The sequence below is a fragment of the Euprymna scolopes genome, chromosome 1 (assembly GCF_053919585.1).
Source record: "Euprymna scolopes isolate OS-2025 chromosome 1, ASM5391958v1, whole genome shotgun sequence".
NCBI classification, from domain to species: domain Eukaryota; kingdom Metazoa; phylum Mollusca; class Cephalopoda; order Sepiida; family Sepiolidae; genus Euprymna; species Euprymna scolopes.
Window position 1 is genome coordinate 147,821,708 of NC_136482.1, and position 72,089 is coordinate 147,893,796.

Here is a 72,089-nt window from a genome sequence, read left to right on the forward strand (position 1 = left end):
AAAGTATCATTGTGTCCCGATTACTGTAAAAACACATATTAAATATGCATATATTTTCTCAAATGTAAAAAAAAAAAAACACTTCTGATGGGGTGATCTAGAGATTTTAGTCTTACTAGAAGTTTAAATCAATAAATATTTATTATTTTATCATTACTACAAGCAGTGAGAGATTTTTCTTAAACCAAAATCAAATAAAAAAGATAATTAAAGGAATCAGCTTTGGCATCGGAAAATAAGCTCAAATTTTTCTGATTCCGATACCCTAAAAAGCACCGATGTTTCCGATTCCTGATTCCGATTAATCGTCCCAACACTACTTGCAATGTTGTTATGAGATTTTTGTTCTAGGCAAGCTGACATGGACAAGAGATGCGACGAAAATATAAAAAGGTACCCTTCTGCTTTTATTTTATAAATCCACCAAAAAGGGCTAAGGTGCTTTAAATATGAACGTTGACTCCAAATAAGCAGACACCATCCTTCACCGCACCTTTCCTGCGAGAGACGTAACAGGTAGAGATTGTGTTGTAGTATTGATGGAGATGAAGAGACAAATGTGAAGAGAAAGAACATAAGAATGAAACCAGCTGAACTGAATAAATGCGGTATAGTTTTGAATAAATCCCTTACTGTGTAAAGAAGTTATCAAATACTCATCTATTTATCTATAAAAGTGAAAAGGTGTGTGTCTGTCTGTCTGTCTGTCTGTGTACATTTCTCTACCAAATAACTCTGTCGATTTTCGGTGTTCAGACCTAAAATTTTACATAAGGAGTATTGAGATTTGGGAAAATCTTTTCAATCGGATTTCGGTAAAAAATTTTGCTGTTAAGGGATCAAGCTTCAACGATTTGACCTTTGAAAACTACAAAACTCCTCCGCCAATTTTGGGTGTAAACACTTGAAATTTTAGATATAGATTACTTGGACATGGATCTAACTTTATAATTTGATTTGAGCCCACAACAATAAATGCTAACGTGTCATAATTGGGGTCAAAGTTAAAAAAAATTTGACCTCTGTAGTCTATACGAAATTACTCAGCCAATTTTTGGTCTAAACATTTGAAATTTTTCATAAAGTGTATTCAGACATAGGGCAAGCTTTTAATCAGTTTTTGGCCGAGAAGTTGGCTGCCAAGGGGTTAAAGTTTGAGATCTCTAGCAAACTCTTAAGTCAATTTTAGATCTAAACATTTGAAATTTTACATAAAGGGTATTCAGACATGCAGCAAGTTTTTTAATCAGTTTTTGGGCGAAAATTTCACTGCCAAGAGGTCAGAGTTGAAAGAGTTGACCTTTGCAGGCTCTACCAAATTCCTCCAGCAATTTTTGGTCTAAACACTTGAAATTTTAGATGTAGGTTATTTGGACATAGGTCAAACATTTTAATTTGATTTGAGTCCAAAACAATAAATGTTAAGGGGTCAAAATTAGGGTCAAAGTTTTAAAAAATTTGACGTTTGCTGTCTCTACCAACTTTTCTCTATGGTAGTTAAGGAAGCCTATTATATAGAAAGGCATTACGGTACATATGCACACTTTTTAATATATACATATGCACAAAAAGTTATGAACAGTACATAGGGCCTGAACAAAGCCAGGCAGAACTGCTAGTATTAAATAAAATCATTTTTAAAAAATGCCTCAACTGAATTCCTACGACAATAGATTTTTCTAATTAAGATAAATATTAAAGTTTTCATCATTTTAAATCACATACCATATTTCCACTTTTAAAAATATCAAACTCAATGGAATCTATTACAATTATTAATCTATTACTATTATCATTCAGTTTATTAGGTAGATTTATTTTTAGTCACCACTTATCAAGGCCTGGAGGCCACTCAAGAATAAGGATTAATGAATGTGGACAATATCATAGTTATCATTAGTATCGTAAATTTGATAAATTGGATTATTAAGGGAATGGCTCATCAAAAACTTGTTACTGTTGGACTTAAAAACGACCATATTGTGTATTTTTTTTTTTGTGTACTGTTATCCTCATCTTCACTGTTCTTGTTTCATAACGTTTCGGCAAACTATTCCTCAGGCCTTCATCAGGGGTTTACTGCGACAGGATAGGAATGCTGAGTCTCTTAACCATATCATTAGTAATTACTGCCTTCCATAGTTGTTGTCTTGCCATGTTTTGGCCAACTAATCCTCTGACCGACTTTGGGTAAGATTGAAACCGCTATCTTTAGATAACACTCACCTGGAACTGTAAGGATTCAACACCTCCATCCATTGTGCCATGGTCTCTGAAGGGAACGTAGTGAGGTGATAACAACTATGGAAGGCAGTAATTACTGAGGATACAGTTAAGAGACTCAGTATTTATATCTCGTTGCGGTTAACCACCTGACAAAGGCCTGAGGAATATTGGCTGAAACATTGTGAAACACCAAGGATGAGGATACAAGTCCGAAAATAAATAACTAAATATACAAATTACTCATCTCAAAGGATTCCAATAATAAAATAACAGACCATATTGTCGCCAGCTGAAAAGTAGGAAAACAAAAGAGAGTTTCATAGGCGTGCAGTTTTAAGAAAGCTTTGTTCATCGAATCTACGTTTAGCCACAGATAAAGAGTCAGGGAAATTATTGATAGTGGTTTAAACTAGACAAGTGTTTTTCGTGAAAGTTTAAATTGAATACTGCATTTCAATTATCATTAATTTGTAACGCTTTTTTTAATTTTTATACCTTTGCATTTTAGAATAAGTAACTAAGTAAACATGTCATATTGTAGGAAATAAATCCTACTCTCCAATGTGTAGGTGAATGCTAGTTAAATGACAATCTTTGCTGAAAAACAAGAAGGCATTTTCATCAGTGTTAATGTCCTGTTGACCTCAATTCAAACATTTAATAACATTCTTTCTCATATATTTGCATTCATAAATGTCTTTTGATGAAAACTAAGAAAATATCTACAGATTTTAAAATAAAATTCTTATGAGAAAGAGCCAGTCTTAACATTCCTCTTTGATAGTTTATAAATAAAATAAGATACAGTCGACTTCTACCAATAGCAGATGGAAGAGGTGCTCATTAAAGATTTACATTACCTTTGATATAGATGAATATTTCCCTGGTACACTCGCGTGCAACCATTGAAAAAAAACTATATCAATGACAGGCAAGTCCTGAAAAGAAAAATTTCTTTTTTCACAGGCAGGCAGGTTTCATGCGGATCCTAGAAAAAGTATAAACACTCACAGGCAGGCGAAATGCATATTAAAAACAAATGTGTATATATATGTTTTTATATATTTATTTACTATCTAATCCATTTGAAAGTAATATTATATATAGTATATAATATATATAAGAATAATAAGAAAGAAGAAAAAGAGAAGAGACTGGCCTTTGAAGAGCAAAAGTTTTTCACAGGCATTCTATTTTTACTTGTCGTGGTGTGTGGCAAACCTCTTAACCTAGTTTTTAGTAGCAGCTCCTCGCTTTCCTCAGAGCAATACAGTACATTTCATTCTGTGTTGTTTCCCATTACATCTCTATTTCTGATGGCGATGTGTTCATTTTGTAGGTGTGTGAAGCCGTGTCTCCATGCGAAGCTTCTGTGCAATACCGGTGATTCTAAGTTGTTTTTTTTTTCAGGTTCGTATGCATCTATGTCCTCGTCACTTTCGATAACGAAAGTGTCCGGTGTCTCTATGAAGTCTAAGTCTCTTGTCGTGGGCGAGTTTTGCGGTGTGTGTGTGCTTATCATGTACAGTGGTGTAGCTGTGTATTCCAGAGGCTGAATGATGTTACAGTCTGTCATAAACCAATTGTGCGTCACGTAGAACTGAGCGTCCTCGTTGGGGTCGTCCCGACAACAGGGCGACTTCGAACTTGTGATCATATCGCCAGCCATGAGGACCCTCTCCAAGTTTGGATGCACCTTTCAGTGTTTTCTCTTCTTCTCCAGGCTGTACAAGTGGGATGGTAGGAGCAGGTATTTGCTGCTCTGTTTTGTTACCTCAGTGAGTGTTGTACTCCTGCGTGTACGTGTTGTCGATGAACTTGTCGATGTACTTATTCCATATCGTCAGCCATATCAACAGGTTCAGTTCGATGGCAGCTCATTCCTTGAGTTTGGTCATGGAACGGCAGGTCTTGTACATGTACATGCAGTTGCGCAAGGTTTCCTTTTCTCTCAGTACATCTCACCATGGTTCCTCCTTGCTGGTGTTCAGGCTCGGGGTTCTTCTCAGCAGCCGCTCGTTCTGGTGCTTCACGCTAACGTATGTCTCCATGCCCTCCAGTATACACTTGGCCTCCTCCATGTATGAACCACAGCTCGTCCATATATATTAGAGTCTTGCCTATGCAGCTCTCAAATGTGAAGTTGTCCGTAGCCTAGAATTGCATTCTGCTGCAGTTCATGAGTTTGCTGTGTAAGGAGCGGTAGGATTTGCTGTTGTTGCTGACGCCCATTACGTGCACATGTTTTTTTTTTTTTGGCAAGATCTTGTGACAGATTTTGAACGTATGCCATCCGAACTCTTCCTCATCGATGTTGTGGTGAGCACATTATTCAGAGTAGATGTTGAAACTCTTCTGCATGTCCCAGAAATGGTTCCTGTCCATCTGGAAGAGCTCCTTCTTTTAGCATATCTTTTCTCAGATAGGCATCACCTTCGTCTTGACATGCAAGTCTGTCGCCGTCACTTGTATGATGTTCTGCAGGTTTGACGTGTTTCGGAATATGTTTTACCAAGTCTCTCTCGTCCTGTCATTTTTTGTCCTCTTGTAGTAGACCATGATGAAATGAGTTTGTCAAGACTGCATATCTGCTCACTGGATCCTGTGTCAGGTGCTTGTACTTGCCATAGGGGTTGTACACCTGGCAAAAGATGGCATACAGCTTATGTCCCTAGTGTGCATCAGTTTTTTAGCATGATGAAGTTATGGTCAGAAGTAGGGTGGCTGCTGTGCCACATGAAGATGTGGAAGTGGTCGATGTCCGACTGTACTGATACAGACAGGTTTCAACATAGAAAGCATTCCATACCCTAGCGCCTGTCACAGGGAGGAGATGCCTTTGATGAATATAATAATTTCACTGATGAACTACTTTTCTGACTGACTTACAATATTCCAGGCATCATGTGATACAACTTGTAAGCATCATGCCAACAATCGTCAAAACGTGCAGACATAAGTGAAAGGCTCTGACAGACAAGTGCGATGGGTGGGAATTTACAGTACCAGGTAGATAGTGTAATGGCCATCTGCCAATAAGGTTTGACATCCAGACATTAGATGGCTCAGGCTCTCAATTGCTGAGTGGCAGAATCTGCACGATATTTGTTTGTAGGCCAGCGATTTTTTGAATCCATTTGAAAGTAAGTCCTAGTCTTGACCAGCGACAATAAGTTTTTCCTCATCAAATGGTAATCTCCAACTCTTGAGCTATTAAAGTGAGGCATCCTTGTCTATATACTCCTGGTTCTCTAAAAACTTCCCTGCTCTCTTATGTTGGTTCCATTATGTGAGATTTTAGACTGGAATTTGTGAAAATTCTGAGCTGTCAAATTTTACAAGAATATGGTTTCTGACTTTTTTTTCATTTGACTGGTTTGTTTTAAGAAATTAATGGACCTCATCCTGGGGCTAACACTTGATTTCATAATGATTAGAATTTATATCTGAAGACTCTGTTAAGAATACGTTGTTCCTTTTATGGCTGGTATCTGTATTTTGTTGCAGCTCGATTTTCCAGGGATTATTTCGAAGTATTAGGTTGATGCAAAAATAATGTTTTTTGACATAAAAAACATTATTTTTGCACCAACCTAATATTTCTTAAGATTTTCTTTCATTAGGCCAGTTGCTCCTATCACAACCGGTAAAATGTGTATTTATTTCAGAGACCATGTCGTTTTTAAATCCTTTTTAGGTCCTGGTATTTTGTTTTTCTGTGCGCATTCGCATATGAAATTGTAGACTGGAATTCTGCAAGAATTCCAGTCAAAAAAAGTAATCTGAATTCCAGTCTGAAATATGAATTCCAGTCTGAAATATGAATCTATTTCAAAGACCAACTAAGAGAACTCTTTAGGATTCTAACTGTCCTTTTAAGTCCAATTGTTTTGATCTCTCTTGCTCTTGGTCCACTGAGTTTTTGTGTGTATGCATATGCATATTAAGATTGCCCTTAAGGGAAAAGGCGTTTCCACAGATTTTACAAGCATATGGTTTCTCACCTGTGTGTGTTCGTAGGTGAGATTTTAGACTGGAATTCTGTGAGAATTTGGAATTGCAAATTGTACAAGAATATGGTTTCTCACCTGTGTGTATCCTCATGTGTTGTTTGAGACAAGAATTATATGAGAATGAAGATCCACATATTTGACAAGAATATGGCTTTTCGCCTGTGTGTCTTCTCATGTGTGCGCGAAGATTGGATTTCTGCGAGAATTTGGAATCACAGACTTTACAAGAAAAAGGTTTCAATCCGGTGTGTATTTGAATGTGTTGTTTGAGATTTGAGTCTTGTGCGAAAGCCGATCCACAGATTTTACAAGAATATGGTTTCTCTCCAGTGTGCGTTCTGAGGTGGGCATTAAGGTGAGCTTTGACAGTGAACGCAGATGCACAAAATTTACACGGATATGGTTTTTCTCCAGTATGTGTTCGCATGTGCAGTTTGAGTTCATAGTTTTCAGAGAATGCAAAACCGCAAACCTCACAGGAGTACGGTTTATCCCCCAAGTGTCGCCGGACATGGGTCTTCAGGTGAGAATTATCAGGAAATCTAAATCCACAAATCATGCAAGCAAACGGCTTTTCCTTTGTATGGGTTCGCATGTGGCTTTTCAGGCATGCAATATTCGTGAACGATGACTCGCAGACGTTGCAAGAATATGGTCTCACGCCTGCGTGTTTTCGCAGGTGGCTTTTCAGAATTGAAGAATGTGTGAACGCGGTTCCACATAGTTTGCAAGAATATGGCTTCTCGCCTGTGTGTGTTCGAATATGGCTTTTCAGGCTTGAATTCTGCGTGAATGCCGTTCCACAAATTTTGCAAGAAAATGGTTTTTCTCCACTGTGTATACGCATGTGGCATTTCAGGTTGCAATTCACGGTGAACGATATCCCACAGATTTTACAAGAATACGGTTTTTCTCTACTGTGCGTTTTCATATGAGTTCTGAGGCTCGAAGTCAGCGCAAATTCTGATCCACAAATTTTGCAAGAATTCCGTCTCTCTCTCATATGTGTCCTCCTGTGTGATCTCAGACTCGTGTCCAGCCGAAATGCTGAACCGCAAATCTTACAAGAATATAGTTTCTCTTTTCTGTGCAGATTTGTCGGGGAGGATTCGTAAGAAAATGAAGATTTACTTTCCATTACATGAAAATTGTGCATTCCCAGCAGACATTTGCATTTCTTCAAAACTTTGTTGAATGTATGCGATCAATGTCCTTCTTTACAACGATCGTCTAAAAACACATCTTCAACACGTTTGCTCAATCTTTATTGAATTTTAAAATCATCCTTTTGTATAATCGTTTGGATCTGTAAATAAAGAATAAATATTAATATAAATAAAAAGGTTTCATAGTTAATCCTCAGCTGCATTTCGATAAACTAAAACACATGCAGTTATTCGTGTACACCAAAATTAATGTAACACTAAGAAGTCATCAATCTTATCACTTAATTTTGACAAAGAAAATATTTTAAATCTTAGATTTTAATGCTTTCAAGTAAATTCATATACATACTCTTTAACATCTATAATATAAATCTCATCTGTTTAAATGTATGTATGTATGTTTGTATGTCTGCCTAAAACTTTCGAAGCTCAACCCTTCATACTCTCTAACATCTATATCAGGGGTTCTCAGGCTTGCTTGACCCATGCACCCCTTTTACCATTTGTCAAAGGTTCATTCACCCCCTCATTTCCAAAAAATGTTTTTCATAAATGCATTCTAAATAATATGCAAATATTACAAAAAAAAAACTTATATTTTTCCTAATTTGTATATATATACATTCACAACATTATACATGGCTTATGTTTATAATTGAGTTTTATAAATTAAATGCAAATTGAAAATATTGATGGATATACAAAATAGAAATAAAAGCAGAATTTATTTTTTATTCATAATGAATTACTTAAAAAACAAAAACGAAACTAATGCAATTTAAAAAGATAAGTAAAATAACAAGAAATTAAAATCTGCAATCAATTTAATTCAGAAGATTACGATTCATCAAATGACAAAAACTGCGATTGTTTTGCTTTCGCCAATTCTGAAATATTCGAAGGAGTGCTTTACAGGGCACAACGCAGGTCGTTTTCTACCCCTAATCTACTGTGTTGCTTTGTTTTAATTTGCAACAAAGTTGAAAAGCCAGACTCACAAAGATATGTCGATACACATGGAAGCAATGCACAGATAGCTATTTCCGACACTTTGGAGTAGGATTCACACATCAGGGGCCAAAATTCTATTATTGATTTTTCATCAAACATATCTCTTGCTTCCTAATCAGTTTTTAGTTTAGTGTTATAATCAGGATTCGGTTCTGGGGTTTGGGAAGGAGTGAGTCACTCTCTTGACAACAGCACGTTTCTGCCCTCTTCTTTTCCAATCGACCACACCTGGCCTCTCGCCACCAATGTCACACTGCACAATCTGAACGTCAGCAATATGAAATTCTTTTCAAGAGATGTTCACGACTCTTTTCTCTCTGCACCCCCAGGGAATTTTTCCCTGCTTTTATATCCTCCTATCTAGAAAAAAAAAAAGGAAGAGACAGGAAAAAAAAAAATAGCTTCTCCCATCATGCTCTGCCTTCCCAAGATGCCCTTTACGTATACAAATGCGCTGGCCATCCTTTCCTTCTTCTTTCCCAAAGAGCGATGCAGATAGGCCCGGTATGTTTCTTTTTTTTTCTTCTTCTTTTCTAACCATATACCCCACATCAAGGAATTCATCTTGGTAATCATCTGGAACTCTTTCAATTGGCAATCGAACTAAATCGAACTCATCATCACCAAGTTCAGGAAAGTATCTGTTGAATTCATTTTTCAGTACTGTCAAATGCTGCAAAATTTCATTTTTTGCAAATTGTGGAAGCATCTTATCTTCATCACAAATATCAAGAATGGATGTCAGTTTCTCAAACATAGTTACATTTTTTGCATTGACTTTTCTCTTCCAATTTTCAAGCTTGCTCATAAAAGCTCTAAAGGCATCTACGAATTTTATAATATTTGTATTCCTTCCTTGCATCCGAAGATTCAGTTTATCCAGCTGCTCGAATATATCAACCAAATAAGTAAGACGCATGATCCATTCTTCATTGTTTAGCCAAGCAAGAAATTCAGTCTTACCTTGAACCTCGAAAAACAATTTGAGCTCGTCCCTAAGCTGAAATATTTGCTCAGTTACATTTCCTGTTGATAGCCAACGGACGTTTGTGTGAAAAAGAAGTGAATGATGAGTAGCATCCATATCATAACATAACTGCTGGAAAAGTCGGGAGTTTAGAGCTCCTCCTTTGACAAAATTCACAATTTGAATTATTTGATCCAAAACCTTCTCAAACGGAACTGGAAGTGTTTTTGAGGCTTTGAGTGCCTGACGATGGATCACACAATGAATGCCTTTCACTTTTGGAGCTCGCCTTTTCACACATACTTGGAATCCTGATTTTGTCTCTAACATAGCTGGTGCTCCATCTGTACAGCACCCACACATATTATCCCACAAAAGATTCTCTGAGTCGAAAAAAGTGAAACCTTTTCTAAAATATCTGAGGCCTTGGTCATTAGTTCAAGAGGAGAACAAAAAAGAAACTCCTCTTTAAATAAACCTACATGAACATACCTTGCAAACACCATCAACTGAGAACATGATGCCACATCGGTTGATTCATCAAGTTGAATTGAAAATAATCCAAATGCTGAAGATTTGATCTCTTGCACAACTTGATCCTTGATGTCAGTGGCCATATCGCTTATCCTCCTTTGAACAGTACTGCTTGAGAGTGGAACCACTGCAATTTTTTTCTTCATTTCATCTCCCAACACAATTTCCACCATTTTGAGAGAGCAAGGCTTAATCAAATTTTCCCCAATTGCATGTGTTTTTTTTTTCTGCTTTGCTATTTCAAGAGCTGCAAAATAAGAAGCTTCAGTAACTTTCTGTTTATTTTCTTTCAAATCTGTTGATACCAGCCTCATTTTTTGACAGCATTCCCATGACGTTCAAAAAAGATTTTGTTCTCGTCTTTATGTTGAGGAGGAACATTTTGTAAATGTTACCTCATCTTTGTTGGTTTCATAGAATCGTTTGTCAAAGCTTTATTACAAATAACACATTGAGGCCGTTCCTCTCCATTGATGACGATAGATGTGAATCCATACTTAATATATGAATGATCATACTTTCTTTTTTGATACTCATGATGGGCTCCAAATTCTGTAATTCGAAATTATAAAATATAAAATTTATAAATGGAACTTTTTACAGACAATTTTATAGATTTAATTTTTCTATAATCAGCATCATGGCTGACATGAAGAAGTATAGAATGACAATGATGCATAAACAAGAATGTGTAATATACTTAATTACAGGAGAATATTCTCCATTTTAGTACATAAAAACTAGACTAGCTAGCGAAGCACAGTCACAAAAACTGGCATAATCAGAATAGCTAACAAAGAGAAAACAACTGGAATTATAATGGGAATAAAAGCAGATAACAGAGACACATGCAGACAGTAGAAGAAACAAAATTATTGTAGGGTACCTACATACTTCGAGATAAAATTCAGCAAAAGATAAGAGGTTAATGTAGTTTGCTTGAAGCATTGTTTAGTATGTACATAAATGTGATTCATAGAAGGCAATACAATGCAGTAGTAAAACTGAGGGACATTAACTGAAGCAAATGAAGAAAAGATTTAATACAATCTGAATACAGTATATACATATATTTCAATATTTCATACATCCATTATATTCAAGGTTGTATTGAGATTATTTGCATCAGACGGTCTATTGGAAAATCTGTGAATTTATAATATTTCGAGAATAGGTATCTCTTCGTCAGATATGTGTTCGACTTCATTCAAACGTGAATAGTAAACAGGCCATCTATACCGCAGAAATGGCGACTTTAAATATATTATTTAGTATTTGCTATTATTATTATAATAATATTTTAATTAATTTTGTGGGACTATCAAAATCCAGCATTATTTAATTTAATTACTTCCTCTAATATTTGTATAATTATGATTAAAATAGTTTATTATTTTATATTTATTTAATTTTTTTTTCTGCGTTCTCATTAGGCCGACGGTTGAAATTTGAATTTCTGTTAAATTAAGATTTTACTATCAAGGGGATAACTTGTTGACCTAGCAAAGGGAGATTATCGTATTGGTTGAATATTTTTTTTCTTTCTTTTTTTTTGTAGTTTAAATTTAAAGATTCTCAGTTCCTTATTTTATTTATTATTTCTGATATTTTGATATTACCTTAATTAGTATGATCTAACTTGTTAGTAATAATTATTATTTAGTGCATACTGAGAATGGTTGAAATAATTTGATCTTTAAACTTAGTATAATCTTATTTGTAGTGATAATTATTAATTAATTTCTATTGGAGTTGGTTGAAACCATTAATCATTATTTATTAAATATATGTTTATGATAGTCTGTTTTGAATTATTATTATTATTATTATTTCAGTGTGGCGGTGGCTACTATGGATTTACAATATTCGGCCTAGAGCAGTAGATCTTTTCTCCAAAGTCATAATTTACCCCCTTAAATCCCAAAATTCACCCCTGTGGGTGAATTTCTACCCTAATGAGAACCCCTGATTTATATATATAAAAGGCAAAAACGGTGTCCGCATTTTTGTATGTCCTGTAAAGGCTTTTTTCACAGGAAGTCTCGGTGGGAGGAGGGGGGGTAATATATTTTAGAACTTTTTATATATTTCCTAGATTGCAATATCTTTTATTTGAGTGACTTTTACAAAATTCACGCTATTTTGTTCTGTTGTGTGTTTGTTTGGCTTTTTATATAAATAAAGCGAAAATCAAAGATGCAAAGGCGTCAGCGGCCTTTCGTAGCGAGATGTCCTGAAAGCAATTAGCTTTGATCAATGTGGGGAAAACCCTTCATATCAGACAATTGCTACTCATTTGAGAGTTCTCCTTTTTCGGCGAAAAGCTGGCTTTCAGCCAATGTTCATTCCTGCACCTGTGTGAACTCATTCACTAGCAAGTCAACTTTTGATTAACATCACTTAATTTGAACGCTGTTCACTTCCTATGTCTTCTTAGTGTAGCGGTAAGATGTCACATTTTCTGTCACTTTCTTTTCCGTCTTCATGTCACATGTTCGTCATGGGTTCGAGCCTGTCTGCCTACCTGCCTACTAACACTTTTTTTTTCTCAACACACCTCCAAACACTTGGGTATCCCCGCTAGTCTATAATATAAGTCTCATTTGTCTGTTAAAATGTATGTATGTATGTATTTATGTCCGCCTAAAACTTTCGACAGAGGCGACAGATTTTCACGAGATCTGTATCATGTTGAAGCTCGACCCTTCGGATACCAAATATCGAAAAATTGAACAAAAACATAAATTACTTCACCTTCAACTAGGTGCTTTTCTACATAATTCTAAATAATGGGAGTAACTGCTGTAACAGAATGCAGGCATGTAAGGAAAAAGACTATAAAAAAGAAGATATATACATTATAGAGGACGATCACGTTAGAGACATGGGTGATGTCACAGCTGTAACAAGAACTCACACATGGCAGGAGAATGAGGAAATAAATGTTGTTGTTACAAAAAAAAAGGTATCAAGTTATCGTCTTATGTTCCTTGCGACATACTCTGCTACAACGTGTTGGGTCTACGTGTAGAAATGTGGGTAACGTTACACTACATTTTATATTTATTTTGCTTTTGTTTCAGGCTTAAAATACATAACTCTATTTTTTTTTAAATTCGATCAAATTGAACAATTACTTTTGAAGAAGACCATGTAATACTTCAAAACGTTAAAGTAATTTTTATCTTGCCACAGATAAAAGGTAATATTCTAAGTATTTCTATAGTGAGCAAATGGGTGGAGTTTTATTGTGGAAAATTGGAACATTCTTCAAAATCAAACCTTAACTAAATGCAAAAACCTTAAGCTGCTCCTAACCATAGACTTCAGATATAAAATATCTATTTATATAATATAAAATAGATTTTGTAGCATCAATTGAAATGAATGGCTCTTATCTTGGACAGGCTCCATGTTTTGACAAGCTTCTGGGCTTAACCTTTATTCCTGATCTAAAATGAAATACCTACATCAAATCCGTTGCCAAGGCTGCTGGAAAAATGGTAGGATCCTTCTACCGCTCTAGTAGATATCTCATTCCTAATGCAATTCTCTACCTATATAAAAGCCAGGTATGGCCAATGATGGAGTACAGTTGCAACATATGTGCAGGAGCTACTAGAAGCAGCTTATCCTGCCTTGACAGAGTTCAAGATAGACTTTGTATCTTAGTGGGGGATGGCCTTTTCTCTTTCCTGAAACGTCTTTCCCACAGAAGAGATGTTGCGAGCCTGTCTCTGCTTTATCATTATTTTCATGGCAAGTGTTCATCTTAGCTTCAATCTATGGTCCGCCTCACCAAACTTTCACGAAAAACATTCACCTAGCCAAAACCGCTATCAATAATTTCCCACACTCTTTATCTGTGCCTAAACCTAGATGTAGATTCCATGAACAAAGCTTCTTTCTTAAAACTGCACGCCTGGGGAACTCTCTTCCAATTGCCTATTTTCCAGCTGACTACAATCTAATTGTCTTCAAGTCCAATGTAAACAAGTTCTTCATGAACCGCCCCCCCCCAAGTAATCCAATTTACAAAATTGCCACTACTTATGTTTGCTACGCTATAATCATATTGACTAATGTATACCCATTCCCATTAACCCTTATCCTCAAGTGGCCTCTGGGCCTTGATAAGTGGTGACTCCTTTGTAAAAAAAACAAAAAAAAAAACAGCATCTATTAAAAGTATAAAAAAAAAGGCACTGGTTAGTCAGAAATCAATAAGTTTACTGCTTGCATAATAATAAGAAGAAAATAACAAAATTGGGCTTGAAAAGGTTGCAGATGTTTGGGACATTAATTAATTGCTCCCAAGTATTAGGTTTGTACAAAAGATTTAGTTGATTAAAAATTCCATTTTGAAAATGGAAAAACTATGTTTTTGAAAATTTTTATTCATAATAATAATGATCTTTGCTCTCTATTAACTTGTCAATGAGCCTGTAAATGCCTTACTTGTAAAATTCCTCAGGTTTTGCCGTGAAATATAAATTTAACTCATCTTCAATCTCCTCTCATGATGTTAACCTAAGCCCATCTAAGCGGTTTTGTAATCCTTGAAATAAGTAATAATCTTAGGGAACTAGGTTAGGAGAATATGCAGGATAGGGCAAGATTTCCCAAGCAAATTCTCCTAGACCTTTGCTTACTAGTGTGATATGGGGATGAGCATTATCATATTGACTAAAGAAGGTTGCTTTGGGGTCAACGTAAGTGAGAAAATTGCAGAAAAATCTATCAATATAAAAGCGAAAATGTATGTACGTATGTTTGTTCGCTTTTTCTGTGTGTCTACAAAAGGCTCTTTTCAGAGAAGCGGTCGCTCGCTTCACAACTTTTTAAAACTTTTTGTATCACATATAAATCGTAATATCTCACAGTTAACAACGAAGCTCACCTGTCTATTTAATTTGCTTGATTTCGGGAAGATAAATATTCAAAATTTGTCGCTCACCGCATGTGGGTGGCATCTTGGGGTGAAAAAAAAAGCGTTCAGCAGTAAATGAAATCCTGCAGTCAAACTTGACCTCATTAACTCATTAAAACGGGCACTTGCTAAATCCAAGTAATTAAATAAATTCGAACAAGTTTCTGTTAGCATGTCGTGGTGGGGCAATAGTTAACGTCACATGTTTTTTTTTTTTTCACACTTTAATTTACAACTTTGCCTCAACGGTTCAGGTTCGATCCTCATACTTACTTTTCTTTTTTAACCCCCCACCCCCGGAGTTTCCACACACACCTCCAAAAACCCGGGCAACGCCGGGTACCCCTCCCTAGTATTAATGAAAAGAAAAAATATATATTTTCCCGTCCCAAAGTCAAATTTTATTTGATTTTTGATTTTTCTAAAATAACTTATTTTACACTTCCAACCCGGCAACATAGTTAAAATGACGACATGGCCATTATTTCGGTCTTAATGTTAGCAATTAATTTTGCTTATCACCTACTGTCTTTCCAAAAGGTTAAAATAAAAAGCAAAAACATTTATTATATCCCCCCCCCAAGAAAAAACAGCTATTTTATTTTGCCTCCAAAACCAAAAATATTTTATTATATTTGAAAAAAAAAAAAAAAAAATCTAATCACGTATTTAAAGACTTAATTTTGTAAACGAACTTATTTAAAACTAACCAGGATACCCGGCATTGCCTGGGTGTTTGGAGGTGTGTATTGAGCAAAAAAAAAAAAGTGGTAGTAGACAGGCAGGCTCGAATTCATACTGCGAAAGAGGAAAAGAACATGAAAAAAAAAAAATGTTACATCTTTCCCGTTGCGTCCATTGCCAAACCGAAAGTGGCAAAGTTTTAAGTTAAGGCTAGTCAATCGAAAAGAAGGGATGACTTTCGAAAATATTGGCAAAAAAAGCGATCCCTCCTTGTAGAAAAGTGCCAAGTTGAGGGCACAGGAATTAATGCTTTTGGCCAACTTTTCGATAAATTATACTGATCTCGTGAAAATCCGTCACCTCTGTGGAAAGCTTTTGTGAGACATACAAACATACATAGATTTAAACAGAAAGGTGAGATTTATATTATAGACTAGCAAAAAAAGCAATCCCCCTCTGTAGAAAAGTGTCCAGTTGAGGGTGAAGGAATTAATGTTTCTAGCCAATTTTTATATATGTCATCCGAAGGGTTGTGCAGTCACTCACACACACACACAGCCACACACTCATGCGCAAATAAACAAACTTTTATTCATTTCAATTTCCCTGTGCATTTTGCACAAAAATAAGCTCTTCCAGCAACGACAATTTCATATGCCCACACACCTTTCTCAAAACAACAAAAGTAAAATGAACATATTTCTGGCGGACGTAGTTGGCGACAGTATCACTTGACAAAAGCGACCAATGAGAAAATTCAGAAGATTGTCTTTTTAACGCTTTTCCAAAAACAAAAACATCAGCAGTAGCAATCTTGTTTTTGGAGCACAAAATGTATAAAAACGCATCAAACAGTCTTCTAGAATTAATTCAATTAATTCATTTCGTTCATTCAGTCACTTCAGTCTTCTTCCTTTCTTCTCGCTTCGACGACACATGAGAACATGCTTCTTGTCTTCACAACATCGTCGCTGCCAAAGCCGTCAAAACCATGATTACACACGCGACACGGACACTCAAAAATCACTTATGCACACACGCATCTATTCCGCACATTTTCTAATTAATAACAACGAATTACTTTCCTCATGGGACTTTACCAAATAAAACACAAACTTTAAAATAATCTCCTTATTTTCACACAGGACTTTAACCTTCTAAACTCCTTGATTCCACGAAAGACTTTCATCTAACATTTTAATCATAATGACTTCGGAAGAACTTTCACCGATCGCACCTTTGTTCATTCACCTTTTTGTTTTTGTTAAAAAATAAATGTGGTGCATTTTAAATCAGAATGAGGTGTTTCATTCTTTTTTTATTATTATTTTGTTTGGGGGAAAGAGATTTAATTTTACTTAAACTTTTGCACCCTACAGGGTAAAGCTTCAAAACGATACTAATCTCATGAAGATCCGTCGCCTCTGTCAAAAGTTTTAGGCATACATACATTTAAACGGACAGGTGAGATTTATATAATAGACTAGCGAGGGGTACCCGACGTTGCCCGGGTGTGTGGGGAGGTTAAAAAAAAAAAGTAAGTATAAGGATCGAACTCGAACCGTTGAGGCAAAGTTGTAAATTAAAGTGTGAAAAAAAAAAAAAAAAAAGTGTGACGTTAACGATTGCCCCACCGCGAGATGCTAATGGAAACACGTTTGAATTTATTTAATTACTTGGATTTAGCAGGTGCCCGTTTTAATGAGTTAATGAGGTCAAGTTTGACTGCGGGATAGTATTCATTTACTGCTGAACGCTCCCCCCCCCCCAAGATGTTATAGGAAAAAGACTAACCCACATGTGGCGAACGACACAAATATTGAATATTTATCTTCCCGAAATCGAGCAAATTAAATAGACAGGTGAGCTTCGTTGTTAACTGTGAGATATTACGATTTATATGCGATATAAAAAGTTTTAAAAAGTTGTGAAGTGAGCGACAAAAAGTCTTTTGTTGACATACAGAAAAAGCGAACACACACACATACATTTTCGCTTTTATATATATATATAGATGACATGACTCCATTTCCATTTAATGCAAATCATTTTTTTTTTTTTGTTTTGCAGACGATCTACTAGGGTGGAACACCTAAAAAAATCCCCTCAGATATTTAACGAAAACTGCTTTTAAAATATAAATTACTTTAAAAATGAGTATCGAAAATTTCATGAAAATCTGACCATTAGTTGATTTTTGCTAGATTTTTTAAACACGTGTATTTTAACACGATGTGCATACATCGATTTACATGGTAATGATATAAATAAAGTTCGTTTCATTTTGTTTTCGAGTTTCCGATTCGAGTTTTAAGCTTTAACGGTGATTTGGCCAGGGTATTCCAATATTCACGTATGCCAAAAAAAAAAACCTTATCCTCGAGTGCGTTTTGTCCTTGATAAGTTGCGACCTAAGAAAAAAAAACTTATCACGTTTTTAATTTTATGAGTGAACAAAGATAAGTTTTTTTTATTTTTTTCCTTTTTCAAAAAAAAACAAAAAAAAAAACGAAGTGATTTTCAACTTTTCAAAAAATGTGAATAAAAACTTGTATAACTTATAAAAGTACTTATTTAGTTTTTAAGTATAATTCAACACGAACACAAATTTGTCGGTCCATAAAAGGGGATTATTTTTGTACGACACCGGTCGCTAGTTTCTAACTGAGTTAGTCTTTCATGATGCGAAAATGCGGCTAAAATCTGAACACCCTCATGAGACAAGCATGTTTTGGTTTTCAAATATTGTTTGTTATTTATTTGACCAAGAAGAAATTGGAGTTATTGCCCCCTAACAATGGCGCCGTCCGTGTAATGCAGAAGTGTCAAAAACATCATTAGTTTAATTGAAACTTCTTTTAAATGGGACAAAAGTTATGATGATAAATTAGATGGGGGGGGGGGAGGTTCCCAACAATGACGCGTGCATATTTCGCTTTCTAGAACGACAAATTTAATTAATGACACAAACAATACTAAATGGTTTAAGTTTACCTTTTAACTGCGTAATATTTTGCTTTTTATTGAAGTTTACGAAGATTCGTGACCACTTAAGGAACATGATGTACTCACTCCGGTGATTCAAACATTTTTATTTCTGGAAGTAATATGGCAGCTTACCATCTCTCATATTCCTCAATTCTCCTCAACTATTCTAAAATCTCCTTGAAAACAAAACTTAAACAAGTAGAATATTTCCAGGGCAATGACTGTGACTGACACATATTCATTCATTCGAGTCATTAGCGTATAGAAAGTAGACGGTGACAGTCGATTTCGTATTCCTGCTGAAAAAATGTCCACTAGTTTTTGTTGGTTGATATTTAGTTCTCTCCCACCGCAAAAACTTAGACACCTGGATCGAAAGTAGGATTGAGAAGCCAGCACCCCAGAGAAGGGGCATTCTGACCTGAAAAAAGCGCCTGGGCAGCCCCCCTCGGCATTTCTCGGTAAGGGCGTCTCAGGTGATCAGTAATAAATTAACACTTTCTCAGTTCCTAGGACCGCACAGAACTTTACTCTCACCGCAAAATTAACACGGACTGCCAGTGGATCATTACAGGAATGGTCTAATCTCTGTGGATTTTAGGGGCCCAGGATAAAATTCATAATAAATAAAAATATTCGTAAACTGATTTCTTTATTTTTTATATATATATATATAACACGGAAATTACATAATTGTCGATGCAATAATTTATTTCAACCTTATGGTATTTTCAAGCATCTAAACTAGACAATTACATTTTTGATACATTTTCAAGCATCTAAACTAGACAATTACATTTTTGATACTCAGTATCAAAAATGTAATTGCCTAGTTTAGATGCTTGAAAATACCATAAGGTTGAAATAAATTATTGCATCGACAATTATGTAATTTCCGTGTTATATTTTTATGTTATTGCTCTGTTTACCACATTGAGCTCTCATACCCGGATTTCCTCCTGGAATTATTCCATTATAACACATACATATATATATATATATATATATATATATATATATATATATATATATATATATATATGTGTATGCGTGTGTGTGTGTGTATGTGTGTTTATTTACTTTAATTAATGTATTACATGTAACCTTTTTTGCATATATATATATATATATATATATATATACTTAGATATTTTTTCAAATATGTTTATCTACAGACACATTTTCATAGAAATCAATGAATGGAGAATCCGTAAACTGTAATTTTATAAATATGTTCCACAGACCTGAAGAATCTTGTCCTCTTCTCTATCTTTTTTTTTTTTTTTAATTTTCGTCTTTTTTTTTTTCCCCCCAATTTTTTCAGCAGATTATAATCGAATGGACACTAGTCTATGAGATTATCAAATAAAATGAAAAAAAAAAAAAATCAATATTTAAATATTTGTTAGGGGTTCTCAATTTCTAATGCAACTTTAGTGATACGCCAGAGACATTAAAATGGATTGATAAGGAACATTTCAGTTCAAATTCTGTACGAGTAAAAAGTAAAACTGTCTCCTCGTGCGGACGTTGGACAAAGCAATACCACATGACAGGGTGTCCATTTTCTTTCCAATCAACACTAAAAAAAAAAACACTTTCTAAAATCTTTTTCTAACAGTCTTCGCTGGAAGCCACCCAGAAGCGTATAAAAGGAACTGAGTGCGAAATCCAAATCAGTTGAGTCAGATTTCTGTTCAGTTCAGTTCAGTTCAGTTCAGTACGCAGTACCACAAATGAACAACACGCTGTTTCGTCTCCTTGATATAAAATCACTAACATTGAACATTGACACCATATGCCATGCACCTAAAGCCTCAACCTCACTGGATTAATTCTCCAAAAAATAACCTTTTGTCACATCAGACACATTTATGGAGTAAAATTATCACATTACTGGAACTAATTAATATAACAAATTTTATTTCCTTTTATTAAATAAAGAAGAAACATTTTTCTCTAAAGAAAACATGATTGCCTCAGTCGGAGGAGTTTCTCTTTTCCTCGTTTTGGTACAGTTCTTTTACTTAAGTCCGATCAGAAAAGAAAACCAGCGAACAGGATGAATGTCTCACATAAGTATTGAAAGCAAAGTGAGTCAAATATACAAAATATTAAATACGAAAGAACTCGAACAAACAACACCTGAAATTCAATAACAACAAAAAATATCCTTATTATCTTTATCTATCTATATATATATAAGCGAAAATGTATGTATGTATGTATGTATGTATGTATGTATGTATGTGTGTCTGCTAAAAACTTTTGACCAACGGAACAAAAATTCACAAACTTGGTATCATATTAAAGCCCCACCCTCCGGACGACAAATATCGAAAAATTAGCCCAAAAGGACAATCAGAAGTGCGTCAACTGATCGATTTTCTGCAGGGGGGGGGCCCAAAAAAGTGACATTTTAATGTTAAACATTACATATTTTTAAATCGATTTATAACTGCCCCAAAAAATACGGGCGCCAACTATTCTACATAAAGTATACACAGGGCCGTTTATTTTGGGTCAACTTGTATTTAAAACCTGCTGAGTCATGTCACGTGATCTTGACGTCAGCAAGCTCTAATGGCAGTCTGAATTTAAAAAACATGTTGTATCGGTAAAAAAAAAATTAACCCTCACACAAGCTAAACTATGAACTTCTACGCTATGACAACGTTACCAAAGTTATTAGCACATTAAAAATAGTTAGATACGATAGTTAAACGAAAAATAACAAGCCAAAAATGTGAAGTAAAAAAAAAAATATGCTTACAAAAAATATTAACGATCGAAGTTTTTACAAAAAAAAAACAGCCAGACGCCATTTTCTTTTTTAGTAACAGTCTTTAGAGTAAGGAAGACGAAGTGAGAGAGAGAGAGAGAGAGAGAGAGAGAGAGATGTCTAGACAGGAAACGAAATATGTAATTTAATAAACGCTAATGTGAAGTAAAACAAAAAATAAAATACTGCTATGTCATCTTGTAACGCTCCCGCGATGACCTCATTTAGTGGCTATCTGTCAATCAAACCTCTTTCACTCCCTTTATAAGCCTTATTTTAACACTATAATCAATTCCTCTTACTCTTGGCCTAGACGGTTAATTGGTTGGAGTTTGTTTTACCTCCGTGTCAAGGCTCCCGGGTTCAATCCAGCCTCACGACCAAAACTATTTTTTTTTCTTTTACATCTTTAGACACGCGGGTAACATTTCTTTATTTTTTTTACTTCGCTTATTCTTTAGTTTACTTCCCCCCTCCCCTATACACACAGCGGTTTTTTATTTCGCTGTTTTTTTTTTTTTTTGGTTTTTCCGATTTTTTTAACATCGTTTCAGGGTTATTACTTATCCCCCCCCATACACACACCTACAAACACCCGGGCAACACCGGGTACCCGCCCCCCACCAGTCTATATATATAAAAGCGAAAATTTATGTATGTATGTATGTATGTATGTATGTGTGTATGTTTGTGTGTCTGCCTAAACTTTCAACAGACACGACGAAAATTCACAAACTCGGTATCATCCTTCACTCGAAAAATATCGAAAAATTGGCCAAAAACGTGCATTTTTTCACCCCGAAATCGACAATTTTCGACAGGAGGGGGTCAACAAAAATGGTCTTCTCGTGACGACGAGCGGTTTTACGCATGCGCCAGATGACGTCATGACCTGATTTTCTTTAAATAGTTGAAAAACTGAACAACTTTCATGTACGTCGCGTTAGGTCAGTCGATTAGCGTGTTGGTTCATTATCTAAACGTTTTGGGTTTGAATCGTGGTGTGAGATGTCTTTTTTTTCCCCGATTTTTTAAATTTAAATATTGAACTAGTGTTATTTCAGCCTTTTTTCACGTAACGTTCGTTTTTTTTTTCGCTTATCCACCCCCGACCACACACCCAAAAACACCCGGGTACCCACCGATTTTTTAAATTTTAATATCGAAACAGGCCATCTTTCACGTTTTCGTTTATCTGTTTTCATTGTTCGTTTGCCTTACGTTAGTTTTTTTTTTCCCCACTTAAGTGTTAACGTTGTTTTCTTTTTTTACTTCGCTTATAACAAACAAACCTACGTCGTCGTCATCGTAACGCTCGACGATTTCCAGGCGCGCACCCGTCAATTTGGTTCTTACTAAAATAAATTCAAACATCTTTCACTAACTCATTCTGGCTGGCTGATTTTATTTTAAAACTTCGCCTCTGGGCTTCGGGTTGGATCCTACCCCCCCCCCCAGTTTCTTTTTTATTTAACACAACACACCTCCAAACACCCCCGCTAGTCTATATATATAAAAGCGAAAATGTATGTATGTATGCATGTGTGTATGTTTGTGTGTCTGCTAAAAACTTTCGACAGACACAACATAAATTCACAAACTCAGTATCATATTGAAGCCCCATCCTTCATCAAAAAATATTGAAAAATTGGCCAAAAACGTTCATTTTTTCACCCCGAATTCGACAGGGGGGGGGTGTCAACAAAAACGGTCCTCTCAACCAGTTCTACACATGCGTCAGATGACGTCATGACCTGATTTACTTTAAATAGTTGAAAAACTGACTAAATTTCATGTACGTAGCGTTAGGTCAGTCGATTAGTGCGTTGGTTCCTTATCTAAACGTTTTGGGTTCGAATCGTGGTGTGAGATGTCTTTTTTTGTTTTCAATTTTTTAAATTTAAATATTGAACCAGTGTTATTTAAGCCATTTTTCGCATAACGTTCATTTTTCTGTTTTTTTTTTTACTTCGCTTATCCACCCCCAACCACACACCCAAAAACACCCGGGTACCCACCGATTTTTAAAATTTTAATATCGAAACAGGCTTATTTCCTGTTCGTTTTTCTGTTTTCATCGTTCGTTTGCCTTATGTTAGTTTTTTTTGTGTTTTTTTTCGATGTTTTGATTACCTCCACCCCACTTAAGTTTTAACGTTTTCTTTTTTTACTTTGCTTATAACAAACAAACAAACCTGGTCATTGACGTTGTCGTCGTTGTAACGCACGACGACTTCCGGTCATGCACCTGTCAATTTGGTTCTTACTTAAATAAATTCAAACATCTTTCACTAACTCATTCTGGTTGGCTGATTTTATTTTCAAACTTCGCCTCAGGGCTTCGGGTTCTATTTCCCCCCCCCCCTCCCCGGTGTTCTTTTTTATTTAACACCACCCACACCTACAAACACCCGGGCAATGCCGGGTACCCCCGCTAGTCGAAAATAAAATGTTTTGCGTACAAAAGAAAACATTTGAAATTCGGCAAGACTGTAGTTTAAGTGGAAAAATAATCTCGAACACTTTATCACATAAAAGGAACTAATTTCCTTAATCACCGGTACGTTACTATGCCAATAATATATAAACAATAATATAGGTATTTCAGAAGTTGTTTTTGAAAACAACTTAAAAAAAAAAGAAAAGAAAAAACTTCTATTTATATTGCTTTTAATTAAAATAAAGGTTCTGGTAGGTTACAATTATGAAATTTTGGCCAAGATCAAAGTGTAGTATCTGCCCTTCAGATGCTGCACTTCCATTTCTTGTTCTCTTTCAGTTGAGGAACAGTCCTTCACGACTGAAACAATTTTTTTTATTTTTGTACCTTTTCTCCACGTTAACAAACGACCCTGGTGTCTAACTCTGTCCCGCGGGGAGGCATTGTAAATAGGTACAATTATGAAATGCACGTAATCTCTTGCAATTTATTATTTCTCTATTTCAAAGTTAAATTTATTAATTATAAAACGTTCGGTACTTATGTATTTTTAATTTCCCTATCACCGGTACGTTACTATGCCAATAATATATAATAGGGATTTCAGAAGTTGTTTTTGAAAATAACTTAAAAAGAAAGAAAAAATCTTTTTATTTATTTATTTTAAAACGTTTCATGATCTTTTTTTCACAATATCTTTTTTAAACAGAACGTTTCACGATAAGCACCTTTTTTAAATTAAATTATTAGATGGAAGCACATAATTGTTACAAATGCCAATAATATATAAACAATAATATAGGTATTTCAGAAGTTGTTTTTGAAAACCACTTAAAACAAACAAACAAACTTTTTACTTATTTATTTTAAAATGTTTCACGATCTTATTTTTTATATCTTTTTTCTCTCATTTTTTACTTATTTATTTTAAACAACATTTTGTAATGTTAAACTATTTAATCTTAAACAGATGTTGGAATTTTTTTGTACCAATAATGGTGCATCCCCCCCCTCCCGTTTACATTTATTATTTTTTATCTGGTTCTTATATATGATTTTCTGTATTTCGTATCCTTTATGACTTTTTAGTTTCGTATATTTTGGGTTTGTACGAAACTCCCTTTAATATGGAGAAAAGGGAAATGCTAGCTCCGTGATGACGTCACAAGCTCAGCGCGGATTTTGGTCTCTTTTGAAATTCCGCCGACATGGAGATTGGACATTTGTTTCATTGCCCGGTGCTGAAAATGGAATTTTGACGAGCCTCCTTCAAAGAAGAACACCCCGGGTATGCGACGAGGCATACTTCTGAAAACTATCTATGTGACTACGGTTTTGCACGTATTTTAGAAGGAGTGAAGTTATTTTTAAAAAAGACCTTATTTTACATTACAAGGAACTTTGGAACCTCCTACAAAGAAGAAAACCTGACAAGAATACCCGGATATGCGACGTGGCCATACTTCTGAAATCCATCTGCGTGTCTACTGTTTGCATGCAAATAAAAGAGAGAAAATTCTAAAAGGACTTTAAACGAGAAAAAAAAATAAGAAAAAGGTATGTGCCTGACTGGCTTTCAATTTGTGAGTACGCTCCTAAAATTTATTTCATATGCGAGTGTGATTAGGAGATACTATTTTGCATCATATTATTGTATTTGTTCATGGATACAACATCTTCATTATAAGAACCAGTGTTATTTTTTTCCTTATATGTTACTTTGGCGTTTTTTGAATTTAATGCCTGCAAAGGGAAAAATTTGCAACTAATTTTATTGTGAATAAAATCTCTTCTTCGTTTCAAAGCAAGACCTTTATATTTTATTCTTCACCCCCTCCCCTCTTTTGTATCATGCTGTCATTTTTTTTTCAGGTTAGTTACTTTAGCGTCGAATTTATCTGGAAGCAAGATAAAATTCTGACAGAACTTTTCACGATATCTTAAGCACCTTTTTTTAGCACGGTAACAAAAATACATAAGTACCGGATGTTGGTTGAATAAGGATTCGTCTATTTCTACAGTGTGTCCTGGGCCTCCTATCTGCCGGGGATTCCTCAGGAAACACTCCTGACAAATTTCCCTCAGAAAGTTCTTCCAATCCGTGTACGTGTGTTCGGATATAACACTGAATTCTCTCTTAATATTTTTTAGTGTCGCCATTTTGAAGGCCCATAACTAGATTATTTTCACTATAGTTGCAATACCCAAATTGGAACGTGCAAAAAACGATCCTGCGTGCAATGACACCCACTGTCTACACTGACCACTGGTACACCGCCAGGAGAAGCCATCCTTTACACAATTTCTTTCTTTTTAGTAAACATTTATGATTACATTTGTTTCATCTCATTCTTTGGGAAAGCAATTTCTTTTCCTGACAAAAGGAAATTGTCTGCATCGGCGTTTCGATTTGTTTTCCAATCAGATTTTTAAATCAGATTTATTTCCATGACTGTCATTTTTTTCAATAGTTACTTTCTTCCAATTCGATTGTCGTCTGTTGTGGACTTGTGGCATAGGAGACAATGCTTGTTCGTCTCGCGTTCGGCTGTCACCATTTTGTGGTGGTGGTGCAAAATAGGGAAAATGAATTGTCTCGAGGAAGAAACGAACGACGTGTTAAATTGAATTAAACGAACAGGAATTTGTTTCGTGAAAGAAACAAATGAAAGAAAAGGGTACCATACTTGTTTAGTTTGGCGTGCGTCTCTCGTTGTTTACTGGTGAGAAGAATGAATGTTTTAGATATAACATGTGTTCATGTCCGCGCGGCTGTAACCATCGTTTGTTGTGGGATTGGTATTATAGAAGGAAAAAGGAAATGTGTTTTCATCTCACGTTCGGGTCACTATCGTTTGTTCGCGCTTAGAAAAAGAAGTGAGTAATGTCGTAGAAATGAGAATGATAGTCCAGCGTGTAGACAAAGACAAAGATAGTGGTTTAAGCTGTACGCCATATTAGCAGTCAGCTACGCGAAGGTATTCTCAGGGACAAGTTGTATATGTAGAGAGAGAAAGAGTGTAAAGGTGTATATACAGTCTGTTAGCTTCTTGTCCCACATAGTAGCAAGTGGTATGAGGTATGCGTGTGCGCGCATGCCGAAACGGTGGCGGCTAGTACGCCGACCACTCACCTCGGGAGTCTAGTCTGAAAAAGGATTGGAAACAGCTTGTCTCTTCCTTTTATAGGTGTTTCCGGTGTGTTTTTTGCGCATGTGTGTATTTCCTTTGAAAGGGGAAGTGATGTTGTCCTTGTGTGCGTACGTGTGCGCGTGTGTGAGTACATGTGTGTACGTTAGCGTGTGTGAGTACATGTGTGTATGTTAGCGTGTGTGTGTATATACACATGAATGTGAGTGTATGTACGCGAACATGAATATATGTACGTGTGTGGACGTGGGCGTGTATGTATGCGACAGGTAATATAGCTTGAAATGTGAACGTGTTTTTGTGTGAGACTAGGAAAGGCTCGCGCACGTCTGCTTACAGTTACAAATTAAAGTCGGATTAGCGTTTCAACTGTTAGAAATTTCAGAATGCAAGGGCGATAACCGCGTGATTTGCAATCACGCGATTAATTCGACCAATGGTATTGCGTTGATTGAGTTGCTGCGGAGGATGCAGAAGTGGCGGGAATTTTGTGTTTCAAAAAAACAGATTTCAATATGATGCCGAGCAAAGCCGACACGCGAAATCTCGCTCCAGGCCTAATGAACTAAGGCAGGGTTCTACCCCATTTATTTCTCCGCTCATTTAAATGCGGATACTAGCCAGAGGCTAAAATGTTCTACGGAATAATTACTTCATTATCATTGCCCGCAAAGGGGCAAATTATTTTATGAACAGTGCGTTGTTTGTATCAACAGTCTGGAAAGATTTCGAGAACCCTCAACCAATTCAACGAGCGGCCGAGTCTACCAGCATCTTCAACAAGAAGAAAACTACCTTCGCCTTTCTAGGCAAAAACTACCCGCCATTTGGCAGAAGCTAAAGAGGGAACTCTTTTGCAATATGGACTCCTTTTTACCCTTTTGTAATTAAATTTATTCTTGGATTTAAGGTGAGCCTTTGTTGCTTTTCTGTGTCTCTTTCATTCTGCCATAGGCAAAAACGAGTAAGAGAATTTCTTACACAACATTTGAATAACGCTCGGCGGACGCCGAGTGTTGCCGGTCTCGCCCGATCCGGGCTTGACGGGAAATCACAAGGATCCGGGTCAAATTATGCAAGAGTACCCAAGATTCCTAAGGAAATATCCTCCTCTCCAGAAAGTTCTTCCGCCAGCAAATAACAACCGTTAAAAAAAAAAAAAAAAATTTAATTTTTTTTTTAAATCAATATTTTTGATTAAAAAAAAAATACTAATAATTAAACAAAAAATAATACTTACACCTAACAATTATATGGGTAAACAACCTTTTTTTTTTTGCAGATAAATTTAAAAAAACAAAACAAATTTGCTGCTGATAAATATTATTAAAAAAATAAATAACTAAAATGAAACAAAAAATTGTACTTACACCTAACAATTATACCGGTAATCAACCTTTTTTTTTTTTTACAGGTAAATTAAAAAAAAACAAAAAACTTCTTGTTGATAATTATAAAAAATATACTACAATAAATTAAATAAACATATTTGTTTTTTTAAAGGTAGCCTTCTTGTTATTATTTGAAAATTTTCGGTTGTTTTTCTTTTTTTTTTCTTTTTGTTTTGCCTTTTTTCCTTAGCCTGCGTCTGTTACGCCGCTCTCGGCTGTCACCGATGATTGCCGGTCTCGCCCGATCCGGGCTTGACGGGAAATCACGAGGATCCGGGTCAAATTATGCAAGAGTACCCGAATGTTTTATAATTAATAAATTTAAATTTGAAATAGAGAAATAATAAATTGCAAGAGATTTCGCGCGTTTAATATTAGTTTGTATCGTTTATAACTACTCACGTGATTTAATAATAATCACGTGATTCAATTTTGAATTAAAAAAAATATTGTTTAAACTTTAACTTTAAAAAGTGTAAAATTTATTATTTCTATTTATGTCTTGTTTATCATTAAAAAAAAAAAGTTATTCATTGTATACAATTAAAAAAAAAACCAATAACACGGAACATATAAAATATTTAAATATGAATAGAACGTTTCATAATTGTAACCTACGTGAACCTTTTTTTTATTTTAATTAAAAGCAATATAAATAGAAGTTTTTTCTTTTTTTTTAAGTTGTTTTCAAAGACAACTTCTGAAATACCTATATTATTGTTTATATATTATTGGCATAGTAACGTACACCGGTGATTAAGGAGATTAGTTCCTTTTATGTGATAAAGTGTTCGAGATTATTTTTCCACCTAAACTACAATCTTGCCTGAAATTCAAATAAAAAAGAAAAAACAATCCTCATTAAAAAATGTTTTTGCTTACAAAAAAATAAACAAAACAAAACACTTCATTTTTCAAGAACCAAAACAAAGAAAATAATTCTTAAAAACAAATAGTAATCCTTTCAAACACAACAAAAATAGCGTTTCACGAAACAAAAATATAATTTAAAAAAATCCTTTTACACAGTACACACAGCCAAACCATTCTTTGCATTTTAATTGTCCAATGAATTTCAACAAAGACTTGGTATTTTTTTTTTTACGACCCAATTCAGTGTAGTTTTACCTCCTAAAAAGAAACCAAAATCTATTTTTTTTTTTTTCAGAAAATACGTTTCAACGGCCTTTAAAGATATTATGAAAGAAGGAATTTAAATAAAAATAATAAAAATTGAATATTTAAAGTGAGAGATAACTTTCTTTTATAAATTTAATGCAAAATGAGCACCCACTTCTTGACCATATTGTGGTCAACGAGACGAATTTAGGAAAACTCGTCCCGGGAAAACTCGTCTCGGGAAAACTCGTCTCGGGAAAACTCGTCTCCGGAAAACTCGTCTCGGGAAAACTCGTCCCCTTTCGCTAGGTAGGAAAACTGGTCCCTTATTGAATAAATATCGATTGAAAACACATTTTATGATCGTTCTTGAAGGAGATATTGCTTTTTAAAATAGACTATAGCCCTCCCCCCATAATATTTTTAAAAAAATATTTTTATTTGTTTAATGTTTTTTTTTTTTTTTAAATAAAATCGATTGTCCGTTTTCTACCTAACTGGCTAAGTTCTTAGTGGTTTCACTTATTTTAAAGCGTTTATTATGTTAATACAAAGTTAATTACAATTTTTTTGGTTCTTATTTTAACGATGTTTTTTGGAGTCATAAAAACAATAATAAAAAAAACAAAACAAAAAAATTAAAAACTGGGAGCGTTACTTTTTTGTTTTGGTTTTTTAATTATGATAGTTTTTTGTTGTTATGTTTTCGTTTTCTCTCATACCAAATGCAATGCACTCATGCGTTATTTAAAATTATAATTCTATCAATTATCAACATTTATTGTCGTCCTGTCAAATTTTGCAAAAATTAACTAATAAATCAAAAACGAAATATTTTTTGGCGCGAGAGATGCCATGTGCTAACAATCTCTCGTTAACTAATTTTAAATTTTTTAATTTTTACTTCAAAATTCTAAAATCAATCATTCAGAGAAAAAGTAATCACTAAATAAATTTATTAATCAATTTTATTGAAAACTCCGCTATCGTTTATCACGAATCTTTTTAATTTCATTTTTTGTTGGCTGTTTTTCGTAGGGAGATATAGTTTTAACCACCCTCTCTAAATTATATTTTTAAAAATATTAAAATTTGGGTTTGTATTACTGTACACATAGATTCGAAAAAGTAGTTAAATAAACAAATATATAACAAATAAATGTTATCAAAGGCAAGATAGGTTGGGTTACCCGATAAGTTACTTTTCTACCAAACTGGATATAATTCTCGTGTTTTTATTCAATTTAACATGTTTATTGAGCTCGAAAAGCATACAGTGTTTACCGATGTATTGGAAAATTTAAAATGGCGGCCGACTCTCTCTTTAACACGGTAAGTTCGGAAAAAGGTGTAATAAATCATAAACTAGACAAAATACTGTTAGAAATTCGCTCAATATATGTTACCGTGACATAACTTGATATATATTCGGTGTGTTTTTTAATAGTATTTTGTCTAGTTTATTATTTATAACACCTTTTCCCGAACTTATCGTGTTAAAGAGAGAGTCGGCCGCCATTTTGAATTTTCCAATACATCGGTAAACACTGTATGCTTTTTGAGCTGAATAAACATGTTAAATTGAATGAAAACACGAAAATTATATCCAGTTTGGTAGAAAAGTAATTTATCTTGCCTTTGATAACATTTATTTGTTATATATTTGTTTTTTGACAACTTTTTCGAATCTATGTGTACAGTAATACAAACCCGAAAATTGATTAATAAATTTATTTAGTGATTACTTTTTCTCTTAATGATTGATTTTAGAATTTTGAAGTAAAAATTTAAAAATTAATTAACGAGAGATTGTTAGCACATGGCATCCCTGGTGCCCGGAAAACTCGTCCCGGGAAAACTCGTCTCGGGAAAACTCGTCTCCGGAAAACTCGTCTCCGGAAAACTCGTCTCGGGAAAACTCGTCCCCTTTCGCTAGGTAGGAAAACTGGTCCCTTATTGAATAAATATCGATTGAAAACACATTTTCTGATCGTTCTTGAAGGAGATATTGTTTTTTAAAATAAACTATAGCCCCCCCCCATAATATTTTTTTAAAAATATTTTTACTTGTTTAATGTTTTTTTTTTTGTGTTTTTAATAAAAGCGTTTATTATGTTCATAAACGAGACCGCATATTTTTTTTTATATTAATATAAAAAGAATTTACTTATATACTGTTGTTTATAAAGGGTAAAATCGATTTTTCTACCTCGCCGACTATGTTGTTTATTTATTTGGAATCGTTTATTTGGTAAAGAAAAAAAAACAGAAAACAAACAAAAAACATGTCGGTCGAGTGTTACGGGAGAACGAGAAATAATGCTTAGGGGGTCTTGATAATCGCTAAAAAATAGAAAATTAAAGAAATTACTGAGGGAGATTTGGTTTTAAAAAGAAAATAATAAATTTTAATATTTTTTAAAATATAATTTAGAGAGAGAGAGGGGGGGATAAAACCTATATCTCCCTTCGAAAAGCAACCAACAAAAAATGAAATTAAAAAGATTCTTGATAAACGATAGCGGAGTTTTCAATAAAATTGATTAATAAATTTATTTAGTGATTACTTTCTCTCTTAATGATTGATTTTAGAATTTTGAAGTAAAAATTTAAAAAATTAAAAATGAGTTAACGAGAGATTGTTAGCACATGGCATCTCTCGCGTCAAAAAATATTTCGCTTTTAATTTATTAGTTAATTTTTGCAAAATTTGACAGGACGAAAATAAATGTTGATAATTGATAAAATCATAATTTTAAATAACGCATGAGTGCATTTGGTATGACAGAAAACAAAAACATAACAACAAAAAACTATCTAAATTAAAAAACAAAACCAAAAGCGTAACGAAGAATCGAATCGCTCCCTGTTTTTTAATTTTTGGGTTTTGTTTTTTTTATTGTTTTTATGACTCCAAAAAACATCGTTAAAATAAGAACAAAAAAAAATGGTAAATTTATACAAATACCGTGACAGCGAATTAGTAGAAAAAAATGTACCCTAACCCTAACCCTAACCCTAACCCAGTTTTCAGATTCGTGTTCAGCACACCGAAACGTAACAGAATACTACGTAAAAGATTTTACTAATTCGCTGTCACGGTGTTTGTATAATAATACCAAAATAATTTGTAATTAACTTTGTATGAACATAATAAACGCTTTAAAATAAGTTAAACCACTAAGAACTTAGCCAGTTAGGTAGAAAACGGACACTTAGAAAATCGATTTTATTTACAAAAAAAAAAAAAAAAACATAAACAAGTAAAAAATATTTTTAAAAAAATATTATGGGGGGGGGCTATAGTTTATTTTAAAAAACAATATCTCCTTCAAGAACGATCATAAAATGTGTTTTCAATCGATATTTATTCAATTAGGGACCAGTTTTCCTACCTAGCGAAAGGGGACGAGTTTTCCCGAGACGAGTTTTCCGGAGACGAGTTTTCCGGAGACGAGTATTCCCGAGACGAGTTTTCCCGGGACGAGTTTTCCTAAATTCGGCATCCCTCGCGCCAGAAAAATATTTCGTTTTTAATTTATTAGTTAATTTTTGCAAAATTTGACAGGACGACAATAAATGTTGATAATTGATAAAATTATAATTTTAAATAACGCATGAGTGCATTTGGTATGAGAGAAAACAAAAACATAACAACAAAAAAACTATCATAATTAAAAAACCAAAACAAAAAGCAACGAAAAATCGAATCGCTGCCTATTTTTAAATTTTTTGGTTTTGTTTTTAATTATTGTTTTTATGACTCCAAAAAACATCGTTAAAATAAGAACAAAAAAATTTGTAATTAACTTTGTATGAACATAAACGCTTTAATATAAGTGAAACCACTAAGAACTTAGCCAGTTAGGTAGAAAACGGACACTTAGAAAATCGATTTTATTAAAAAAAAAAAAAAAAGAAAACATTAAACAAGTAAAAGTATTTTTTTTAAATATTAGGGGGGGGGGGCTATAATCTATTTTAAAAATTAATATCTCCTTCAAGAATGATCATAAAATGTGTTTTCAATCGATATTTATTCAATAAGGGACCAGTTTTCCTATCTAGCGAAAGGGGACCAGTTTTCCGGAGACGAGTTTTCCGGAGACGAGTTTTCCCGAGACGAGTTTTCCCGAGACGAGTTTTCCCGGAACGAGTTTTCCGGGCACCCAACGAGACATGTAATCATGAGCATTTTATCAAGTTTGGGAGCAAGGGGGGGGGCGTAGTAGGTATATCAGAATTTTTGGGTTTGTATTACTATACACATAGATTCGAAAAAGTTGTCAAAAAACAAATATATAACAAATAAATGTTATCAAAGGCAACATAAGTTACTTTTCTACCAAACTGGATATATTTTTCGTGTTTTTATTCAAGGTAACATGTTTATTCAGTTCGAAAACCATACAGTGTTTACTGATGTATTGGAACATTCAAGATGGAGTCTGATTCTCTCTTTAACACGGTAGGTTTGGGAAAAGATGTTATAAATAAAAAAACGGATAAAATACTGTTAAAAACTCGCTCAATATATGTTACCGTGACATAGGTTGACATATATTCGGCGGGTTTTTAATAGTATTTTGTATAGTTTTTTATTTATAACACCTTTTTCCAAACTTACGGTGTTAAAGAGGGTGTGAGACGCCATCTTGAATTTTCGAATACATCGGTAAACACTGTATGTTTTTCGAGCTGAATAAATATGTTACATTGAATAAAAACACAAAAAATATATCCATTTTGGTAGAAAAGTAACTTATGTTGCCTTTGATAACATTTATTTGTTATATATTTGTTTTTTGACAACTTTTTCGAATCTATGTGTACAGTAATACAAACCCGAATTTTTGACGCCCCTAACACGAAACTGCAAATAAAATATAAAAAAAACTCGTAGTTTCTATTTTAAAGGTGGGTTGTTTATTTTCTTTATGGATTATACTTCCAAAATAAACTATTAAAGTTGTATAAAAAGTAATAGAAATATTTTTGAAAAAATAGTAATGAAATTAATTGAATGTTACGAGTTCACTGTAGGTGTATCAGAATTTTTGTAGGAATTTTTGACACCCCTAACACGAAACTGCGAATAAAATATAAAAATCTCGTAATTTCTCTGTTAAAAATGGGTTGTTTATTTTCTTTATGGATTATACTTCCAAAATAAACTATTAAAGTTGTTTTAAAAGTAATAGAAATATATATTTAAAAAAAAAACAAAAAAAAAAACAGTAATGAATTTTCCGAACTCAATATTTTTCAATTTTTAAACTTTAAAAATCTATCAAAATTTTTCTATTGATTCTATTTTTACGATATTTTCAGGGTCAATGTGAAATTTTATGTTCTTTCCAATAAACCGAATATAATATTTTAGACAAACGTTTTTTTTTAATTCACGCCCCCCCCATTTTCAAGTGTCTATTAAAAAGTAAATAATTAATTTACTCACCGAAAAGTAAATAATTAATTTACTCACAAATTGAAGAGAAAAGGTCAATAAATAATATATTCAAATTTAAAAAAAAAAAAAAAACGTAGTGTTTTTTAGAATTTTACCTGTAAAGTTTGAAGTTTAAAACCTTTTTTTTAAAACCACGTTATTTGTTTTTTCCTTTTTTTTTTTTTAATGGAACCTTGGTCCTTGCTCCTTTAATTGAAAAAAAAATAGGGCTTGAATTACATTTTTCGAGGAGTTATAAGCTTGGAAAGACAAGGGGTCGAATAATTCACGCCTCCCATTTTGAAATGTCTATTAAAAAGTAAATAATTAATTTATGTACCAAAGTCTTATATATCACAAATTGAAGAGAAAAGGTCAATAAATAATATATTCAAATTTAAACAAAAAAAAAAGTACTGTTTTTTAGAAATTTACCTGTAAAGTCCGAAGTTTAAAACCTTTTTTTTTTAAAAAAAAACACGTTGTTTTTTTTTTTGTGTTTTTTTTTTGATGAAACCTTGGTTCTTGCTCCTTTAATTGAAAAAAAAAATTAGGGCTTGAATTACATTTTTCGAGGAGTTATAAGCTTCGAAAGATGGGGTGGAATTATTCAATAGTTTTCACGAAATTTCTGACACACCTACGAGTTCAGTATTTTTAAATTTTTAAACTTTAAAAATCTATCAAACTTCTTCTATTTATTCTATTTTTACGATATTTTCAGGGTCAATGTGAAATTTTAATGCTCTTTCCAATAAATCGAATATAATATTTTAGACAAACGTTTTTTTTAATTCACGACCCCCCCATTTTCAAATGTCTATTAAAAAGTAAATAATTAATTTATGTACCAAAGTTTTATATATCACACATTGAAGATAAAAGATCAATAAATAATATATTCAAATTTAAAACAAAAAAAGTAGTGTTTTTTAGAAATTTACCCGTAAAGTCCGAAGCTTAAAACCTTTAACAAAAAAAAAAACCACGTTTTTTTTTTTGTTTTTTTTTTAATGAAACCTTGGTCCTTGCTCCTTTAATTGAAAAAAAAAATTAGAGCTTGAATTACATTTTTCGAGGAGTTATAAGCTTCGAAAGATAGCGGGTGGAATTATTCAATAGTTTTCACAAAATTTCTGACACTGCTAGGGGGGTAGTGCCATAAGTTTCAAACATTTTACAAACATGTAGAAACACTTCAAACATTTGAGGGAGGCTTAAAATTTATAACTTCACAATTTCCACTATTTTTCATGAGATTTGCCAAAGCTTGGCAGAAGGTCTCACCGTTAAATATTATTATTTCCTGATATTTTTAAGGCTGTTAATACACACAAAAAAACTACGGTGAGCCTATATAATGCACCCCCACACACACATTTTTTTTTGTTTTACTATTTTTTCAACATATTATCGATTGTATACTAATCTACCATATTATAAAAAAAAAAAAAAAATCAATATTTGTAAGGGGTGCTCAGAACAACATGCACACCCTTCTTATATAGAGAAATTTTCATTTATTAATATAAGAGCAATGATAATGTTCAATATATTCTGTATTGCCTTCACTGGTCGCTATGTTTGTTTTCGTGTGCATGCATTAAATTTTTGCGTGCACGCAATAACAAACATGGCGACCAGTGAAACCAATATGGAATACATTGAACAATATCATTGGTCTTATATTAATAAGCAACCCTCCTTCATTTTCCATTATCAGTTCAAAAATACCAAATAGCCAAAGAAAAATTTAAGAAACTCCAGGAAGCTGGGAGATATCCCTCTAAATCAGAATGGAACTCAGTTTTACACATTACAGAGCTGTGGGGAATGACAGATTGTTTAATACCATAACTGCAGTTAAATGGGCTGGTATTTTGGGAGAAAAAAAAAGAAAAAAAAGCACAAAAATTCACGGATAGAATTTGTCATTGTATTTCCTTCTCACAACTTTCCCTCTCAACTTCCAGCACACGTCTGTCTTCCTCACCTCTGCCAATTTCCTGAAGTTCCTGAAGTGCCTGATGTCTTCATGAGGCGAGCTGTATTTTCCCTGTGTGGAAAACGTGTGGGGCACCTACCAGTGTGTAGATGGACTCGTGCAGAAATGGGCACCATAAAGAGGAGGGCAAGTGCAGTCACTAAAGGTTGGGATGAAGAAACCGTAGACGATCTGTTGGTTCGCATGGTGAAGAAGACCATCACAAGGGTAAAGCAGGATGTCCCCAGCACAAAAGATACTAGTGCGTGCAGGGAGATGATCTGAACGTATGGGTGAATGTGAGCTCTCTGGTAATGCTGTTGGAGAAGAATGGGGCTGCGATCGAAGATGTCTGCTGGTTGTGAATGGCAAATGATGCTGCTCATATCAACTTGGCAGAGCTTGATGCAGTGATAAAAGGCATCAACCTGTCAGTCCAGTGGAAAGTCAGGATATCATGTATACATACTGATTCGCTATGTGTACCACTGGATATTGGACACACTGACAGGTAAGACCAGAGTGCACACCAAGGTAGCCACCGAGATACTGATCAGTCGGCGATTGGAGACCATAAGAAAGCTGGTAACAGAGTACAACCTGTCTGTGGATGCGGTACTGGTCCCTTCAAATTGCAACCTTGCTGATAGGCTCACTCGTGAGCCACAGAGATGGTATGACACCCTGAAGAAGGAAGCTGAGCTAGTACCATTACTATGTGCTGCCTCTATTGAGGCCGCAGACAAAATCAGGGAGATAAACCACAGCAGTGGGCACCCTGGAGTGGGATGGGCATGTTATTTTGTGCAGTTGACCAATCTGCCGGTGTCCAAAAGTGCAGTGAAAGTGGTGGTCAAAGAATGTCAAACATGCCAGTCAATCGAACCCACCCCAGCTAGATGGTGGAAAAGTCGACTGGAAGTAGACTTGACTTGGAGCTGCCTAGATATGGACATAACCCATTATGGCAGCCAGCACTTCCTCACTCTGATTGATTGTAGACCAATGAGCTTTGCAATCTGGTGCCCGTTAATAAGGCAGGACTCTTCCAGTGTCATCCATGAATTTGAGTCCATATTTTACGAAAGGGGCCGCCTGAAAAGATTCTCATGAACAACGACACAGACTTCTGCAGTGGGGAGTTCAGGTGTTTCATAGATGAGTAGGGAATCAGACACTGATGCGCGTATGTGCCGAGTGGTAATGGCATAGCAGAGCAGTGCCACCGAAGTGTGAAGAGGATCACCGCAAGAAAACAATGCACGATTGCAGAGGTGGTCTATAGATTAAATGTAACACTAAACGATGCCGTGACTGCTGCAAGTGCACCCGTGAATGCGATCCATTGCTACTGAGTGTGCATCAAGGACATTGATGAGGGCCGTATAAGTTAGGGAACACCGTCTGGATGAAGCCTCCCAATAGCCGATACACCACCAGCTTTCAAAGAGGACAAAGCACTGCCATCATCAGTGAGCAGACTGTGCTAGTCGATGGTACCCCACACCATGTGAAGGATGTCCGACTTGCCCTAAATATGAACCAGTTGGCGAGGAGTGGTATGGTGAATCATCCAACAATGACCTGTGGATCCAATCTGTTCTCAGCGGCTGTGATGGTATGACTGCAAACCCCAATGCTTATGCTGATAGTTCCAGCACCACTTGTGAAAGCTCCGATGAAGATGAAAAAGTCCAGCATGATGGTATGACTGCAAACCCTAACACTGATGCCGATAGTTCCGATGCCTCTTCTGAGAGCTCCAATGAAGATGAAGAAGTCCAGCCAATCCCCCTTTGTAGGAATGCCCACATCAAATGACCATGTCCAGAATACCACATATGTGATTTTGAGACCAGGGGGAGTGTGGAATTGAATGTAATAGTCAAAGAAGTAAGCGCTTACATGTGTGTTCCTTGTGTGACTGTACGATTTACCTTTAGGTGGGATCTGAGAGAGAGAGAGAGACAGAGTAAAGATGGTGTGTGGTCTTGTGGAATCACACAAGATCACACTGCCCACCACGCACATAAAGAAATGAAATGCAGTCAGTTTTTTTTTTTTAATAAAAAGCCTGTTGGCAGAGGGGGAAGGGAGAGACGTGTGCTGGAAGTTGAGAGAGAAAATTGTGAGGAGGAGGAAATACAGTGACGAATTCTATCTGTGAACTTTTTTTTAAAACAACGTGATTGTAAATTTATAATATTTTAAAATAATTTTGGGTTTGTATTACTGTACACATAGATTCGAAAAAGTTGTCAGAAAACAAATATATAACAAATAAATGTTATCAAAGGCAAGATAATCTACTTTTCTACTTAACTGGATAATTTTCTAGTGTTTTTATTTAATGTAACATGTTTATTCAGCTCGAAAAACATACAGTGTTTACCGATGTATTAGAAAATTAAAAATGGCGCCTGACTCTCTCTTTGACATGGTAAGTTTGTGAAAAGGAGTTAAAAATAAAAAACTTTTAGAAGAGGTAATTGTTTTACCTTCCTAATAAATTATAGCACAGAACAAGGCACAAAAGAAACACAAACTTCCTTTTAAACAATAAAAACAAAGAGTATTTTATTTGTAGCAGGAACTGGCAGATCAGGCTGCTAAAAGGGAAGAATAAAAAGAAAGTTCTTTTAAGGTCGGTCAGTACCGTGTTGTCCCCAGCTGGATAGCAGTTGTCTCAAATCGAGACTGTCAATGCTATAGCGAAATCTCCGGTGGACAGGGGACGAAAAAGGATAGATGTTGCTAGACTGGCGGTTCAGATCTGATTACTGACGTTCCCTTTTAGGGAGCAGATGAATCAATGCACCCTGTTAGCTGATTGGTTAGCCTGTGGCTGGAGAACTCAGAGGGGGGCATTGATTCACAAGAGAAAATAGTTCTCTGTAAGTGCTACAAACTAGAAAAATACTGTTGAAAACTCACCGAATATATGTCAACCTATGTCACGGTAACATATATTGAGCGAGTTTCTAACAGTATTTTGTCTAGTTTTCCTATTCCCAAACTTACGGTGTCAAAGAGAGAGTCAGGCGCCATTTTTAATTTTCTAATACATCGGTAAATACTATATGTTTTTCGAGCTGAATAAACATGTTACATTAAATGAAAACACTAGAAAATTATCCAGTTAGGTAGAAAAGTAACTTATCTTGCCTTCGATAACATTTATTTGTTATATATTTGTTTTTTGACAACTTTTTCGAATCTATGTGTACAATAATACAAACCCATAATTTTTGTGAGTTACACAAGTATACGAACAAATTAATTTAAGATATAACGTTAGAATATAACGTTAGTCTAGAGCTGGTAAGTGAAACTAGAAAAGATAATATTCAAGGGAGGTAATTAATAAACTTTGAAGATTTATCTCCCGCTAGGTCGTTATTTAAAGAATTCTAAGAGTTCTTTAAATGACGAAAATTTAACAATTTAGTACAAGCGTGTCCTTCATTTTTAAATAAAGTAATTAAAATATTAAAATGAATAAAATAGTGATCAATTCATCTCTAATCATCAAAGAAATCGGTAATTAATTTTCTGCGAACCTGCTTTCCGGTCACCATCTTGGATTTTTTTGGACGCAAATTTCTTCACGGAACAATAACAAAGGTTTTATATTCGTTTCTTTATTGAAATCAAATTGAAGAATGTGAGTATTATTTGGAAGAAAAAAAAATGCCAGCTTAATAAAACGTTTACTGTAAATTTTCCCAAAATATTACCTATTTTCATATTAACGAAAGACGTATTTTTCTATCCAACAAAGTCAGTTCAATGAAAAAAAAAAAAAAACAAACAAAGAAAACAGAACAAAAAAAAAACAAAACATAATTTATTTGGAATTTTTACAATTACTCATATTTATTTTTTTTCAAGAAAAACACATGACAAAGCGTAACATCCGTTCTGTTCTCGGTCGAGGGAAGAGAAATCGTTTTAAATTGATATTTTTATTTTTTTCTATCAATTCAAAGTGCCCCCATTTTGGGTTTGTATTACTGTACACATAGATTCGAAAGAGTTGCCAAAAAACAAATATATAACAAATAAATGTTATCAAAGGCAAGATAAGTTACTTTTCTACCTAACTAGATATAATTTTCGTGTTTTTATTCAATGTAACATGTTTATTCAGCTCGAAAAGCATACAGTGTTTACCGATGTATGGGAAAATTCAAGATGGCGCCCGACTCTCTCTTTAACACGGTAAGTTCAGGAAAAGATGTTATAAATAATAAACTAGACAAAATACTGTTAGAAATTCGCTCAATATATGTTACCGTGACATAAGTTGACATATATTCGGTGTTTTTTAAATAGTATTTTGTCTAGTTTATTATTTATAACACCGTTTCCCAAACTTACATTGTTAAAGAGTGTCGGGCGCCATTTTGAATTTTCCAATACATCGGTAAACACTGCATGTTTATTGAGCTGAATAAACATGTTACATTGAATAAAAACACAAAAAATGTATCCTGTTTGGTAGAAAAGTAACTTGTCTTGCCTTTGATAATATTTATTTGTTATATATTTGTTTTTTGACAACTTTTTCGAATCTGTGTACAGTAATACAAACCCCTTTAGTTGATACTCTAGGCATATTCGGCCCTGTTTTGAAGGTGTATTACATTTAAAATTGTCGCCGGCAAATAGTTTTCATGAGAATAAGACTTTTAGGCGCTTCTACACTATTAGGACGAAATTCCGGAAATCGTAATACAGAAATTAACCCGAAAACAATATTATCTACGTATTCCTCGTGTTTTTAAGATGATTGTATCAAGAAATTACGAAAATCGATATTTTTTTAGTTTACCGACCCCTCAGCATTTACCTTAATTTGTCGACTTAACCAGGTTTTCGGGTACGCTGAGAACGAATATAGCATTTATTTTTGGTATTATTATACAAACACCGTGACAGCGTTAGGGTTAGGGTTAGGGTTTAGGGTTAGGGGTTAGGGTTAGGGGTACTGTTAATTCGCTGTCACGGTGTTTGTATAGTTTTACCTTATTTTTTGCGTAAACCTGCAGTTATCCATATTTGAAGACATTCAGTATCCAACGTAATCCTTATCATTTTTGCTGGCGGCCATCTTGTTTGCTATTTTAGAAAAACGCCAAAACATGGCCCCCATTCGCCTTCAATGCCGAAATCCCCCCTCCCCACAAACACACACACACACACACTTCCGGATATTTTTCCGCTTCCCGATATCGAAACGGATAATTTTTTTTTTTCACTTTCTTAATTATATTCATTTTTTCACTTTCTTACTAAAATGCGCGCACGCACTTGACGTTTCACAAGGTGCATGCATGAATACATGGCGGACATTTTAAATGACAAGAAATATTTTTCATAAAATCGAAAATTGATAAAGTAGAAAATTATTTATTAAAGAAAATAAGAAATAGAATTTGATGAAAACGATCGTAAAACACAGGGGAGTTCAAAATTTTCCGTTTTGATTTAAACAAGATGGCCGCGATTTTTCATCTGCTAACACGTTTTTTTTAATAATTCAGTAATATTCAGGTAATTTCGACTGCATAATTTGAAAGCTACAATTGTAATTTATTAGAATTGACAAAAAAAAAAAAAAATCAGTAGAAACCATTGTTTTTTTTTTATTAATCTGAAAACTCCATCTATCGACTACAAAATTTCGTCCCAATAGTGTAGAAGCGTCGACTTTTATTATCCATTGTATACCCTAGTCATTGCTAAGATCTCATTCCGATTTATTAAGTTTTCTTCTTTTTTTTTTATCTTAACCTGACATAACGCAAAATTGAAATATATAATTTGCACAGAATATTGTGTATTGTGAGTTTTCAAGACAGATGAAAATTAGGACATACATGTGCCATAGGAACTGCCAAAATTCACCACAGAATTACCCCACCCAATATGTAACACGATATAATTTTATTATAAATTAATATTATCAGTATAACTTTGGTACTATTTAAAAGAAGGGCAAAATTTGCAAGACGAAAATCGTGTTTACATAATGGACGCTTAAAAATAACGTTCCCATGTAGTAGACATTCTGAACGTGAACACATACCCGTATTTAATAAATCTAGCAAAAATCAACTAATGGTCAGATTTTCGTGAAACTTTCGATACGTATCCATTTTAGAATGAAATTACATATAAAGTACAGTTTTCGTAAAATATACGAGGGGAAATATTTTTTTAGTGCGTGTCCCACCCCCCTATTTATTTTTTCGAAATTTGAACAAAATATATTTAAATCTAAGGAAATTTCTATTTATTATGAAACATAAGAGTTCAAATAAGTAAAAAATATTTATTTTTAAAAAAATTAAATACACATATTGAACAAAAATTTACCTTGAAGTTGCAATTAAAAAATTGGGATTTATTACTGTACACATAGATTCGAAAAAGTTGTCAGAAAACAAATATATAACAAATAAATGTTATCGAAGGCAAGATAAGTTACTTTTCTACTAAACTGGATATATTTTGCGCGTTTTTATTCAATGCAACATGTTTATTCAGCCCGAAAAACATACAGTGTTTACCGATGTATTGGAAAATTCAAAATGGCGCCCGACTCTCTCTTTAACACGGTAAGTTTGGGAAAAGGTGTTGTAAATAATAAACTAGGCAAAATACTATTAAAAACCCATCGAATATATGTCAATCTATGTCACGGTAACATATATTGAGCGAGTTTCTAACAGTATTTTGTCTAGTTTTTTATTTTTAACTCCTTTTCCCAAACTTACGGTGTCAAAGAGAGAGTCGGGCGCCATTTTGAATTTTCTAATACATCGGTAAATACTATATGTTTTTCGAGCTGAATAAACATGTTACATTAAATAAAAACACTGAAAACATATTCAGTTAGGTAGAAAAGTAACTTATCTTGCCTTTGATAACATTTATTTGTTATATATTTGTTTTTTGAAAACTTTTTCCAATCTGTGTACAGTAATACAAACTCAAAAATTGATATAAACTTAATATGTTTTTTTTTAAATAGTTTTTTTCGAATTAATATATACTATAAGTTGAATTGCCAAGAAAAAGAAACTTCGTAAACATTAATTCATTTTTAAAAGATTAAAACGATTAAAATTCCATTATTTCAAAATGTTCCGTTACAACATAGATTTTTAATTAGTTGTGTTTAATTTTTTTAAAAATTTTAAGTTTTAATATAAACATGACTCTTGTCAGATATTTATCGCCAGATTAAAACCAATTTGAAAATATTATTGCACACATATTACACATTTTGTAGCCCCCCCCCCTCATATTTTGTTTGTCTCTTTTTACCGAACAAAATATGGAACCTCGTAAGTAACCAAATGAACATGTCACTAAGTTGACCTCTAAAATATGGTTTGACATTCAGATATTTAATAAAATGAATAAAGAAATATAACTAAAATATTTCCATGCCCCCCCCCACCAAAAATATATATATATATATATATATATATATTCCAATTACTTCATAGTTAAAAGGGCTGACTTAAATCTTTTTACAAGAAAACTGACAATATTTGCTGTTTTTGTATTGCATGATAATCAATTCAAACACTGGAATCTTACTTTAGTACAAATCAAGATATTTTTCTCTTTTAAATCATACAACGAACAAAACTTTATTACTTGTTTTTTCATATTAACATTTTAAAAATTTACTTCAAGGTACAAGTAAATAGAAAAAAAGTTGAAATCACCAAATCCACACACACACACACATATATATATATATATATATATATATATATATATATATATATATATAATCATAATGTTTTTAGGGATACAAAATTTAAATATTGCAATTGGGAAGGGAAGACTTTTCTGATTCATGATTAAAAGTAAATTTGTATATATATAAATATATTCCTTTAATCTTCTCCAAAAAGGGGGGAAAAAGGGGGAACAGAAGAGGAAAGAAAGAGAAATGAGAAGCCAGCTGACCGGTTTCGACCCTCGCTTCTCAAAGCTGTATCGAGGGAATTTTTAAAACAAAGAATGAAAAAGCGATTAAAATTGTGTTTTATTCAATTTATGGGGAGAAAAAAAAAAAAAGTGTGAAAACGATTAAAATAAAACAGCGTTATGGCTGAATACCCTAGAGATTAATCACGTCCAAACCTAGGAGGCATTCCATTTGCTTGCATAGGGAAGATTTTCTAAGTCGAACGTGAATAGTCTCCAAGGTCTTAAGGTGATATGGTGAATGAGCACGACTAAGAATAGAAAAAGAGTCCGTGCTAAAGTTCGCTGCACAAGACGGGTTTTTAAGTAAATGATCAGTAATTGAGGACCCGTATGTGTTAGTAACAACGTCCGTTGCCCGGTAGGTTCCATTCCTAATTTTACTGGGTACATGTTGTTGGATTCTTCCATCTAATCTTAATGTTGTTTGACCCAAGTAGTTGGCACCGCAACCACATTCAAAATTGTAAATAACGTTACTATTATTGTGGGGGATAGAACGTCTTTTCAAGAAGATGGTAATAAAGTTCTCGTAGAGAACACAACACGCACATTGGCAGCAAAATAACATCCATGAACTGCTGAACTTATTTGTTTGGCAAATTTCTCACTTACTGTACCCAACCAAGGAAAACAAAGATAAATTGGACATTTGACTACTAAATTCCCTTTAATTCAAGAGAATTCAGCTAATTTCTTTTGAATAACTGACCTAATCACATCTAGTGGGTACCCGTTTTTGGATAAAGTATCCATAATTGTTTCCAATATATAATTCTCAGAATGTGAGATTATATAATTATTTCCACAGTCAACGTCACAACTCCCAAGAGCCATGACTGCCAACAAATCCAACTATGGAATAAACATAGTCAGATTTTGCCATGGTTTGCTTCATATGTGTTGATCAATAGACTTTCTTGCGTGTGGCAGGGTTGTTCATGTGGCAGAATACTTGCCTCTCATGAAAGAGGTTCTGGTTTCGAATCCCAAGTTCAGATATGTCTAACTGATAAACCCAAATGAAGGTGAAACTAGAGCCTTGGACTTCCGGTTTGTTGGCTGTTGTGGCTCTTGTGAGCTGCGACGTTGTTTGACTGTTGAAATAATTGCATATATATATATACACACACACACACTTTCTCCTTGCTTTTACATAAGCATTGATGTAAATGTAAAAACAACTAGAAAGTATATTTTGCCCTACTTACTTCGGTATTGAGCACTTTTGTATTAACCTTGCTAAAACTTCATAGGTTACTTTACATCTGGAAAATATGTTCTTAAATTAATTTATATATATATATATATATATATATATATATATATATATATATATATATATATGTGTGTGTATGTATGTGTAAAATGTTTTTGACTCCTAATGGGGGTATGTGATTAATGAATTCGCCAATCATTTTTATAACCACCAGCTGTGCTAAATAACCAATGAAAACCTTTCAAAATTATTATAAAAAATTGTCGAATTTTGGATTCAATCATTTCGCCATTAACTACACCACTGACCGCATTTGATTCTTGGCCGCCATCTTGGCTACTGCCAATTACTGATCTGAACTACGCCACCATCTTTGTTCAACATAATGTCTCAAAACTTAATAGGTTATGGGCCCAGCCATCGTCTTTTCTTTGACGGATCGAAATCTAAATTCGAATTGTGGCAGGTAAAATTTCTGGGATATCTAAGGATTAGAAAACTACACAGTGATACAATCTCTAACAGAGAATTCTAATGATCCCGAATTCCTCGAAAAGAACGCGACTGTTTTTGCGGAACTGATTCAATGCTTAGACGATAGAAGTCTGTCTCTGATTATAAGAGATGCATTGGATAACGGACAGAAAGCATTGAACATTTTAAGAGAACATTATTTATCAAAAGGGAAACCGAAAATTATATCACTATATATAGAACTAACGTCTCTGAAATGTAATGAGGATGAAACTATTACCAACTACATTATAAGGGCAGAAACAACCGCCAATGCCTTAAAACTCTCAGGTGAAATAATAAGCGACAGCTTGTTGATATCAATGACCCTCAAGGGACTTTCAGATGATTTTAAACCATTTACAACTGTTATAACTCAGAAAGACAAACCCATAAATTTCAGCGAATTTAAAGTGGCATTGCGCAGTTACAAAGAGACTAATCGTATGCTCGTGGACAATAATAACTCCAGCAATATTATGAAGTTCAAAAATGCTTCTCGAAAGCAGACACCATCAAATTACGCACCTCACCGCAACGTGTTCCCCAAAAGTAATTTTCCCAAGAAAAAGAATAAAATTATCTGCTATAATTGTGAATGACCCAACCACAAAAGTTTCCAATGTTAAAATGGACTCCGTAAAAAACATTGAGAACTTTGAGGAAGAACATACATTTCTATTCACATGTAACTTTGACAATACCACAGACGGTAAAAATCTCCTTGTAGACCGTGGTGCTACAGCACACGTTATCACCAAGGAATCTGATTTTATTAATTTTGATTCAAACTTTAATCCACAAAGTCATTTTGTTGAACTTGCCGACAGTAGTCAAATAAATGATATAGTCTTGAAAAGAGGCGATGCTAAAATATCCCTAAAAAATGATAAAGGTAAAATCTGTAACTGTATTCTAAAAAATGCTCTGTTCATACCTACATTTAAGCAAGACATATTTTACGTGCAGGCTGCAATTAAACAAGGCGCGAATATAAAATTTGCCCAAAACAAGTGACTTTTTAAAAAAATTTTTTTAAACAAAAACTGGAAACATTATGTTAGATATTAGTTGGTTAATTTGGTTAGTAAGGTAGAAATGGTCGCAGTTTAACGTTGTGCCCGGGACAATTTACAATTACTCTTGTATTAACCTTACTAAAACTTCATTGGTTACTTTACCTCTGAAAAATATGTTCTTAAATTTTTCAATATATATATATATATATATGTGTGTGTGTGTGTGTGTATTGTCTCACTCTGTCATATAAGCAAAATAATTTGACATAACCTTTGAACAATAATTCTTTTTAATAATCCAGTAGTACTTTTCTTATTTAAGACAAAAATACGGTTTGAAATAATATTACAAATGAAAAATATTGATATAAAATGTCCAACATCAATAACATTTCAGGGCTATAACAACAAATAACTAATAACATGTTCTGTTTCAAAACCAACATGCAAGTATCAAGAAGATTTGCCAGCTGTCTTACTGGCCTATGGTGTTTCTACAAATAGTTGCGATGAAGAGGCACTTGTAAAGCCAAGTCAGTTCGTGATGGTCCCTAGGGTGGCACATCATTAACAGATCAAGTGTTACATTATTGAATGTATATATAATTTTCTAGTTTGCACTTTTCAAATGCTTGTGAAATTATATATACACCTAACAATTCTTTTGTCATTATTCTCAAAAGCAACACAGACAAATTTTGTCAACATACAAGTCTATTTACATTTAGCGTATGCCCATTGACAAAGAGAGAGACGGGACATAACGACTGTGGTTAGGGCATGTGTGTGTGTGGCAGGTGATGGCGGAAAAATTTCAATCAAGCTTGACGGCTGTTAGTTTTCTCTCTTCTCTGGGTTGTTTATCTTAACTATCTCTTATAAAGACATCAACCAACATTCCTGAAATGTAAACATTAAAAATATTTAATTGTTCCTTTTTTATTTTGCATTGTGCAGTTTTAACTTCCTGACCTTGAATGTAAGCCTTTCTTTGTTTTGGTGATAGTTACAATACAGCATAATCATGTTGGCACACCGGTTCCCGCTGGATCACCAAAGTTAAGCAATGTTGAACCTGGTCATTACTAAATGGGTGACCATTTGGGATTTCTAGGTGCTGTATGTGCTCTCCGATTATCTCGGCTTTGTTTCCAGTCGTCCTGTTTGCCACTGGACCCAAACAGTGTCGATTCAGGATAGGCGTGGTTGCGGATTGCGCAACCCTTGCCTCACAATTACACGCGCAACTGCCCCTACAGGGAGTATCCTTTGTCTTTCAAGACTGAACGGAGGCATCGATCGATCAATCGATAGTTACAATTCAGGTCATTTTCATAGGACACAAGAATGTAAATCAAAGTCTATCTGGAATGTACATGTTTGCACACCTCCAGTTTTATTAGCATTGCCTCAGCTTCATATCGAACACAAGGCTATTGAAAAAGTCACAATAAATTGTATTTGTTTGCGATAAGAATTAATTAATAATTGTTATATTCTAATAAAATATTCAGTTATTTAAAAGATGTTTTATTAAAGTTTCAACAAATTTTGAATTAATAACGTGTCTCCCGGTTGAGTTGCCATACAGAAAATTGAAATTTGAAAAACAGGTAAAATGCATGTATATAAATTAAACATTAATTAGGAATTGTTGAACATTTGTGTAAACATTTATTTTCTTGTAGGGCATTAATATATTTATTTTAGTTGACTGAAACAAAGATTGAGTTTTCAAATCATTGGATTCTGTGTTAATATATTTTCTTTTTACTTACAGATATAATGCATCTGACAACAGAACAGAAACTATTCTGTATATTTTGTGGATCTTCCTTTTCAGTTAAATCCAAATTAAAGGATGATGGCTTAAATCGAACTGAGAAAGAGAAGATAACTAAATACCAAGGTCTTATGTACAAGATGAAACAAAACTGGAATCTTAGAAAGATCTTCATTCCAGCATAATCATATGAGTTACTAGGCTCATGGAAAGAACAAATAAGCCTGGCAAACCAAATCTGAATACGGCACAATCATGTTGATACACTGGTTCTCATCAGATCACCAAAGTTAAGCAATGTTGAGCCTGGCCAATACCAGATGGATGACCATTTGGGAAGGCTAGACGCTATATGTACCTTCTGGGAAGGTTGGGCGTGGGGCCAGCACCCTCACCCTGAAAAAAGAACTCCTCGCTACAAAAGCATCTACAAAGTTGTAGATGGCCTATGCCCCTTCAGGGGCTCAAGACTATGGTTGGATGGAAACCAAATCTAAGAGACTGTTGACCCGGAGGATGATCGATATTGGCCGTCTTTCTTTGTACCGTAAACAGTAGAGTATCCAGGAACAAGGTATACTATTGCGCTCAAATCATGAAAAACATCTCTTGGTCTCTGAAAAAGCAGGTAAATGTCTGACATCTACTAGAATGCCTATTCGCAGTAAAAACAAAAAAATAAAATTGAAAAAAAAAAAAGAACAGAAAAGAAAGAGAGACTGAATGCCTACTAGACAGGTGAGAGTTTAAATTTCTGATATGTCTTTGATCTATTTGTACAGAAACTTGTCATCACACTCTGACATGAGGATACTTGATGTTAGAAGTAAACCCTGACCAAATATTCATATAAAATAACAGTATTTTAATCCTAAACTAAAATGGTTATTGAACATGAGTATCTGGTTGACAGTAATTACTTTGAAAATGTATGAAGAGCATGTACCAATAAAAATTTTGGATCGAAATATTAATTCCGTATCAATGAAGCTATCCCACAGAACTGTTGATGGACTGGATTAATTACAGAAAAACATTTGATAGTATACCTTGTTCCTGGATACTCTACTGTTTACGGTACAAAGAAAGACGGCCAATATCGATCATCCTCCGGGTCAAGATCAAAATGTAGTATCTGTTCTTCAGATGCTGCACTTCAATTTTTTGTTCTCTGTCAGTGGAGGAGAAATCCTTCACAACTGAGACAATTTTTATTTTTGTTCCTTTTCTCCACATCAAAAAAACGACCTTGGTGTCTAACTCTGTCCTGTGAGGCGACATTGTAAATAGGAATATTGATCATCCTACACGACATGGAAGAATAAATACAAACTCCTAAATATTTCATGATAACAACCTGTCAATTCTTTCCAGTCTCATTTTGGATCCAATAAACAAACTTCTTAAATGCTACAATGCTGCTTAGTCCAGACTGACAGAAAGAAGAATCAAAATAGCAATAAAATGTACAAGAAAATTTCATGGACGAAAGCGGTTTCTATCTCTTTCTGATTGAAACTGTAAAGAATTGCACAGAGGATGTGGATTCCACAAATGTACATGATAAAAATGGGGAAAAAGCAACATCAGAATTGGAAAATAACTTTATTGGACTCTTTATGGTGGTTTGAATCTTGTTGAAATCATCCATGCTTTAATAGTAAGTATCATCCAAAATGATATTGTGAAAATAGTAAATCGCCATTTCACCAAATGCCTCGTTTGACAGATGTCGATAATGAAGCTTGCAGAAAACTACAGCGGAGATTAGAGAATACTGAAGAGGATTATGATCACTCAACCATGTTGACTGGTCGGCTTTTCATAAATTAGTGTCCGTAGTTGGCGAAGGTTGTGCAAACAATACATAAAAATGCTGGAAGTAATGCAGTTCTTTGTTATAGTGAAATTCAAAAAAAATGAAATTGAAGTGAAACCAATGGTATCTACTTAATTGCCATGTCACAGTAATGAACATATCCAAAAATTATGCAGAACAATAAGGTAGAAAATGAATTATTAATGAAAAAAGTTTTGCAAAAGAAAATTAATGAAAAAAGTTTTACAAAAGATAATGAAAATTGAGTTTTGCAAAAGATAATTAATGAAAAAAGTTTTACAAAAGATAATGAAAATTGAGTTTTGCAAAAGATAATTAATGAAAAAAGTTTTACAAAAGATAATGAAAATTGAGTTTTGCAAAGCAATAAACTGGAGAGTTCTAATTGTAACAAAAGGGAGGTAAATCTTTTCTGAAAACTGCGAATCTTTGGCCAATTTAGCAAAACTTAATTTTTGCTGAATGTCTTCAAAAACTGTTCTCATTAATTAATTTTCTACTGGATCGTTTTTCGTAATTTTGGGATATTTTCATTACTGTGACATGACAATTCAGTAGATACCATTGGTTTCACTTGAAATTCAGTATTTCATTTTTTGAATTCCGCTACAATAACGAAGAAGAGCCAGTAACATTAGAATTACTAGCGCATTTAGTGACAACTTTAATGTTAACATATAGTGACACAGTGAAAGGTTTACCTGTTGATTATTATGACTTGAAAACCTATGGAATTGAGAGTGAATGTTATCAAGACCAAGGTGGATGTAAGGTTGAAAAATCCATAGAAAGAGAAAAGGGGTTTGTATTACTATACGCATAGATTCGAAAAAGTTGTCAAAAAATAAATATATAACAAATAAATGTTATCAAAGGCAAGATTAGTTACTTTTCTACCTAACTGGATAATTTTTTTGTGTTCTTATTTAATGTAACATGCTTATTCAGCTCGAAAAACATACAGTGTTTACCGATGTATTGGAAAATTTAAAATGCCACCTGGCTCTCTCTTGAACACAGTAAGTTGGTGAAATTGAGTTAAAAATACTATACAAAATACTGTTAGAAACACACTCAATATGTTACCGTGACATGCACTGACATATATTCGATGGGTTTCTAACAGTATTTTGTATAGTTTCTTATTTTTAACTAATTTTCCCAAACTTACCATGTTCAAAAGAGTCGGGCACCATTTTAAATTTTCCAATACATCGGTAAACACTGTTTTTTGAGCTGAATAAACATGTTACATTAAATAAAAACACTAAAAAAGTATCCAGTTAGGTAGAAAAGTAATTTATCTTGCCTTTGATAACATTTATTTGTTAAATATTTGTTTTTTGACAACTTTTTCGAATCTATGTGTACAGTAATACAAACCCGAGGAAAGTTACCTTGCTTGGTTTGTGGAAATGGGGTTGTGAACAATTAAATTTTTTGTGGTTTTTGTAAGCATTGGCTACACAAGAAGTGCAGTAGAATTGCAGGTAGGTCGAAGAATGATAATCAGTTTCTTAACGACAAGTGAGATGGATGCAAACTCAATAGTAGAGAAAGTATATTGAGATGGCGAGAAGTTTTGTTAGCTTTCTGATACAATTGAGAGTGTAGATAGGTGTTGGTGTGATGTCAAGAATTAAGAGTGAATGATTATCTTCTGCGTTCATTAATCAACACCTTGCTACTGCTAACAATCAAGGGAAACATCCATCAGGCATATGCACACAGTATAATGATGTATAGTAGTGGAATCTGACCAGTGAGGGTAGAGGATGTGGGTTGCATGGAGAGAATTTGTATGGCTGTGCATTATGAGTTTTCATGACAGATGAGCGCAGAGGAAGATTAAATCTGGATGGTAAAGGAAGATGTGTGCTGGACCGGCGACTTTGATAATTTGGTCGCATTGAAAAAAATGAATGAGAGAGCTTAGGTTAGTAAACAGTTCAGGAGAATGCCAAGGAAACGTAGAAAATCCTAAGGAGGATTCAAGAGAAAAAAGTATAAATAAAACATGGTCAGTTTGGAGGTCACTGTTTGTAAAACTGCTCAACACCTGTAGACATGTAAGATGGATATTAAACCAAATTATGTTAATTTTTTAATTTCTTAAAATATATTAGTATAAATTTTAATCAAATTGAAGTCAATATTTTAAAATAAAATACACATGATACATATGATTTTTTAGCCAAATTACAACGCAATACTTTGCAAAATAAACATTTGTTTAAAATTAATGTTTCAATATAATACACCATCATCAGAATATATTTTTCTTGCCATGGTGGCAAAATAAACATTTGTTTAAAATTGATATTTCAATATAATACACCATCATCAGAATATATTTTTCTTGCCATGGTGGTGAATGGAAAAATTCAGTAGTAGAAAATCAATGTGTTGTTCTTCAATGGCGATATTTTCTTGTGTCCAGAAGATTATGCTTGATGTGTGTGTGTGGTATAAAAGTTAAGATTGTGTTCTGCATGATACAAACGCTTAAATTGTCAAAATGATATACGTTTATAAGCCAAATTACAATGCAATATTTAAAAAAATAAGCAAACATTTATTTGTTTAAAATTGACGTTTCGTTGTAATATGCCATCATCAGAATATTTTAAAAGTGAAACCATTTATTATAAAAGAATAATAAAGAAAGCAACACTAGAGTCGTTTGGAATTGAACCAAACCAACAACTGCAAGTTTTAGCCAACTTGGAAATATGGAGCAATAAAAAATTGAAATTCTTTACAAATTTTTAAATTACAAAAAAAAAAAACCCATGAAATTAAAAGAAAGTTATTTATTTAAAAAAAAATATGGAACAATTTTTCACAATCCTTGTTAATTTTTGTGAATTATTGTCTCCTGGTTTATTCAAATATTGCAGTGTATTTTAGCTTGGTTTATTACCTCTTTCAGATAACCCTTCTTGGGGTATTGTTTTTTTTTTGTTTTTTTTTGTATTGTTTTTTTTTTGTATTGTTTTTTTTTTGTATTGTTTTTTGGTGATAGACATTTGCATTTATCATTTCTTGCATAATTTATTCTGCTGATAATCCTCATATCACTTTGATATTTATTGGATCTTAGATTGTGCAACTACTTTTCTTGCTTGAAAAGTCCAGAATATTTTTGCCATTTATTTCGATTTTATAATTCTAGATTGGATTATTGTTTTGTTTTAAAGGAATGCCTAAAGAATCATAATTAAGAAAAATCATTTTGACTATTATTTTGTCAGCAATTACAAAACTTGTACATGGGCAAACACATATTTTAACTCCATTGTTTTGATGCGTATAAATCAACAATGAATTTTATGTTGCAAACGCATGATTACAAAATGTCTGAACCAATTATATTGTGTTTCTCAAGTAAAAGTAACGCAACACATTGCAACGTTTTCTTTATATGACTATCTGCTATTAAAAACAGATAAAAAAAAATATGCAAACACATGTTGAACGTAAATCGTATTCTCATATTGTATACTGAGTATTGTTTTCAAAGAAGCTATTTTATTGTGGTTACAGCTTTAACTATATCTGCTTTTTGTCTAAATGTTACATACTCTTTTACTCTCTTTCATATAAATATAAATAATTTCTACAACTCCATCCAAAATTGGATCCAGTACCATGATCATCAGGATGAACCACTTCACAGTTTTGGCCCCTACTCCTCTACTGCATCTCTGAAGTGGCGGGGCCCCTTTAACAAGAGGTCATGGTGGTGCTGCTGTCAGTTAATTTCCTAATCAACATTTATCATTTCTTTTTAACGAGCTCCCTCAAACACAAAACAATAAACAACACCAAAAACAAAAAAATGAAATTAAAAAGATTCTTAACAGCGGGAGTACAGCTTTTGATGAAATTGATAAGTTAATTCTTTATCTTTATTGATTACTTTTTAATGATTTAACAATTTTGAAGTAAAAATAAATGACTATACGATAGATTTTCAACACACATCCTCTCTCTCCTGCCAAAAAAATAATTTTGCTTTCACTGCATCTCTGAAGTGCCCCCCCCACTCCTCCAACAGGAGGTCATATTAATACTGGTGTCAGTTACTTTCCTGACCAACATTCATCATTTCTTTTTAACTAGATCCACTATGATGCCCCCTCCACTGCTTCCTGCACACTTTTCACAAAGGTTTTTACTTCTTTGTGCAACAAAAGCGTTCTCGCTTTCTATCAACATATCCCCGAGCTCTCCAAGCCAAATGATAAAATTCCACATTCCATCCCTTTTTCCTGACACTCAATCAGTAGATCACTGTATGGTGGTTCAACTTTTCTATCTTCTGCAACTACAAAATTATCCTCCCAGAGCACAGTCAACTCTAACAGGATTCCAACCTTTTTTTCCTCACTCCACACGACAAGGTCTGGTTTCTGCTATGTAAGGACCAATGGGAAGATGAAGGTATTCTTGAGGTCTATCGTCAATTTCCATTTTCCTTGCCACATTTCATTGGTTAACTGTACCCTCAAGTGACTTTTCACCATGCCTTTTGTTCCGGCTTTATGAAAATTCATTTTCTTAACACTCTCTATTTTTGGTAGTTCTTCTTCGTTAAATTTCTTTACTTTCTGATGTAGTAGTTTTTCTATTACCTTCAGAACTTGGTTGTGCCTCCATGTGTACTGACTTCGTACCAAGTTACAGTTGAACAGAAATTAGTTTTGAAAGTTCCTCTCTCCCCACATCTACATTTATCGCCACTGTCTACTTTCCATCGTACAAGATTCACCGGGGAAGGCATTGAATTGTAGGTTGATTTTATTAGAAATGAAGTTCTTGCTCACTCTTCAACCTAGATCTCTTTCCGTTCACCGCACTCTCTTCCCAGTGAATATAGTTGCCTTGTTGACAACACTGCACCAAGTGTACATATCTTTTTCTTTGCCGTCCTACCTTATCTCACTGACAACAGAATCTCTTCTTTCTCTTGGGTTACTCATGCAGAAAGGTCTAAAGTTCTGCATGTCTAGTCCTATGTATATAAACACACAGTTTATATCTTTTAAAATTTTGGTTTTGAAATGTTTCTGCTGAAATTTTTAATCCAAAACTTTTTAATGAAAAAGGCCCATTAGAGAAATAATGGCTGGTTTCGGGATATCATCTTGGTGCATTTTGATTTGGTGGTGCCAAAATCAAATCTATTTTAGAAAACCGTTGCTTATTTTGAGTTTATGGTAAATGAATTTATGTTGGGTATGGAGCAATGTTATTCAATGCACAGTGATTGCTACAGCAGCGCTATCCTCCACTTTGCTTAAGAACAAGATGTAGTGGGCTCGGCCATTCACTATCTGATTTGGTTATCAAGTCTTAATTTAGGAGCTTTTTAAATTCTGTTTTGGTCGCTTTTAATTTTTCAGCAAATAACTGTCTGGACTGTGGATTAGCTACCTGTGTCTGTTCTTTGATAAACACCACAATAATTTTTACTGGTATGGGGAAATAATTTCTGGGTATTTATCCAGGCTGGTTTCAATAAATGGAGGTAGTTTCACTTTGTTGATGATCACATTAACTGGAGGTACTTTAGTCAATTTTAAATTCTTTCTTAACGTATTGTAAATGGTTTTATTCCTGAGTCAATTGTTAAACCGAATTTCTTTAAGAAATTAAATCCAAAGAGTGGATTGGTGATATCAATGATAACAAACGTCTTCTCAAACTTGGTATTCCAATTTCTAGACTTGCTTGTCCATGGCATTTTATCTTCTCTCCATTGGCAGTAGAAAGAGACACTGGTGTTGGGTTTAGTGTGATACTGTATATCATTTATGCAGGTATTATTGAAATACTTGCACCAGTATCCACTATAAACTTTTATAAGGTTGTCTCTAATCATGCTGTGTTTGTAGTAGTGGCGAACTCATGAGTACAGACATGGTTCCTGTAATTAGTTCTCCAAGTCTCTTGGTGCAGGAGTAGGTGGCCACAAGTTGAGTAGCATTTTCATATTCTTTTTCTTACACCACGGTTCGCATATCCTTGCCTGGTTGGTGAAGTAGATATGTACTCTATACAATTTAATTTTCTGTTCTGTAAATATGATTTTATAGCCACCAGAAAAAACGTGATGTTCCTATTCTTATCTATTTTTTGCAGCTTGCTGAGCAATAAATGCTGTTTTGTTTATGTTATTCAGCAAGGGCATAAATTCATCTGCTAGTTTTACTAGTTGTGTAGGAGTTGCCTCTTTTTGTGAGGAGAAATTGTTGCTGGCAAAGCTTGATAGCATTTCTTGTAAATATGACGATGGCCGACCTGTTATTGTTATTGTCAACATCAATTTATTGAGCAATTCCAATTTTGTCCAGTTGTGTGTCTCGATTAGCGCACGTTTTACTGTAACCTCTACAGTGCAGCTCAGGTGCATAGGCTTGTGGTTGAGATGCACCTGTAGCCGATACCTGTGGTGTCACCCGTGTTTTCGTCTAGTGGTCGAATTCGTCTTCGTCGTCATCGTCGGCCGCTCTCCGGTTCTACTTTCAAATCAGCTTCCAAACGTTACCTGGGCTATCGGAGAAATATATTGCATTCACAACGGTGTTTCCAATTAAAGAAAAGAAAGTTAAAACTTAATTGGTTTTTCTTAACATAGAATTGATTATTGTCTTCAACTTTACAAATAATAGTTACACACTGGCCTAGTCATGCAACTTAGGGGGCTGACAGTTTTCTTTCATTTACCAAGTTCTCCGTTCTTCATCTACCATCAGTCCATGGGAAGGGATCAGCTGCCAGAGCTAAAAGAAGACCCTGATTAGCCAAGTCTCTCGTTTTTATCAATCAGTAATTACTCCCTCTGCCTTTTTGGAGTTATTCTTTCTTTTTCTCTTCCTCTCCCTCTCTTTTTTTATCCTATAAATTTCTACTCTTCCTCTCAAACTTATCTCTACCCAATTTTTAACCCCCATTTGCACTGAGATGTTTCTACTTATTATCAAATTAGGGGTGATTAGTCACCCCGGTCGAACAACGCTCGGCGGCGACCCTCACCCCCGACCCCCACCCCAAGCTATCAGCTAAGATATCTGGGCCTCTTCATATTGCTCAACAGAGGTTTTAAAAACAACCTTTTCATTGTTAACAGGTATATAACGACAATGAGATAAAAACAATTATTTGTTTTTTCTCTTTCTGACAAAATCCCATAGATATTTCTGTTTAAAACAACATCAAACAATAATCATCATTAGAATTCAGCCGTGCAAATTCCTCTGAATTCGTGTCGACTAGCATGTGACACTTATGTCACCAGCGTGTCGTCTAGTGGTGGAATGTTCCCCGATTGTTGGTCTCCGTGTCTCCTTGATGAGAATGTCAGCGGCCAGTAACCTGAAATAAACTCGTCGAGTGCTCCTGTAATCATGCAAAACAAATTAAAACGACAAGTTGATATTTGTTTTTTCTTGTGCAAAATTCCTTGTTATTCATAAAGATTACAATTGTACGTTTCGTAATTCGCTATTAAGTTAGGGACTGGCCATTTGTTAACTGCAATGTTCTTTTTTTTTTTTTTTTTTCGATAAAACTAAATAACTACGTGACAGGGTCAGTCGATGAGGCAGTCGGTTTTTTCGCTCGTTCGGACAAAGGGGAGCAAATCTCTCTCTGTCTTCTTGCGTTCAAAACTCGCTGCTTATATTGTGGGGGCGTGAACTATGCCTTCTCCTGATCGTCTTCTTTTTTTTCTCTGATTCGGCCCTTTAGCCAATCAGGATACCGGAACCGCTGTCACTCAAATCTTCACCAGGCGGCCTATACCCAAAAAGGGGGCTGTTTTCTTCTTCTGTTGGCAATCTAGTAGAATAGGTGGACCCCCAATCTCGGCCGGCGTGTGCCTAATGGAATTTGACGGGCCATTAAAACCAGAATGGTCTTGTTCAATTAACTTTGAGGGATCATAAAACTAATCCAATTCCACAAAGGCCACGTGTCTTTTCAATAGAGGCCACTTACCCACCAGGGAGCAGCCAACAATGATCACTTTGTAAATTGGAATTTCATTGGTACCCTTCCGCCACCCACGTCTTTGTCGATCGGTGTCTCGGCTGTCATGGTCGATTAGCGCCTACCGCTCTCTTGGCCAAAAGAGGTGTCCTTTACAAATACCATTATGACCTTATCTCCCTTTTCTTTTCCTTTTTTGTTTTTGCTTGTTTACAACTGGGTTTTTTGTTCTACACCTGTTGTTCGCCCCACTGCCACCTCTTTCTTAGTCGCATGTTCCCTCTGTCAGTGACTATTTTGTTGGGTGCATTTAGCTTGCAGTTTACTGCACCTTCGAGCCTGTCTCATGCTGCCTCCCTCCCCACAACCTATCTTTTACATCGTAAAATACATCTCAACCCTCTCAGGTGAATTGTTCCTCAGATGGCTGGATGGCCAACTGCACTGACCGTCTTAATGAGAGAGAAAAAAAAATCGTAAATCGTGGGCCAGCCCCTCTTTCTAGAACATATTAATCGCATGCCAAAAGAAAAGTAATAAAGTCTCTAGGAATTTAAATGTTCGGTTTGGTAGTAAGAAACCAACAAAAAAACAAAAACAAAACAAAACAAGTGGAAGGAAAGGAGAAAAAAAGCAACGAAAAAAAAACACAAAAAAAGTCTCTTGTTTGGTAGGTGAGTGTGGGTAGGTGTGTTCCCTCTTTGGTCTTTGTCTTTGGTCAACAGGTGTAAGATGGAAGTGTCGTGCAATAATAAGGGAGAGGGGTATAAGGTCCTCCTCATCCCACTCGCCCAACTCGCTGTCGAATTCCACGACAGAGTGCTCCCCGGGCCTTCTCATTTTAGGGGGGCCCAATGCTCCGCGTCGCCCTCCCCCCCAAGGTCCGGAGAACATGGCCGAGGCCCACCCACTTCCCCTTCGGACTCGCTGCCTGTCACCGTGTCCTCCGGTGCAGCCAGGGTCGCCCTTCTTGTTCCTCTCAGTGGGCCCATCACCTCTGACCTCCCTCTGCTCTCGAGCTCGGCTGGCTTCAGATCGTTGGCATGCACTCGCTTTACCTTGCCCCCGACCTGGTCCCAGATCACAGATGGACACCGGGCTGGTTTGTTGTACAATTCGGTAGAAGGGAGCCCACCTCTGGTCCAGCTTACCATCTCTCAGATGAAGTCGGTAGTAGACCGGGTCCCCCACCTGTAGATCCACCTCTCTTCTATTTCGATTTATTCGTGCATTTCTCTTTTTCTGGGTTCGTTTTATACGCCTCCTGATGTCGATGAATATTTTGTGTTGCATTTCAAAGATCAGCTTGTGATGGTCCTCTCTCATGTATTTCCGACGCGGCCTCAATAGATTGTCGATGGGGAGAACAACATCCCTACCAAACAGCAGATAATAAGGGGCGTGCTTGGTGGTCTCGTTCTCTGCGAACCTCATGGTCGCCAAGGCCTGGGTTAGTTAGAGATCCCAGTTCCCCCTGTCATCCTCCACCACCCTGGCCAGTACATCGGCCAGAGTTTTGTGAAATCTTTCGACCTAGGCGTTGCTCTGGGGGTGATATACCGAGGTAAGCACGTGGCGGATGTTCAGACTGGCCAACATTTCAGCCATGGTTTTGTTCACATTTTCCGGCCCATTGTCGGTGACCAGCTGCTCGGGGGCTCCATACCGCGGAAATATTTCCCGTAATATTATGTTCGACACTGTCTGTGCCCGTTTGTCAGGTATGGCAAAGGCTTCCGGCCAGTTGGAAACTGAAACTGAGTATATACTGATTGCCCTGGGCCGTTTCTCCATACGGCCCCGATATGTCCATACTAATCTTTTGCAATGGATAGGTGGGAACATCAGTCTCCCTCAGCGGAACCGACCCTGCAGCTGGCACGTCATGCACCTCTCCACCAGGCTGACCACTTCGCGGTATAGGTTCGGCCAATAATAATTCCGGTAGATCAGTTCGTAAGTTTTTTCTACTCCCATGTGCCCGATCTTCTCGTGTCAGTGACTCAACACATCGACTCTCAGGCACTCGGGCACAAACAACTTTGGGCTGACCTGATCGTTTCTCCTGGAGAGGTAACACGCCCCCCCCCCCCTGTATGACAAACTTGGGGGCTGCTCCCGCCTCAACCCTGGCCCTCAGGGCGGCTATCTCTTCATCTTCCTGCTTCTGTCTCACGATGTCCCTCCACTGAGAGCTCTGACCTCCTCCTTGCTATCCCAAGGCGGTGGGAATTGATCACGTTGATCCGGTAGGCTTTGTCATCCACCCCCCGGATCTAACCGGACTGATTCACCCTCCAGCTGGTCCGGAATCCTTGACAACAGATCAGCACAGGTGGTATCTCTACCGGCCAGGTATTCTATTCTACAGTTATAGTCACTGAGCTTCAGGGCCCACTGCTGTATCTTCTTGTGGGTCCACTCGGCCTCCAGTAGGTGCTTGAGTGGTTTGTGATCGGTTTTAATCGTAAATACTGCTCCACTCAGGTAGTAGTCCAACTTTTGTACCGCGTATATTATCGTAAAGGCTTCCTTCTCAATGATTGACCATCTTTGTTGTGTCTCCGAGAGCCGATGTGAGAGGAAATAGATGGGTACCTCTTCTGGAATGCCCGGCACCGGGCCGTCCTTCGCCGGGCACGGCTGTGTCAGTACTGCTCCGATGCACCGATCACTAGCATCGGTGTACAATATCATCGATTTGTTTAGGTCTGGGTACGCTAACAACGGCACAGCGGTCAGTTGGTCCTTAAGGGCGTCGAAGGCCCACTGACAGTCCTCTGTCCACTTAAATCGGGCATATTTCTTTGTCAGAGTAACTAATGGTCCGGCGAGTCGACTGAAGGCCGGCACAAAGCGCCTATAATAACCCATCACCCCGATAAATCCTCGGACCTGCCGCAGATGGACATAGTGCTCCTCCGGGTTCCTTAAAAATATAAGGATGTCGTCTAGGTAGGCCATGGCGAAGTCCTCCATGCCCCCCAGCACAATGGACATCAACTGAGTAAACACCCCAGGAGCATTAGCCAACCCAAAAGGCATCACTCTAAAATGAAATAGCCCGGCATGACAAGCAAAGGCGGCCTTCTCCCAATCCCTCTTCTTCAGGCTCACCTGCCAATAACCCGACCTCAAGTCCAGGGTGGAGAAGCACATGGATCTCCCTAGCAAAGCCAAGATATCATCAATCAGGGGAAGGGGGCATTTAGCCGCCAGAATCTACACAGAATCGGTGCCCCCCTCCCCATCCTTTTTCTCAACCACTACTATCGGGAAACTCCAGGGAGAGCCCGACCTCTCTATAACTCCTGTTTCCAGCATTTCATTTACCGCTTCTTCCACAAGTTTTCTCTTATGAAGCGGTGTTCTATAAGGCCTTAGTTTAATGGGCGGGTGTCCACCTGTGTCTATCCCCATCTCTATGGTCTGGGTCTGTCCCAGCTCCTTATCTGTCATGGCTATCACATCCCTGTTGTCTCTCAGTAACTGCCTGATTTCGTACCTATATCTATCCGGTACTACAATGTCTTCTTCTCGTAGCGTGGTGTACTTGGGCCATCTGTTTGTATTGGCCGCCGCTTCCACCCGTACCTTCTCCACCTGCCTCAGAGGGGGGGGGGCGTAGGCTAACTTTTCTCCCTTCCCGATGGTCACGGTTGTATTCGTGGTGTTTGCCACCAGTACTGGGACCGTCTCGCATCTCTGAACCACGCCCTCGCTCAGAGTCACTCCCTTCTCGTTGTCTGTATACTTCTCGATCGGGTCTATCTGAAACGCCCTTCCTTCCAGTCCATCCGTGCCATCCACCTTGCCCCGACAGGACATGACTGTCCGTGGGGGAAGACTCACGTCTCGCTCGGCCTTCACGGGGAGAGGAACGTATTCCGTGCCCCCCAGTGGGACCTCCACCCCTCCCACCGTCAAGGTGGCCGGGCTGAAACTCAGTGTAGCTCCCCTCGCCCTAAGCCAGTCTCCACCCAGAATCATCTCGTTACACAGTCCGGATACCACATAGAAGGGAAATCTCCCCCTGTGTTTCGCTGTTTGCACCGGCAGCCATACCTTCCCCATCACCGACATCTGGCTACCGTGCCTGACTGACCTCTAGGTCCGACGGGTATAATTTTCTCCCTCCCGCGACCGCATGATAGACTCCCGCGTCTATCAACGAGATCGATGCCCCGGTGTCGACTAGCGCCTCTACCCGGGTGGTCCCTACCACCACGCTACAAGTAAATTCCTTCTCTTCCGTAAGCAGGGACAGCACCTGCACCTTCTTCCCCTCCTGCTCTGGGGCTTCCTCCCAGTGTTGTCCCACCGTGGACATTGGGGCTGGCAGCAGCAGTCCCCTCCTGGTCTCGTCCCCCCCCCCCGCTCTCCCCTGCACCGCAGCGCCTCTCTTGAGGCATGGGACAGTCTGGACTCCATCTATACATCCCAGAGTTCTCCTCTCAGGCGTGACCGCCCCTCGGGTGGGAGCAGTCCTCCCTGTGACTGGTCCTCCCACCCAGGCGGCTCTCCCAGAACTGGCAGTTGGTGGCGAGGTGGTCATCCTTGTTGCATGTCCAACCTGTGAGGGGTTTAGATTTTATGGGGGCCACCCTGCTCCTTACTGCCCCTGGGGAGGTCTTAGGTGGGGCAACCCGGTCTGGTGTTCTCGATCCCCACCCCCGGTTTCCCCCCACATCACACCATTGAGCGTCGTGCCCAGATTGTCCACAACGGGTGCAGGCGGGACCGGCCAGGCGGGATGATCTCCTGAGACCGGTGGGACACTCTCTCGATCTGTGGCCCTCGCCCCCACAGGTCCAGTACACAAATCCAGGCCGGCCCCGGGCGAATCCTCCGGACCCATATCTCATTCTGTTCCCCAGTTCCCCGCTCCTATTTCACGACTTCTCCCCCATTATTTTTTTTCTGCAACCACGCATAGTTCTTAGCTATTTTGCGTGCTTCCTCTAGCGTGTGCGGGCCACTCTTTCGCACCTCTATCTTGGTCGCTTCGTCCTGCAATGCATCCACCATCGTGTCAACTAGCATTGCTTGGGTTGTGGGCATATCGCGGTGTTCGGTCACTGGATATGCCAGGACCGCCAGTTCCTGCATGCGGTCGACCAGTCCATCCATGTCTTCCCCGTCTATTCGAGACAGGTCGCGCACCGCCTACACCGTGGTCTTTTCGCCGGCGAATTTCCTCTTCACCTGATCGCGAAAATCAGACCAGGCTATGCTTGGGTTACTTTCCAAGCATTTGGATATATATTCCGAGGCCGCCCCATCGCAGGCCAGCAGAACCATTTCCCTCTCTGTCAAACCATAGACTAATCTTTTCTTTTCTATGATCGCCAACCACTCCTTGACTCTCCTCGGGTCTCCCCCATATGCGGGTATGCTAACCCCCCACAGTGGCCGCTCCATGGTCATCTGCAGCTCAACAGTCTGCTCTGACCCCTCCCCCATCGATTGACCCGCCCTGAATCCCTCCTGAGAATGCATAATATATATATTTTTTTTTCCACCCAATAACACGGCTACTCTTCACCCCCTACAAGGTTGAACAGCACCCAACACAAAACACACAGCCGCTGAAACCGAGCAAAGTATACAAAAGAGGGAACCAGCAAAAAAGACGACTTACCCGGTCTGCTGCATCTGTTTTCTTCTGCAACTGGCGGATGGCTAACGAGCTGTCCAAACTGTATAGTCAGTTGACTAGAGTTTGTCGTCTGGTTTCACTCGTGGCGTTTCTTTTCCTTCTTTTTTTTTTCAAGATATTTAGTTTCGAATTTACTTTCTCTTTCACTTTTTCTTTTTTTCTTCAGTTTTGACTTCCTCTCTTTTTCTCCCTTCTTGCTTTGTTCGTTGGTTTCCTTGCGTTTATTTTAACTTTTTTTTTTCCAGTGGTCTCGCGTATTCCGAAGACACGGAAGAAAGAATTATGCCCATGGTTATTCGGTCGCACATTGCTTTTTTTTTCTTTTTTCCTTTTTCTTTCTTTTTTTCTTTTTCTTTCTTTTTTTTTTTTGACGTGTTTTCCTGTGTCTGCGGCACCAGAAATGTGACACTTACGTCACCTGCGTGTCGTCTAGTGATGGAATGTTCCCCGATTGTTGGTCTCCGTGTCTCCTTGATGAGAATGTCAGCGGCCAGTAACCTGAAATAGACTCGTCGAGCGCTTCTGAAATCATGCAAAACAAATTAAAAAGACAAGTCGATATTTGTTTTTTCTTGTGCAAAATTCCTTGTTATTCATAAAGGTTACAATCGTATGTTACATAATTCGCTAATAAGTTAGGGACTGGCCATTTGTTAACTGCAATGTTCTTTTTTTTTTTTTTCTGATAAAAACTAAATAACTACGTGACAGGGTCAATCGATGAGGCAGTCGTTTTTTTTTTCGCTCGTTCGGACCCAGGGGAGCAAATCTCTCTTTGTCTTCTTGCGCTCAAAACTCGCTGCTTATATTGTGGGGGCGTGAACTATGCCTTCTCCTGATCGTCTTCTTTTTTTTCTCTGATTTGGCCCTTTAGCCAATCAGGATGCCGGAACCGCTGTCACTCAAATCTTCACCAGGCGGCCTATACCCAAAAAAGGGGGCTGTTTTCTTCTGTTGGCAATTGAGTAGAAAGGGCGGACCCCCAATCTCGGCCGGCGTGTGCCTAATGGAATTTGACGGGCCTGTTGTTCGCCCCACCGCCACCTCTTTCTCGGTCACATGTTCCCTCTGTCAGTGTCTATTTTGTTGGGTGCATTTAGCTTGCAGTTTACTGCACCTTCGAGCCTGTCTCAGTTGTACTGTGATCAGTGTCTTCTGTTGGATGGTGAGCTGGATTTTGCACACAAGTGCTAGCAATGAATTAATTTTGTTGTTACTACCAATACATCTGTGTCTCTTCTTTTTGGCTTTATGCCTTTACATGCCTCACTCTATTAGTCCTCTTCTAGTCATTTTTGTGTCAGCATTATTTGACTATGATGAACTTAAAACACTCCTACCTTCATCGTTTCCTTGCTCATTCAGTAAAAAAAAAAGAATGTATTGTTTGGAAGTTCCTTTGCATATTTTGATTCTGCTCCAACCCTTATCTGGGGACAATGACGTACGAGAGGTGTGACTAGGGCAGTACGTCTGTCAGACAGTAATAAGATGTTTCCAGGCAAGCTCAGCAAAGATGGAACCTCACGTAGAGAAAAAAGACCAAAGCTTGTTCCATCTCAATTTTTAATATAGCTACAAACTACAAAAACATGTTCTACCAAACCAAGAGATAATTGACTTGTGGTGGCCATGTGTTCGTAACAAAATCGCTTTTTATCCTTTGATGTTGACTCTTCTTATCATTGTGAAGCAGAAATCACCAAGCACTGGATTGTTGATTCACTGAAAGAATGTGAGTTGAGTTTGGGTCATTATCAGACAGGTTCTTTTATTCTACCAATTGACATGTGTGCCATGGTGACTGATATCCCATAACAACGTGATCAGAGCACCAGTTCATATGTTTAATCGAATGAGCAGTAGTGCTACACTGCCTTTGTGCAATAACAGCTGAACCACAACCAGTGCCATCATGGTCTTACAAAAGGCATCTTTTTCTCTTCTGCTGAAGTCTACCATAGTGGTTGTTGTTAGTCGTGGTTGTGGCAGTTGTAATAACCTTGGGTAATAGTTATTTCTTGCTGCTGGTGTTATATAGCACCAGGACCCCTAGGTTGGGAACGGTCGTAAGTTAGTAAGTTCCCCGCTGCAACAAAACCAAGCAGCCATCTTTTAATGATCGTCTATTTTGTTTAGTTTTCTGGTTGTTATGGTAACGGCCAAGACAGCAGAGTTATTTCCCCCTTGACCGTGCATTTTTCTCTCTCGGTTTACTCTAGCTGTCATTCGCTTGTCATAATAATGTTGCCGGCTGAAAGAGAATTAACATGCACACAAAGATCAGACGTAACTCAGCATACCAATCAAAACGTAAGACACGCGGGCTTTTTATATAAAAATATATTTTGTTTTGAAATTATTTTTCTCTTCTGTACATAGAGATTTTTAACAGTTCAAAATTTAACGGTGTGGCTTACTGTTCTGTTTCAGTGATGGAGAGGGGGTGAAAACGTTATGCTCTCGTCAACGCACGTCTCATCTATCGGCGTCTCTCTTTGTTTTTTTTCTTCTTCTCCTCTCCTCTTCTCTACTTCTTCTCTTGGACTCCAAAAATCACCTTTATATTAGCATGTGTTTTTTTTTCTCTGTGATTTTCCACGCCACGCCACCTGTCGATCACTCTGTTATCGATAATGGATCACGCATTTCCTGCTCACGTTTCTCAGTTACACATGCATTCCTGCATCTGACCCAGAGACATCGAACCCACTTCTCTTCAGCTGACCGACTATTGACTTTGTTTATACACGTGAGTCAACAATCTCGTGCTAGCTTCATATAACATTCCATTCATTCTGTTGGGGATAATTTTCTTCCTCCCCACTAGAGGATTCCCTATTGGTACTACTATCCTCTACCGGTGCTGACAGGGTAGTTTTTCTACAGCCCTCTTGATCGTTGGGGATATCCCATTCCTCCAGTTCTGCTTTTCGAAGGTGTTCCCCATGGGCTTTCGTTACTGCCCCTGTCAGTTGACTCCTAATCCTATACCAGACTGGCCCCGTCTTCTCTATGACTACATAATATGGAGACCATCTTACGTCTAGCTTTCCCTTTTTCCTATTATTTTTATAATAAACTAAATTGCCAACTTGAAAATCGACTGCTTTCTTTTTCTCGTTGGCCCTATCTATCATTTTCTTCCTAGCTCTCTTTACATTGTTTCTGACTAATGTAAAGGTCCGATGCATGTCCTGCAGAGCGATCTCATGATCCTCTTCCCCGTAGTAAATTCTACGAGGCCTCAGTATGTTGTCTAACGACAAGACAATGTCTCTATTATAGAGCAAGAAATCGGGGGAGTACTTCGTTGTTTCGCTGACATGAAACCTTACAACAGCCAGCATGTGGTTCAAGTACATGTCCTACGAACGGTCATTGTCCCCTATTTTCTTTGCTAGTACGTCATGCATCGTCCTATGGAATCTTTCTATTTTCCCGTTACTTTGCGGGTGGTAAAATGAGGTGGTTACGTGATCAACATTAAGCTCTTCTAACGCCCTTTTCATGATCCCATTGACATTCTCCGGTCCGTTATCCGTAAGTAACTGCAATGGTGCACCAAATCTGGGAAATCTTTCCTCAATTAAGAGATGCACCACTGTCTCTGCCTTTTTATTAGGCACAGCGAAAGCCTCAGGCCAACCACTATACATGTCGATGAACGTGACTATGTATTGATTGCCTGACAAAGTCCTCTGATAGGGTCCGGAAATATCCAATGCAATCTTAGCAAAAGGAAAAGAAGGCATGTCGGTCTCCTGCATTTGAGGTTGTTGCTTCCTCAAATTTCTGGTCTGGCATGGGACACATTTCCCTATGTGTTCGTTCACCTTCTTGAACAAACCAGGCCAGAAATACTTCTGTTTAATGGCGTGGAACGTTTTCTCCACGCCCATGTGAACATTCTCATCATGGTATTGATTCAATACCTTCATCCTTAAATGTGACGGGATATATAATCTAACTACAGGATCGTCGTCAGGTATGATAAATAATATACGATATCGTCCATTATGATGTACTTTTTTTCTTCCATCTTGGACGTTTTACCGTTCCTCATCCGTTTCTTTAATTCGACAATCTGACTATCGGCGTCTTGTTCTTTACACATATCCAAACCTGATAGTGTAGGACGCTCGCTTTCTACTGGTGAGTCTTCGTCATCCTTATGCGATACAAACTCTCTTGGTTCAAAACGATTCGAGTTTATCGCACTCACCGTGTAATTTCTATCGTCTATTTCTACTAGAGGATCGTCTTCATCCCGATTCGCATTTACCGCACGGGATAAGAGATCCGCACAGACGTTATCCTTTCCTTTCAGGTACTGTATGGTGCAATCATAGCCAGCCATACTCAAAGCCCACGTCTGTATTTTTTTATTCTGTATTGGCGATTTCAGCAAGTACTCCAATGGTCTTTGATCCGTGTAGATGGTGAATGTAGCACTGTGCAAGTAGTGATTCAACTTATTTAAGGCATAGTGAATCGCATATGCTTCCTTCTCTATCGTTGACCATCTAGTCTGGGTATCTGACAACTTATGAGATAGAAAATAAATGGGTTTCTCTATCTTCCGACCCTCCTCTGGGTCGTAGACCATTTGAGACAAGGATGCTCCGATCACATAATCGGAGGCATCTGTGTATAGTCTGTGTCCTTTGCTAGTGTCCGGGTATGCCAGCATCACCATCTCTGCAAGCTTTGATTTCAATCGATTAAAAGCAGACTGACATGCATCGTCCCAACAGAAACGTGCATGCTTCCTAGTTAACCAAATTAACGGTTCGGCGATTACGGAAAAATCCTTGATAAACCGCCTGTAATAGGATGTCATGCCTATAAAGGATCGAACCTGTGACACTTACGTCACCCGCGCGTCGTCCAGTGGTGGAATGACCCCAATTGTCGGTTCTGGTGTTTCCTCGACGAGGATGTCAACGGCCGGTTTCCTGAAACAGACTCGTCATGCAAGACAATTGAAACGACCAAGTCAAACATTTGTTTTCTTTTGTTCAAAATTCCTTGTATTTCAATTACGGGTACAATCGTAATTAGCTGTTAAGTTAGGGACTGGCCACTTGTTAACTGTGAGGTTCTCTCTTCTCTCTCCGACAAAAACTCAATTATCTACGTGACAGGGTCAATCGATGGGGGATCTTTGCTCGTTGGACCCAAGGAAGCAAATCTCTGTCTCGGTGTGTTCAAAACTCCCCAGTTATATTGTGGGGGCGTGGACTGGGTCTGCTCCCGTTTCGGGTCGTTGGCCAATCAGAATTAAGGGCTCGCTGTCCGTCAAATCTTCGCCAGGCGGCCTATACCCAAAAAAGGAGCCGTTTTTCTTCCTCTGTTGGCATTCGGGCATTCTCAATCTCGGCCGGCGCGGGCCTAATGGAACTTGACATGTCATAAAAACAGAAATATCTTACTTAATTATTTTTGAGAGAACATAAAAACAGCTGAATCCAATTCCACAAAGGACACGTGTCTTTTCAATAGGGGTCAGTTACCACCCAGGGCAATCGACAATGATCGCTTTGTACATTGGAATTTTATTGGTATCCTCCGCCACCCACGCGCTTAGCGAGCGGCGCCGGGCTGTCATGGTCAATTTAACGTTATCGCGTTCTCCCGCCATAAGCTATGATCTTATCTTCTTTTCTGTCTTTCCTTTTTCTTCCTTTTTTTTCGTTTACAACTGTTTTTTTTTTCTTTTTTCTTTTTCTACGCCTGTTGTTTGGCTCACCGCTACTACTTCCAGTGTCTGTTTCCGGGTGCATTTAGCTTGTTGCAGTGAGGCCTGAAGGTGGTTATCCAACTGACCGTGCAACTAAATAAACATCAGACACAAGGACAAGGAAGAAAACAACAGAACAAAGAAGAATGACAAACTCGGGTAGTTTAGTTTAAATACAAAGTCTCGCCTTTTATTTAAGCAAACGAAAGGGTGGCAAAATGCGAATTTTCTCACTGGGCGACGTTGGTCCGGGGTCCGTAGCCGGTGTATTCTGTCAGGGGGATGCTTGTCGGTTCGCCGTAAGCTGGAATGCTGGGATGACGTCGGAGAAGTCGGCGTGGTAACTGGTGCGGGTGATTGGTCGACTTGGGTCCGACAGGGACAGTACTGATACGTTAGCCTCAGGTTATGAGAGGAATGGACGGACAACTGGCACCACTGAGGGTTCAGTATTCATTAGGTACGGACGGGCGCTCGGATCGGACAGTCACTGAGAAAGGTGTCAGTGTATGAGAGGTACGGACGAACGAATTGGCAACACTGAGGGTTCAGTGTTCATCAGGTACGGACGGGCGCTCGGATCGGACAGTCACTGAGAAAGATGTCAGTGCATGAGAGGTACGGACGAACGAATTGGCAACACTGAGGGTTCAGTGTTCATCAAGTACGGACGGGCGCTCGGATCGGACAGTCACTGAGAAAGGTGTCAGTGTATGAGAGGTACGGACGACATGGAGGACGGAGTCGTGGTGATGAGGTGGACTTCTACGGCGTGGAGACCGGAGCCACGGTAGTGGTGGTGGACTTCTACGGCGTGGAGACCGGAGCCACAGTAGTGGTGGTGGACTTCTACGGCGTGGAGACCGGAGCCACAGTAGTGGTGGTGGACTTCTACGGCGTGGAGACCGGAGCCACGGTAGTGGTGGTGGACTGGACTGCTACAGTGGAGAGACTGGAGTCACAGTAATTGCGCGAGCGTCGAACGGTTAGGGAACCGTGAGCAAGTGCAGAGCTTTGCCGAAACCAAGCCGTTTATTTAGTGTTCTGCCCCGGACCTGGCATTATCTACTGCCAGGCCCTCATTTGGGGTCCAGAGACACTTAGGCATGAAGCCCGTAGGGGGGAAAATGGGGGTCGAGGGTCATTCTAAACTAAAGCTAGGTCTTTGAAGACTTTATTAAAATCCCTATGCTAAGACACTATTTTTTATATTATCATTCTTACCATGGAGTTTATCTACTTAAAATCTCCCCAGCTTATGGTTTTGGCATTTTAACTGAAAGAAAGAAATGTTTTTATTCAACAAATCAAAATCATATGTACAAACAAAAGCAGAAAAATTTGTAAAACTAAGATATTAAGATGAGGGATGAGATGATGGGGAGGAGGGCAAACTAAGATACACCCAAAAAGAAAGAAAAAGAAAAGAAATGAACAAAATGCCTATGGGGGCGGGTTAGTACAGGGATCCC

The 72,089-nt window shown here is 36.6% G+C and overlaps 3 protein-coding genes and 1 long non-coding RNA gene across 8 annotated transcripts; 1 reads left to right on the plus strand and 3 right to left on the minus strand.

Annotated features, from left to right (window-relative positions):
- Positions 1 to 3,276: 3,276 nt before the first annotated feature.
- Positions 3,277 to 41,723, minus strand: LOC145276581 (uncharacterized). Of its 4 annotated transcripts, none has more exons than XM_080127790.1 (2): positions 41,686 to 41,723; positions 3,277 to 7,545 (listed from the first exon to the last, which is right to left on the minus strand). In XM_080127790.1, the coding sequence occupies exon 2, from the start codon at positions 7,393 to 7,395 to the stop codon at positions 6,082 to 6,084; it is 1,314 nt and encodes a 437-aa protein (XP_079983916.1). In that variant the 5' UTR covers positions 7,396 to 7,545; positions 41,686 to 41,723; the 3' UTR covers positions 3,277 to 6,081. The 4 variants fall into 4 exon arrangements, with proteins under 4 accessions (XP_079983916.1, XP_079983912.1, XP_079983907.1 ...); XM_080127786.1 differs by lacking the exon at positions 41,686 to 41,723 and adding an exon at positions 28,261 to 28,641; XM_080127781.1 differs by lacking the exon at positions 41,686 to 41,723 and adding an exon at positions 18,652 to 18,828.
- On the minus strand, positions 7,504 to 9,746 carry LOC145281942 (zinc finger BED domain-containing protein 5-like). Its single transcript, XM_080132227.1, has 2 exons — positions 8,955 to 9,746; positions 7,504 to 7,545 (listed from the first exon to the last, which is right to left on the minus strand). The coding sequence occupies exons 1-2, from the start codon at positions 9,744 to 9,746 to the stop codon at positions 7,504 to 7,506; spliced, it is 834 nt and encodes a 277-aa protein (XP_079988353.1).
- LOC145276594 (uncharacterized) lies at positions 40,269 to 50,822 on the plus strand. 2 transcript variants are annotated; one of them, XR_013867959.1, is made up of 3 exons: positions 40,269 to 40,497; positions 49,378 to 49,883; positions 49,948 to 50,822. It is a non-coding gene; the product is annotated as an uncharacterized LOC145276594 (long non-coding RNA). The 2 variants fall into 2 exon arrangements; XR_013867958.1 differs by having other exon boundaries at positions 49,378 to 50,822.
- Positions 50,823 to 62,437: 11,615 nt separating this feature from the next.
- On the minus strand, positions 62,438 to 63,298 carry LOC145281973 (uncharacterized). The gene has a single exon (XM_080132228.1). It carries the CDS (start codon positions 63,296 to 63,298, stop codon positions 62,438 to 62,440), a length of 861 nt encoding a protein of 286 aa, XP_079988354.1.
- Between the last annotated feature and the right edge of the window lie 8,791 nt (positions 63,299 to 72,089).

Bases quoted from the DNA above. Each gene is read 5' to 3' on its own strand.
- LOC145281942 (XM_080132227.1), bottom strand. From the start codon at position 9,746: ATGTGTGGGTGCTGTACAGATGGAGCACCAGCTATGTTAGAGACAAAA. The intron at 7,546-8,954 runs GTTAGAAAAGAA...CTTTATTTACAG, and splicing joins TCCTTGATGTGGGGTATATG to ATCCAAACGATTATACAAAA.
- LOC145276581 (XM_080127790.1), bottom strand. From the start codon at position 7,395: ATGCACAATTTTCATGTAATGGAAAGTAAATCTTCATTTTCTTACGAA.
- LOC145281973 (XM_080132228.1), bottom strand. From the start codon at position 63,298: ATGTCGGTGATGGGGAAGGTATGGCTGCCGGTGCAAACAGCGAAACAC.